Source organism: Sorex araneus, chromosome 1 (genome assembly GCF_027595985.1).
Source record: "Sorex araneus isolate mSorAra2 chromosome 1, mSorAra2.pri, whole genome shotgun sequence".
In the NCBI taxonomy this organism is placed as follows: Eukaryota; Metazoa; Chordata; class Mammalia; order Eulipotyphla; family Soricidae; genus Sorex; species Sorex araneus.
In genome coordinates, this window is record NC_073302.1 from 321062804 (window position 1) to 321134892 (window position 72089).

The following is a 72089-nucleotide window of genomic DNA, read 5'->3' on the forward strand; positions in this document are numbered from 1 at the left end:
TTATGGTCATTGATACAGAAATGAACATATTTCTACCTACAAACTTTTCACAATTTTGAATCATTTACTTAAATAATAAAGTGACTTTTGTGATAGAGATGAATACATTACATTTGCTCTTTATTTATATACACATAAACCTATCTGTCCCTTAAAGGATTTCCCGGGCTCATTACTATGAATGGTGTATGTGTATTTGCTTTAATACAATAATAAATTATTCTCCTAAATTACTAGATATAAAAGATCACCTATATTTTAAATTCTAACACAAAATATCCTTTCATTTATTCATCTTACTTAATTTCTCCTGTGTGGAATAGTTTACATTTTTGCCCTTCACTTTAATGGTATTTTCTAATTATAGAGAAAGATAGTCACAAATATCATGAAAATGCCACTGTCCAGATTTCCTGTTCTTCAGATCATTAGCACTTAATGCTTACTGAGAAACAATGAATTGCTTAAGAACTTTTTTTAAGGAAAGGAATCATATACTTTTTAAAAAAGCATAGTATTTATGGTTATAGTTTACCAAAAATAAAAAAATGGGAGTTTTCCATCTTTCTGTAAAGTGCTTTTGAATAATTTTATCAATCACTGATAATTGGTTTCTCTTCATGAAAGAATTTAAGTAGAACACTGACTAGCTTCTAGCCCAATGTAAAGTAACATTGTTCTACCCAAGAACACTAACTAAAATAATAAGAAATTTGCTTTATAGGTATTGGACATTCTGCTCTCAAAGCAACCAAATTTCATTTGGTTTTGATTATTAAAAATTACTGACTTTTTCCCCCAAAGTCACTGCAAAGCATATATACAAAACAACTGCACTTTTAGAGGAAAGTGCACATATTAGAAAACTGAAGACCCAACCTGGGTTCAATTCCTAGTACCATATATGGTCCCATATAAGTGGTCCCAGGAATGATTCCTGAGCACAGAGATAAGAGTCTTACCCAGAGTAAGGTGGGTATGGCACAAAAAAGGAAAACAATAACTAAAATACTGCAAACATTAAATGTAGGAGTCAGAAGATGCAAAAATTGCAGGAAGATGATGATACAAAAATGGCTAGAAAGGGGTATTATAAAACAATATGCAGAAAACACAGGAAAAGCAGGAACTATATTATCAAAATCAGTGGTGTTTACCAAACATTAAAATCTTAGATAATGATATATTTCACCCCAAATGAGCCCTACAATTATGCCTATATGACACCTGCCAAATTGGCTTGAAAGGAAGTTTGACTGATGTGATTTACAACAAACCATACATTTAGTTTAAGCAAATAACAAGGACCAGAAATATCAGCTCGAAGACATATTTGCTGTACAAAGAGCAATTTAGACTAATTAATATTTGCTTATGCTCAGATTTGCTTATGATCCTGTAACTTTGAACAAAGATACACTCAATGAGAATAACTATCTGTGTCAAATTTTGGTAGTAAGCTATCGTCCCTTTTTCGAGACATCTTTGAGACTTTCTAAGGGGCAATAGACAAATGCCTGTGAGATGAATAATGTAAAGATAAAACACAAGCTTCCTCATCTTGGTGAATTTTGGTTCCCAAGTCCCTTTACATTTTCTTCTCTATTTAAGATGTTAAAGGAATACGGTCGACTGGATCAGCACCTCCATGACTGTGAGGAACGCCGAGAGAGAGAGAGAGAGAGAGAGAGAGAGAGAGAAAGCCACAAAAAGACACCTGTCTTTGGAAACTCTCGAGTTCATTCTCCAATATGGTTTGGCGCGAGCCTCAGGCAATCACAACCTAATGTCTGAGCTCACAAAGCTGTGCTGAGAAGCGATAAAGGAAGACCTCAATGAGAGAAGAGCAGCAGTGTTGGCTGATGTGGCAGAAGCCGGGAGAAGTATTTGCAATGCCCTCCTGTCCTTTGCCAACTACATGACCAAGATGATTACCCACCGACGTCCTGATACATCTAGCACATCTTCCAGAAGGGCAATGGGAAAAGGTTATCCAGGACTTCTACTCAGATCTCTTCAATAGCCATGTCCACCTGCCCATATACCAAATTCCACAGGATGGATACATTCCCAGCATTCTCCCTTCCAAAATCTGACACACCATTTCATCGGTAAAGAATTGTACAGCACCCAGTCCAGACAAGGTCAAATTCAAAGACATGAAGAATCTGCCATCAATACTTGTCAATGCATTGGGTTGGTTCTTCACATGCTACCTGTCTGAATGCAAGGTTCTGTCCCAATGGAAATCCAGCAGGACTGTCCTGTTGTACAAGCGGGGAGACATCTACGACATAGGCAACTATTGCTCAATCTGCCTGTTGTCTGTCGTCTACAAGTTGTTCACTCAAGTCATCCTGAATAGGATTGGCAGAACATTACATGAAGGACAAGCCAGGTTCCAAAAAGGAATCAGCACGATTGACTATATCTACACAGTGACCAACTTCTTCAACACTCATTGAGGTTTTGCAATAGTTCAAGATTCCACTCTGTCTAACATCCATTGATTTAAAGAAGGTGTTTGATTCTGTTGAGACTGAAGAGGTCATCAAAGTCCTAGCCAAACAGAGCATTCAAACTCAGTACTTCAGGATCCTCTGTGAGCTGTATTACGAATTCACCACCAGGATCTCACCATTCTACAAAGAAGTGATCATCGAAGTAAAAAGAGGCGTTCAACAGGGTGATACCATTTCACCGAAACTCTTCAGTGCCACCTTCGAGAATGTCATGCGACAACTGGAATGGGAAGGAATAGGAGTCTTCACTATTCTACTAAAGAACGCCTCTTTTTACTTCGATAAATGGTCGGCAACTACACCACCTCTGCTTTGCTAATGACATTATTCTAATAACACCAAACATTAGCCAAGCAGCACGAATGCTGGCTGACTTGACCATAAGTGTGGAAAGGTCACACTGCAGCTGAATCTCACAAAGACAATGTTCATGAGAAACATACTAGTTCCTGACGTTCCATTAGCTCTCAATGGAACAAACAAATTTAAATGTAGCAGTTATGTGTACCTGGATCAAGAACCCAACATGATGAATGACTTGGCACCAGAAATGCTCAAAAGGAAGAGAGCAATGTGGAATGCCTTCAAGATGTCGAAGAAGTTGTTTAGAGGATAAAGAACCTCCAGCTCCGGACACATCTTTTCGACTCCACCATTCTTTTTGCACTAACATATGCCTCAGAGACCTGGGTCCTACAAAAACAGGATGAGAACGCTATTCGGGTGTCCCAAAGAGGAATCTAAAGAGCTATGCTTGGAATAGCACGTTTCACTCAAGTGAGAGAAGGAATCTGAAGTTCCAACTTCTGTCAATGATCAAGAATCAGAGATGCTGTCTTGTTTGCCAACATGTTGAAAATCAGATGGGCCGGACACATAATGCAATTTGAAGACAACTGCTGGGCTAGAGCTCTCACTGACTGGATTCCACGGGACGTCAAAAGAACACCTGGCCACCCACCTATGAGATGGTCCGACTTCTTTATCTACACCCCGAATGAACAGTTTGAGGCTCTTCATATTTCTGGAGTGAGCAGACGCCATTGGGCTACATTAGTACGTGACAGGGATGAATGGAGACGTTACTGGTGCCCACTCAAGCAAATCGATGAGCAAGGGGATGACAAGTGATACAAGTGATTTAAGATATTTATTCTGTTCTTCTACCTAATCTCTGAACCTCACCTCAAACACTGACCTGGCACTATCAATCCTCTATAAAATATGTTTTATAGATACGAAAACTTCCACATAATCATTTGGCAAAATCTGTCCTCTTGAACCCCTATTTACGATTTTAGGAATGGAACTGGCAGGGCTACTATGGAAAACATGATGATGTTCCTAAAAATTTCAATAAAATGCAGAAATTTCACTTCTGGTTATAATCAAAGGAAATGAAATCAAAGTAGTATTTACATCCTCCAGGCTCACTGTAACATTATTTGTAACAGACAAGTAAAATAAACCAGTGGCTTTTCTTTCTATTTTGAAGGATTAGGGTTGTTTTTGAAGCCACCCCAACTATTCTCAGAGGCTGTGTCTAGCTCTGTGCTCAGTGATCACTCCAAGTACTTGTAGGACCATCTGGTGCTGGAGATCAAACCCAGGACTCCTGCATGCAAACATGTGTTTAGCTGTTGAACTTTTTCTCCAGCCCTACTCATTGGCTTCAAACACATGAAGGTCCACAGAATGCTGATCCACAGGAGTAAAAAGGTTGAAAACAACTAAGACAAATGACCTAAACACCTATAACACTTGACTGGAAAGTGGAAAGGTGGTATGTATTTGTATATAATACATACATACATGGACTGGAGCGATAGCACAGCAGGTAGGGCGTTTGCCTTGCACACAGCCAACCTGGGTTCAATTTCTCCGTCCCTTTCGGAAAGCCCAACAAGCTACCGAGAATATCCCACCTGCACAGCAGAGCCTGGAAAACTACTCGTGGTGTATTTGATATGCCAAAAATAGTAACAATAAGTCTCACAATGGAGAGGTTACTGGTGCCCGCTCGAGCAAATTGATGAGCAACGGGATGACAGTGGCAGTGATATTTAGTTTCACTAGTGACACACATATGAAAACAGGAGGAAATGTAATGGGAAAAGTGTGTGCAAAATAAAAGCACTAATTCAGATATATGTTTAAATATATTTTATAAAATTCTAATTATCTTATTGTTCTTTATATCTAAAAGTATATTCCCCTTTACAAATACCAAGCTCTGTGTTAGTTAAGTCAAGTCTACTAAAACAAGGGTAAAACAAATTGCTTGGGCATTTTGTAATATAATAATACATAAACATAAATAATACACATGGTTATTTGTATGGGTATATGAAATATGAAATGTAATTTTATATTCTTCTCATATAAAGAACATAAACACAAAATTCTATTTATGAACATACATGAAGGCATAAGGAAATGAACCCACACCCTATTTCAAGTGAAGAGAATTAACTACTTGTTTTTTAATAATTTATCATTTATTAATGGCAGTGCTACTATTTAACTACAAATAATTAGTACCTTTAGTATTAATTTTATTATTATTAATTTTTATATAATTATAATAAATTAAAATTAGTAAGTAATTTTAAGTTCAACTAAAAAGTACAAGTGAATATAGATGCATATAAACATTGCATAGTAGACAAGCTGAAAGGAACTTCTGAGCAAGAACAAGGCTGAAAGGCATAAAATGCACACCATCAAGTTTGAGTTAGTGATTCAATTAGTATTCAATTACTGTATTAGTGATTTTTAACAAAGGAATAAAAAAGCATCAGTTCAATGGAAAAAGAAATATTAAAACAGACCAACTTAGAGGATGACAGAGGTAATATCACAAAATGGTAAGAAAAGGAACAAAAAACCAACTCATTAAACAGATTTGAAACATGATTATCATCTTGTGAGGTTACCGTCAATTTACATGTTACTAATTGAACAATACAATAGTCAGAAACAAATACAGGGAATGAAGCTATAAAATTCAGATGTATTCTAAACAGCAAAGGAGCAACAGTACAATAAGTAGAGCACTTGCCTTACCTATGGCTCACTGGGATTCAAGTTCTGGCACTCCTATGGTCTCCCAAGCACCGCCAGGAGTTATCCCTGAGCACAAAGCCTGGAGTAAATCCTGAGCACCGCTGGGAGTGGCCCCTAAACCAAAACCAACAATAAAGAAGGAAAGCAATTTTAAAAACTGACAAACTTATATGTTTAAAATATAAACCTCCATATAAGAACTTGACCATAACAGAAACAGAATATAAAAGATAATGGAGGGGTTAGATTTGATATCTGTGAAAACAATTTTAAAAACTGACAAACTTATCTGTTTAAAATATAAACCTCCATATAAGAACAGACCATAATAGAAACAGAATATAAAAGATAATGGAGGGGTTAGATTTGATATCTGTGAAATATGGGGTCTGGGGACAGGGCTCAGAGGTCAGCACAAGCCTTCTGTGTGCAAGGTCCTGAGTTTGATCCCAGGGATTGCATGTTCCCTGAAAATCCTGAGATAATCCCAGAGCATAGTTGTGTATTGGCTTCCACAGCTAATAGAAAAAAAAAAACCTTTTAAAATTAAAATTAGAATTAAAAAATATATACAAATGCCATTTGACACATTAATTAAGAAAACAGGTTCTGCGTTTTTCAGATTACCTGACTTTGCAACCTGTGTTCCCTCTGGTTGTGAGCCTGGGGAAGGTCTTTTATCTGCCCATGACTCTGGACCCTCTCTCATTTGTGAAAGGGAAACAACCCTGGCAACTTCACTGTAAGGAAAGGATTCAACCAGCTGATCCATACAAAGTGCTTAGAACAATGTCAATAATCAATGATTGATGTCAATATTATATGTAACCGAAAAGTACAGAACTGTTGACTAGGTAACAAAATTCAAAGTCAAGTTTTAAGTGCAAATAATATACCAGTGAATAAACCAGAGATGGACAAGTCAAAATCGAAGAAATGTGAATCACCAATAAATCAAGTGAAAAACCCTCAAATACAGTAATAATCAAAAAAGGCAAATTAAAATGGCAGTAAAGTAACAATTTTATCCATCACCTTAAAAATAATTTGGGAAAGGGAGATAGTACAAGGATCAAGGAACAATATTTGCATGCAGTTGACCCAGTCTAATCCCCAATACCATATGGTCCCCAAACATCCTTGAAGGCAGCCCTGGAAGGTGGCCTGGGCAATTTCTGTCACCATAGGGCCCAAACAGCACCAAATCCTCATTTTCAGATCTTTCCAGTAAACCACTAACTTGGGTGCCTAAAAATTTCCAGGGGATCCCATGCCCTGAGCACTACAGGACTGTTCCTCCCCTCAGCTAACATAAGAAGTGAGTGTTGTACTAGCGACACTCCAGAGAAACAACCACTCATGCTCACTGTGGGTGAATGTTACACTCATTGATGCATTCTTTACTTAGGCGGGGAAGGGGGATCATCAGGTCAAGTATTTGGAGATGTAAAATTTATATACTTGGACACAATAATTTCATTACATGGAGTCTAACATAGATTAATTCTTTAATCTTCTAAAAAATAAAGAAGTTTTCATCGGAGAGGTAGAGGAAATTTGAAACAGTCATCACAATAGATAAACTATGTTTTTTGGTTCAAATGCAACAATTTAACAGTGCCCCACATATTTATACTCATTGTCCAAGGGTATCTATACTTGTATTTACCAAGTCATGGTGGAGGTGCCATGAAATCTGTCCCAGTCTAAGTTTGTTTTTAAGATTCCCCACCATCCTATGTTTGGAAAACCTGTTCACTCTTACTGCATGGAAACTTTCCACTGATGTTCTCCCTCAAGGCTGCAAGACACTCCAAAACTAAGATGATGTCTGATTACCGCAAATTTTCAGCATCCGGCATGATGCCCCATCTAACAGTGTCCAGACCACAGGAGGTAGTTTACAAGTATTTGTTTAATGCTATTGCAGCTAGAAACAACAATTTTACGTCAAGCTGATTTAAAATTTCACTTCTGCCTTTTTTTCCTTCTGTTCTTCTCCCTTCAACTGTTGAGGAAAAGCCAGACACTTGACTCTGTGAAAGCTTGAATTTCCTTTTCTGGAACAAACTTCTTGTCTTTTGGCTTGGAGCCTTCAGTTCTCAGAGGTAAAGCCAAAGGAACATGCACTCCCCCTGCAAAGTCCCTTCCAGCCCAAGAAGTCTTGATCCACCATTGTCTGGAGCCAAAGAAAGAACACCAGCTAGATGGTTTTAGATCTGACTCTAACACAAATTCATTGCATGGCCCTAAGTTTCTTGTCTTCTCCAAGTATCATCTCTTCCATTACGTAAAGGGTTGAGGATGGTGTGGGGGGGTGTAGGGAGCCAGAGCACATGGAGCAAAGATGGCGCCGACGTCCCGCTGCCCTAGGTAATAAATAACCTCCAGAGCGCGGGCCCCGGCATCGCCCCCCATGGGGTGATTGGAGGACAGCCAACTGGCGAGCAACACGTCAGAAGTGAGGGGTCTTCTCTATAAAAAGGACATCGCTCTGAGGGTCGGGGCCTTCCTCCCCCCATTGGTGTAAGTGTGGAGATCTCCAATAAACTTGCTGCAGAAGGACCCTCAACTGGTGTCGTCTCTCTTTGCTGGCGAAGGGAAACCGCGACAACGCGATTTACAACTGGTGCCGAAACCCGGGACGCCGGGTAAGTTTCATTCGCACCCTGGGGAAGGCCCCTTCGTTCCGAAGGGAGGGTTCAGAACTGCAGGAAAGAGGTGGCTCGGAGAGGCAGACTACGGCCTGAAATTTTAGAAAGGGTCCAGGATAGTCTGTCAGAAACCGAGCGGTCGGGTACCCGAAACTAAGAAAAAAAGGATTGCCTGATAGAGCAAGGGCGAGGGAAGGGGGAGGGGAGAGTTCTCACCCCGCGCACTCGCAACAAAGGAAAGTGGACCGCCCGGAGGGGGCGAGAATGAGACGGGAGAGGAGGAGGCCGCACCTCCCCCCACATTTTGCGCACTCGCAACCAAGGAAAGCGGACCGCCCGGAGGGGGCGAGAATGAGGCGGGAGAGGCGGAGGCCACACCTCCCCCCACAGTTTACACAACTTGCTCTAGACTGGGTGGGCCAAGGAAAATCTATCCCTGGGGGGATATAGCTGCAGCCAGCCTGAAACCCAAAGAGAGCTCTTCCGAAGACTCCCTTTCGAGCTCTGAAGAAGAGCAAATTCTAGACCAGGAAGCGGCACGCTACAAAGCGGCACACCGCTACGAAGCGGCACGCTATCGCCCCCCTGACCTCTGTAATCGAAACCGAAGCAGCAGAACGCACTTACCGCGCCCCGTACCCTCGGCTCCCCCTCCCCCGCCGTATGCACGGGGAACGGAAGGAGCCCATGCATCCCGAACATCTTTATTTTCTGCTGACCTGTATAAGCAGATGAGACTAGCCTTTCCTGTCTTTGAGGGAGACGGGAATGGAAGAGTTCATGCTCAGGTAGAATTCAATCAGATTAAAGAGTTGGCAGAAGCGGTCAGAAAATATGGGGCAAATGCCAATTATACCATTTCCCTACTTGAAAGACTGGCCCGGGATAGGATGACCCCCCCCCCTTTTGCCTCTAGATTGCTAGCTTCTTATTAGAAAGAGCCGGATGTACATTGTAGCAACCCCATTGTCAGGGGGACAAGACCAAAGGTAATGTGGACTCCCGTAGGGCAGGTTTAAGAATTTCTGTGTGAATGTACTGCGTTGGGTGCGCACCGGAATGAAAGAGGACCGGTCCGAATGAGTGCAGGAGTGTGATTTGTGCGAGTGCTTTTAGTGTGTGTGTATATTTGTCTCATTATATTTCTGCTTATTATTATCAGCAGAGAAGTCAGGAAAATGCAAGATCATGTGGTTGAGTGTTTAATAATATCAGGAATGAAAAAGAGTGTCGCTAAGGTGGTCTATCCACCTCAGAAGTAGTCTTGATCTTAAAATTGTAACATCTGACAACTTAGGTTTCAACAACTTTGTCATGATTGTTTTGCCGGCTTATATCAACAAAAGCGCTTTCTTGACCCAATTTTATAACCAGGAAACTGGCTGGTCAGGCAGAGAAACGGGGAGTAATGTTCCCAATCGGCCGACAGGGCTTAACTTTGCCCTGGGGACTTCTCCTTCCTTTCTCAGTCTGTCAGTTCTCTCCCTGCCATTTTTTGAAGGGTCAGATCGATCGATCAAATGCATACATGTGCACATGTAGTGGTGTTTTTTGTTAGTAAGTTCATTGTCTGTCTGTCTGTCTGTCTGTCTGTCTCTATGTGGAACACTTGAACTTGAGTGTTGGAGTCAGAGTGAAAATCAGCAGTAAAAATTAGACCAGGGAAAGCAGGATCACTACAAGAGATCAAAGTGGTATGTAGTCAAGCAATTTAAAGGGTTGAGGTGTTTTTTGGAACCTGTTAGACCAAGTTAAACAGAGATTAACCTCTGTTAAACAGAGATTTCTTATCAGAATGTTGAGCCTATGTTGAGCCTATGGAAAATGCAAAATTCTCAATCTAGATTTCTTATTGTAAGAACATTAATGGCTATTAATAGTTGTAATTCTTCTGAAGTTCAGAGTCTCTACTATCTAGGAAGAGCTGCAGAAGTAGCGCCTAAAACTAAAGTGAAATAAAGCGTTCAGAGGATGCAAGGCTTTATTTTACAAGATTCAGCCAATCTTAATGAGGAATTTAGCCAGTTTACAAACAGAGGTACAGAAGCCATCAAAATAGTTTTCTTATGTTTCCATAAACATTGACAGTCCAAGTGTCTTTTCTATGTTATTATCAAAGGTTAGTCAAAAAAAAAAAAAGGAACTCTTTTTGTGTCTGAAAGCATGTTTGTATTGTGGAATTGTTAGAGAGCTCATGATTTGAAATAACTAAGATACAAAAACTATTGGATTTAAGCCAAAGAAGGTTTACTCATGTTTTATAAAAATTGATGGTTTAAAGGTCTTATGCTGTTGTGTCAGTGTACATATGCATCTGCATTGGATTATTAGAATGTGAGCTGAAATAGTTGTGGAAAAGCAGGTTCAAAGAGTAATAGTTTAGTTAAAACATGAGTTTCTAGAGTTATGAATTTGGTTGCAAATCTTATCCTACTGGTATTTTATTTGATCCCTGAGACTTTTGGTAACTAAAATTTCTAGAGATACTTAGCAAAGAATTATAATAGATTAATCTCAGGTGTCAGCCTGATAGTCTGAAGCCATAAGCATTGTGCCTTGGTTAAAGTTTGAGATAAGAATGGAGTATTTCATGGAAAATGTGGGAAATTTTACTGACTATTGTTAAATCAGTCTGTCTAGTACATGAAAATGCATGTTATTATTCTGATAACTTTATTCATTGCAAAGCTTTGTCACCAGATATCATATCTAGCTCTGACCATCGCATAGAAGTTTGTATGCAAGTGTGAGATCCTTAATGTTTTATGGTAATCTATGAGTGTTTTAATCTTTATATTTGTGTTTTCCTAGAAATCAGAATTCTAAGATGTCTCCTGGTTAATTTCTAATGTGGAGTGAACCTTTGCCCAATGAATATGTCGTAAGAACTTTAGTTGTGAGCATCTTTAAAGTTGTTGAATATCTATAGAACTGACCTAATGCTTTTGAAATAACACTGAAAGTAGTTTTGTCATGTTAAATGAAATGATTGGTAATTTGTGCCCAAACTTGGAAGATCATGTTGTACTAAGTTCAGTAAAAATAAGAGTTTAAACTTGTGGGACTATAAAGAATATAGATGTATGTCTTAAGTCAGAAAGATAATGGATGCAGATATCATCAGTTGGAAAAAGGAAAGAAACTGATCACTGTTTTAAGAAACTCTTTAAATCACATGCAGAATTGTTCTAGTATGTTTTTGGTAGGATCTATGGAAAAGATATTGGATGGATTGTCTGGAACTCCTGTTACAGTGCTCTTAGATTATTGAATTCTTCAAAAGTTGTGGAAAATCAAGTGTTTTTTTAAATGGGATTAAATGAATTAGACATGTTTAACTGTACACTGGACTCCCAGTACAGTGCTCTTATTAATGGGAAGTCAAGGTTTTCAACATGGAATTGAATGGGTTAAACATGATGCAAATTGTACACTTTTCCTCTACAGATTTTAGCTTCTTTGACTAGGACCCACAACAAATGGGTGTGTTGCATCTCACTGTGAGTAAAGTGAAATGTTTGCTTTTCTCTTCTTTTGTACCTTCAGTATGTTTTTGATGCTTCATGGCACTATGTTGGTTTGCATAAATCCAGATAAAAGTCTTTCCTCTCTGTAATAGGGTCTACCCCTCATGCAGACAGGAAAATCAGTTATGAGACCCCAAAGCCCTCTTTCAGGGAAAGAGTCAAGGGATTGGTCTAAATGACAGGAGCAGGTATTTAACAGGTACTGTTTCAAGTACCCTACAAACCTCAGGGAGACCCTAGAGGCCAGCTGGCTTAAGGAAAGAATGGAAATCATCACTGCTATGGAAAATGAGAAATCCGGCAATCTGTGTGACTGACACAATCTGGGCCTACTCAGCATCAAGAAAAACCCTGGAAACCAGGATCTCTCCCAGCCCTGAAAAAGGGAGGGGATGGACTCCTTTCTGCCAGGATGCATCTACGGAAAAGGCCACCTCCAGTTCAACCTGAAGGCTCGAGACCATCCAGTTCATCGTGGGACATTTATGGCCAGGCCTGGGTAACTCTGACGTGCCACATAAGATTAATGCTGTTATTGGTAGGCCTCCTGTCTTTAGCCAACCCCCAGGACTTCTCAGTAAATAATGGGGTACCCCAAATGGAGAGTTCTCCAATCTTGCTGTATTTATGCAAAAGAACAAGTCAGATTTGTTAAGCCATCAGGCAAATTTTAAAATGAAGGTGGAGAGAAAACCATGTTTCTGTAACTTGCTTTTTAAAGAATCAGATTCAAATTCTACAGAGTAATCTAGTAAATGTATTATAATCTGGATCTAAAAGGTATCCCTTTTGGGTAATTCAGGTATAATGTGTTTTGCTGACTGTAAAGTAAGCAGCCTAGTCTTTGGGAATGCTTTCCCCCAACCTGTCAATTGGCTACAGTGCCAAGTGTGGACATCTAAACTGGTTCTAAGTATTCACTTTTAGTTCTATGAACACAGTCATTTGGAGAGAACTAGAATTTTAACAGCTCTTAATTCTCGTTCCATCAAGGGATTAATACGCCATCCAGATAATACTCATCTAAAATACGCTGCAAAAGAGGGACAATAGGCATTGGAACAATGTTTTCAAAAGGAAATTGATAGATAAAGGGTTACACTAAGCTTCCAACACTAGTGAAAGCCATCTTTCATGGGAAGGAACTCAGAACTGTGCTTTCTGTTTCATTAATGAATTGTGGGCCTCCTTTCCTAACACTTGTAACTTCAAGGAACTTGCCGAGGAAAGGATTGGCAGATTGACATGCAAATGATCAAACGCTCATATATTCAAGATACGAACATCTACTGCTTCCAAATGACAGCTTCAGTGGATGGGTAACTTTTCCAACCTGAGAAGCGGTGTGGTGCTTCTAGGCCACTAGAAAAATCTGAACATAGGAAGTCATTTTCTATCAACCAATGGGTGAAGCAGTTATTCCTTTCCATTGTTTTTATGACAGAAATAGGTGTAGGATTATGTTGTGTTGGTTTCTGCTGCTTTAATTTCTGTCTCACCGTCCCAGGCAGAATGCTATCTAAAACTGTAGATCACTCTGCTCTTGCTAGATCAGAGGCAATATTCTACTCCAAGGTCTAATCATTTCAAAGTGACATTCCTCAGTCTAATTGATCTGATCTCTTCTTTCAGATAACTTCAGGATCCCAACCAGTTCATTGCCTGGGGCCCACTAAAACTAAGGTAGCATGAGGTTTCACCCCTTGTGCAGGCAGGGCCAGCGCCCCTTTGTCAGCATGAAGCAGCTCCAGAAGATGGACCTTCAGCCATTTTCCCCTTAAAGATTTAAGGTGGTGAAATCTCTAGGGGGGAATATGATGTAGGCAGGTAGATAGGGAAAGGCCCCTGGCAATGAAACTTAGATCATCAAAGTCTCCGGGGAGGAGAATCCTGAGACCCCTCCCCCCTGTGAAACCGCACCTGATAAGACCTTCAACAGACTCTGAGGATAGTAGACCCCTCCCCAGGAGGTTCCCCAAAGAAGGCTATCACCACTCCCAACCTCCCTGGTATACTTGAAAAGAAACCGCATGTGGGTGGGGGCAGGCTGTAAAGAACCTATAAAAAACAGCCCAATAGTCCATTCAAGGCTCTCTCTATCTTTGGAGGAGCCCGCGTTCTTTCTTGAGCGCGTTACTCCTACTGCTTTCTCCTTTTCCACTTATCTCTTCCTCCTTCCCTAAGACCTTCTAAATAAAGTCTGTTACTTCAAAAAAAAAAAATAATAATAATTTAAGCTACTTAGTTCAGGGTCATAAGGAGTGAGAGTTTTTAAAGATTTCCGAGTCCGCAGAATGCTCCAGGGGGAACCCCTGAGAGGGATTATCTCTTTTCTTCTTACAGAGAACATGCGGCTCGGTCGTCAGGTGCCGACCCTGCGGGTTTGCAATGATGATCCTGCTGCTGACTGTGCAACCCACGGAGGCCGGATTGGACCGGCCGGCTGACCCTACACGCCTCCTATAACAGCTGTATGGGACCCCGTGCAACTGTCAGGGAGGACAATCTTCGGTGACCCCAACGAGCTACACGAAAACCGTGGACTGTGGGACTCTGACTATATATCTCGTCACGCGGCCCAGTGCTCGGGGCGGACTAACCCAGTTTTGGCAGTGCGTGCCCAAGCCTACTTTTATAAATAAGGGGGATCCCTGTCCTCAAAACTGTCAAGTGGTAGACCAGATGAATGCCATGTGTTATACCAGCTATTCTGAATGTACCCTAGGAGGAAAGAGGTATTTTAGCCCCATATGTCCTACGAGGGAACGTTTGGGGGTGACTGGTCAGTCGTCCCCTCCAGCAGAGGGAACCCTAAGTATGCTGCTGCCTCATGCACGGCCCCAGTGGGCAAAGATGCCTGCTGGCCCACGCGAGCCCCCTTACACGTTTCCGATGGGGGGCCTACTGATGTGGTCCGGGAGGTGGAAGTGGGGCAGAAAATTCAACAGCTGATTCTTGCCCAGTATCCTCAGATTGAATATCATCCCCTGCTACTCCCGAAACCCCGGGGCATGGATTTGGATCCCAGTACTGAGAACATTTTGGCCGCCACACATGCGGCATTGAATGTTACTAACCCCACCCTGGCCGAAGATTGCTGGCTATGCCTACCATATGGTGACTCCTGGCCTTTGGCAGTGCCCTCTTCTTTAGCTAATGACTCCACCCCCTCTGCTGTGCAGGTTGACAACTGCTTTGCCAGCCTTCCCTTCAAGGTACAGCCTCTTGGCTTTAATTTTAGTTATTGCTATTATAGGGTTGCTAATAATGATTCGTATGACATTGATGTCGGGGTGCTGTCTACCTCTGGGTGTGAACAGTCTATTAATAGCGCTGGCCCGCTGTGTGCTGGGACCAGCCGAGTTTTTGTGTGCGGCAGCAATCAGGCCTACGCCCTTCTCCCGACGAACTGGACTGGCCTTTGTGGGCTAGCTATGCTACTCCCTGATATTGACTTACTTAAAGGTGATGAACCAGTCCCCATCCCATCTATAGATCACATTGTCCCTCGCCATAAGCGAGCAGTGCAGTTCATTCCATTACTACTGGGCCTAGGTGTCTCCGCGGCCGTGGGCACGGGTTCGGCGGGATTGGCCACAGCCCTTTCCTCCTACTCCAAGCTGTCCCAACAACTAGCAGACGATGTTACTAAAGTTTATCAATCCATTAAGGATCTCCAAGACCAAATAGATTCCTTGGCAGAAGTGGTACTCCAAAATAGGAGAGGTCTGGACCTCCTCACTGCGGACAGAGGGGGAATTTGCCTGACACTTCAGGAGAAATGCTGTTTTTATGCCAACAAGTCGGGTATAGTGAGGGACCGGGTTAGAAAACACCAAGAAGAATTAGAAAAAAGGAGACATGAGTTTTATGAGCGCCCGTTTTGGTCGGCGTGGGGGGGGGGGGGTGTTGCCCTATCTCCTCCCCCTTTTGGGGCCCCTTGTTGGAGCATTATTACTGATCTCCTTTGGTCCTTGGGCATTCCAACACCTAACTCAGTTTATTAAAGATCAGGTGAATGCCGTGACCTCACGCAAGGTGGAAGTGTACTATCACCGCCTGGTACAAGCCTATCCAGAAGAAGAGTTTGCATGATTTTTGTACAATAGTACATATTACTGTGCCTTGTTTTTGATTGCGTATAATACCGTGCCTTGTTTTTGATTGCGTATAATACCGTGCCTTGTTTTTGACTGAATCTTGGCAGAGTGTAAGCTGGCGTAGGTGATGATGCCTAGTCTTTTTAGATCGTTTAGTCCCAATGGTTGCTCAGCCTAGGTGGTCTGTTCCCCCGCCGGAGGCATCGCCGCTTTAAATCAAGCTGCTCAGTGCTTTTTTTATGCTGAGTGTAGCCCCTGCACACTCGGGATCTGTGGATCCATTGCACGAGTTTGGGTGCACCGGCAATGGTCTCAGGGAAGGGTGTCAGACTAGATGGTACTGCACTGGGTCTCTCTCCTCCCTGACCCAGGGCGACGAGCCGCTTGCATAGGGCCGCCGTCGAAATTTTGCCCTGCCTGGAAAAGCGGACGGCGGGACAGGAGGAGCCTCATCAGATCCTGAAGAGGGACCCGTTGAGGCCACCTCCGTCCCTGGTATCTATACAGGCAGTGGTGTCCGTCGCCCCCTTTCTCGCAGAGACCGGCTCCTTAGTAAAGAGATAAGGGGGAGATGTAGGGAGCCAGAGCACATGGAGCAAAGATGGCGCCGACGTCCGGCTGCCCTAGGTAATAAATAACCTCCAGAGCGCAGAGCGCGGGCCCCGGCATCGCCCCCCATGGGGTGATTGGAGGACAGCCAACTGGCGAGCAACACGTCAGAAGTGAGGGGTCTTCTCTATAAAAAGGACATCGCTCTGAGGGTCGGGGCCTTCCTCCCCCCATTGGTGTAAGTGTGGAGATCTCCAATAAACTTGCTGCAGAAGGACCCTCAACCGGTGTCGTCTCTCTTTGCTGGCGAAGGGAAACCGCGACAACGCGATTTACAGGGGGGAAGGGGGAGTAGCACAGCATGGGGGAAACAGATAGGAATGAAGTGTAGTTTGACATATCTGACTGGGATCAGATTCCAGCTACACCATGGTCTATTTGTCATGTAAATTCCCAGGGTCTCAATGTCTCCAGTTGGAAAAGGTAAAGAGATTCTCTTGTTCTTTAATCCACTGTGAGAAATGTGGGCAGGCATTCTTTGAGAAATATTGAATATTCTGCCTCTTTAGCCTCCAAAGGAGTGAATTCTGTTAAATTTTAAAGTGGAAGAATACATACAACCCTATCACATAATTTCAAACCCTAAAACATAAAGTAATATGTACACATAATTTTATATGTATGCTATTTATATACATGACTTATGTTGAGAACATATATAAACATATATCACAAATACAACAGTCAGTTCTGGGGGGCCAGAATATAGGTAAGAGGCTAAAAGAAAAAGATTTATCAAGGTTAAATTTGGCTTGCTTGTATTGACTGAATCATTTACAGTGAGAATGCTCTCACTTACTCTGAACTTTTAGATTTAATCAAAATAATCACTGCCATAAAGAAAACACTTAACACCTGCCATCATTCTAGACCTGAATATAATTGTTATTCTTGAAATTATGTACTAATCATTCATTCTCAAAGAGCAACAGGTCACTTTTTTGACAACTAGAATCACTATAGCTCTAATCACATTACATTTTTTTCAAACCAGTTTTCTATAACCAAAGCAAGGTGGAAGATTGTAGTTTCCAGCTCACCAGATGTAGGTTCTAGACTGATTCAATAGAAGAAAAAAAAAAAACTTTGTTCCACCTCATACCCTTTGTTTCAATAGACTTGACCTAACTAACAGAGCTTGGTATTTGCAAAGGGCAATACACTTTCAGATGTAAAGAGCAATAAGATAATTAGCATTTTAAGGGTCCTCTTTTTTCTTTTATTTATTCATTCTTTTATTTATTCTTTTTTTTTTGTTTTTTAATGGATCACAATAATAGAGCATTGTGTAGCTGGCAGAAATGTAATTTGAGAAAGGGGAAAATAATTGTCACAGGTTTCTAATTTTGATTGTTAGAAGTATGATGCAATGAATGCTGTTTCAAACTCTGAAAACCAAACTCTGCAGTACTCACATAATTTTAAAATAAAATGATAAATTTTCTATGACAAATTTATGTCACAAAAACATCAGTAACTTTGGATCTGCCCTTCAGCTTATATAATAGAAATCTCAGGTCTTTTTTATGGTTTGTCCTTTATTAAAAGATGTAAGGTCAACAGTTTAGTATATTATACTTAATGTAATGGTTGTATCCAATTTATCCATTCTCATTTAATGATAATTCTTATTAATGCACGTTATGTGGAATAGATGGAGTTAGGCCAATCGTAAAACTCCCCTGGCTGTAGTTATGAAATATGTTCAACTTCATAATGATGAAAGTAATATGTAGAAATTCTGTGGGTATCTTCAACTTGAAAGTTAACTTCTTTGAGTAAATTAGGATTGTCCTTGGCAAATAGTGAAGAACTCACTAAATGAAATACATGATTAATTTTTACTGACATAAATATATTTATCTATAGTCAATTTGTTCAATATAAAAATGAGACTGGGTTATTAAATGAGCCAATCCTTTCTTCAATTTGCCAAAAGCAAAAATGTAAATATATACGCTTAAGAAAATGTAGCACTATGACACTATTATCCCATTGTTCATCAATTTGCTCAAGCAGGCACCAGTAATGTCTCCATTGTGAGACTTGCTGTTACTGTTTTTGGCATATTGAATGCACCACAGGTAGCTTGTCAGGCTCTGCCATGCAGGCGGGATACTCTCAGTAGCTTACCAGGTTCTTTGAGAGGGACAGAGGAATCAAACTCGGGTCAGCCGCATGCAAGGCAAACGCCCTACAAGCTGTGCTATTGCACCAATCCTTAGGAAAATAACTTGTAAAATTAAACCAATTCAAAATAAATGGTAAAAATAAAATGCATTCATTTTATGTATTCATGATAGAATTCCAGAACATTTTATCAGAGATATATTCATTAATACTTGACAAACAAAAAATATAGTAACAATAGAAATAGAGATTTAGCAAAGATTACATGAGAAATTTTATAAAACAATAGTTTATATTTGAAGCAGGAAAACTGGGCTTGTCAACAAAGCAAATGCTGGAAGTACTGCTGGGTTCATATTGTTCCCAAGATACATGGAGATTTTTAATAAAAATATTTTTAAATGTGGACAGTGAAATTTTTTTATTATATGTGAGATAAAAGAAGTAATTGAATATTTGTCCCATGATATTGAATATTGCTCTCAAATTGAGAATTTATCTTAGGTTAAATTTTTCTTTTCTTCTAAAGTCTTTGTCCATGAACCTAGCTGAGTTCAATATTTTGAGATATGACTAACAAGAGTTAGAGAAAATGTGTAGGAATAAGATGCTTTCCATACACAGTCAACACTCATTAGATGTCCATCCAACATCACACATTGTCTCTCCAGCACTGCCAGAAGAGACCCCTGAGCACAACTAGGTGGTAAGCCCTGAGCACCAGTGGATGTAGGAAGTAGGTAGCCCTACCCATGAAAAAACTGAATATAACAGAGTATAAAATTCATAAATAATTCCAATCAAGAAGGCATGGTTAGTTCTATATAATAGAACCATGTGACAGAAACATGTTTCCAAATGATTGAGAAGCTAAAATGATGATTTAAACAGTAAGATAAATACAGAAAGGATAAATGAAAAACAAAGAGATTTCAAATTTATCAATCAATAGTCGTTGTAAGACATAGTGCTTTACTGTTCAGAACTAGCATATTATGAATCTGCCATATGATTAGTTGGTTACCCTTCCTCTTCCTATACAATTGCAATTGAAATTAAGCCAGCTCAAAACACAGAGGATATAGAAGTACTTATTTGGCTGGTATCTATATGGAAATACATGATTAGACCTAGGTACCATATTTAAAAGATAATTGTTACCTTCCTCGTACCAGTTGCCATATTTAAAAGCATCATAGAGACATTTGCAAACAAAGGGTAATTTCAAATATGAGAAATCTATTGAGAACTGAAGAATTTAAAATATTTTTGGTCTAGAAATTTCATTTCAGGTTATGCATTTTGTACACATTTTGAAGATAAAGTTGAATATTATTCTATAAATATTTGCAGGAATATCTCCTGAACAACACATCTGCTTTCTGTTTATTTCCTTTTCCTCATCTTGTTTAACAAGCAAATATTTGCATTAACCATTACTAGTCATCATTTTTACAATCAGGAAAATATTGAAGTGATAATAAAATTATAAACTTGAAATGAAACAAGCTAATAGCACTCAGTTTTCTCCAGGTGTATTCATCTTTGTCTGTTCGGTGTCAAGTACATTGGCAAGCAAACAGTTGATATTAAATAAACACTAATTAAATGAATGGATAATGAAATAACAAGTAATTATGAATTGAATGATTTGTGGGGCCCCAAGCATTGGTTATGGCCCCATTTATGCTAAATAACTATCAGACTACACTGAAAATATTACTGAAATAAGTTAATGGATCTAGATGAATTTCAGAATGTCTATTAAAGAAAAAAAAGATTTGAAACCAAGAAAGAGTCAATTATTTTTTACAATTCTAAATAGCAATACATTTAAAGCCTTAGAACTCTTTCAAAGCAACTTGGAAAATACAGTTTAATAGGTTCATCTATCAAAGAGAGAAACAGTGATATAAAGATATTAAAGAAGGCTAAGATTTCTGGTAAGTGAAAACTTTGTAAAGTACTTAGGCATGTAAGTATACAGTGTGTGTTAATTTTATGTACAAATTTAGAATGCCTCTTATAGAACAAATAAAACATCTAATTTCAATGGCAATATATTATTCCACCTTTTTGATCAATTACTGAATCATTTCTATATTCTTGGCAATACACATGGCAACTAAAGTACATTTTAAAACAATCTTTGTAAATTTCATTTGGGATCTTAACTAACTTGTTACCTAGTTTTAATATATTTTAAATGGAATTAGGCTGCTTATTTTTCCCTAGAGAAATTAGTTCTGTGATTAAGTAGCTGCTTATGTTTCATACTAGGTTATTTATAATAAACATTGAGATCTATAACTCAAATATTATGCTCTCTTAGGTTGCTTTTCATAATAGAGAGAATTTCTGTTACATGTTTAAAATATCTGGTGGAAGGATCAGAGTATCTACCTTACAGGCATAATCCCCAAGGTAATACACGTGTTCCTAAGACTCTGGAAGTTCTGTCTGTAACCTCAGTACCTTGAGCAATTTCTAGCCACACCACACCACAGTCAGATGTGTATGAGCACCAGAAAAAGGCTTGCCATTCCCAGGAAGCACCACTACTGAAAGGGTGTGTGAGTGCCACAACAGAGAAGCACAGAAAAGTGTATGGGCACGGCAGCCACTCTGGTGAGCACCACAAACAAAACTTGTGTCCAGAACTTGTGTACTTCAACTTAAGAGTGTGACGCTGGAATGCGTGTGCAAGTGCCACAGCTAAGGAGCACAGACCTTGGTGAGCCCTGGGGCTGATGGGAAACAACAGAATGTGTGCAAGTCACCTACATCACAACTATAGTGAAGGGAAGGAGGAGGAGGGGAGCAGCTGAAATATAAAATGGCCTAAAATAAAACATTACATTGTAAGATAAATGAGATCCATATTCTTAGATCCTGTCAAAGAGGATTTATAAGAATTTTAAAAAATAAACTACATATTTTTTTTTATTCTTTTTGTTTGGGCGTAGGGGAACATATGGGGTGCTTGGGATCAAACCCAGGCGTCTATATGAGAGTCAAGCGCCTTACCAGCTGGGCTTTATTTCTGGCCCAGATAGAGTGTTGCAGATATTGGGTTTAACTGGGGTTAGAATGAACCCAGGCTATCTCATTAAGAAGAAAAGAAAAGTTCGTTCAGCACTGCAGTTATTGTTATATAAATCTATAAATTTGTAAAATTTGTGAAATTATACTCTACCAGAGAAGCTAGGAAATGAAATTATACTCACTATACTGTTTAAAATATAATATACTTCCCACGTAAATATATTAATTGATTTTTGACAAGGAGACTGCAGTAATTCAATGGTAAAAGAACATTGTTCTATCAAATTGCACTAAATATTCTTCTATGGCACTAGAATTATTGGAATACTTAGGCAAAGATAAAAACACAAAACCAAGATACCAATACTCTAACTTTTTACAAAAGTTAACTATAAATGGGTCTTTAAACTAATTGTAAAATGAAATGACGATATAAGCAATCAATGTGATGAAAAAGTAAGAATAAGTCACAGATTAGGAAAATATTTGCAAAAGACATACAAGAAAGCATTGTTACCCAAAATGTACCCAAAAAAATCCTTAAAACTTAATATAACAAAATAATCTTGGTAAAATTTCAACAAAAGATGCTAAGAAGCATCTTACCAAAGAAGATTAAACCCCAATGTACTATGCTACAAAATAGTGCAAATTATACTGCATCTATAAAATGCAAATTTCAACAATGAGAGCATGACACACTAGTACAATAGTCAGAAAAAAAAAAAAACAATACAATATCCAGAACATTCACAACACCAAATGTTGGCAAGAACTTGGAGCAATAAGAATTCTCATTCATCTGTGATCAGAATGCAAAATAGCAAACTTACTTTGGGAGATTATTTAACCATTCCTTACAAAAGCAAACATACTCATAATATGATCCAGCAAATGGGCTACTAGATATCTACTCAAAGGAATTGAAAACTTATGTCCATTTAAAAAAAAAAACTGTAAACAACTATTGGAGTTTCATCCATAATTGCCAAATCTTGAAAGCAACCAACAAATATTTTGGTAGGTAAATGGATAAATCAGACAGCACATTTCAAACCATGAGATATTATCCGTTGCTGAAAAAGAAATGAGCTCTTAATCGTGGAAGTACATAACAGAAACTTCCATATCTTGTTATTAAGTGAAGGAAATGAATCTGGTAAAATCATCTACTATGATTCCCACAACATGACCTTATAGAAAAAGCAAAAATATGGAGATAATAAAAAAAATGAGTGGTTAGCAAGTACTGGGTGGGGAGAAGAATGATTAGGTAAAGCATAATAATTTTTTAGGGTAGTGAAACTACTCTGTAGGATATTATCCAGGCAAATATGTGTAAGATTTTCAAACCCAGAAATATTCAACATCATGAGTGAACCTAACATAAACTATGAATTTTGTATGATAATGATGTACTAATGTAGATTCATCAATTGTAACACAGGTACCATTTGATTAGAGAATACTGGTAACCGGAAAAGATTCTGCATGTGTGAAGGGGGGATTATATGTAAAAATTCTATTACCTTGGGGCACTTCTGACTCTACTGTGAATATAAACCATCTCGAAAAATAGTTTAATTAAAAATATCTATGTTACTTGGCAATTATTTTTCATATAGAATAATACTAAAATCACAATCATTGGCAACAATATTAGTAAGTAGATTTTATTAAAATTTAAAACCTGGCTCTCCGCCCAGATGAGACCCAGAGCTGCTGCACACGAATGGCTGCCCTGCTCCTAAAAGACCATGATCCCGGAGGCCTACTAACTACTTTTGGCACCCAGCGGCTTCTTACAGAAATGCCTCTAGACTGTGAACTGAGCTACAACCCCATGCCACCCCAGGAGGGGAGAGGTTTTTTTCTCTTGGCATTTCTGCAGTGGCAGCAGCGGTGGCGGCAGTGGCCATGTGGCGACTGCCATCTTATAGAGCCCACTAACTGGAGGTACGAGCTTGCAGTGGCACAACTTCTGGCAGAACTTTCTCTGAACTTAATTACTAAATTACCAGAAAGCCAAAGCCTCATATACTCTTTATTCTCAGCAATGGAAAACAAATGATCAAATGATGTCTTTTTAGCGGGTGTGATTGTTCGGGGAAATTGTAAATAATAATAGTGAGCTTTCTGTTGAAATATTGAATGCAATCAAAGTATAGAGAGAGTAAAGTGAATATCATTAGCCACACAGGTTGGGGGGGTTGGGATGGGAGGTATACTGGGGTTCCTGGTGGTGGAACATGTGCACTGGTGAAGGATTGGAGTTTGATCATTATATGACTGAGACTTATACCTGAAAGCTTTGTAACTTTTTTCATGGTGATTCAATGAAAAAAAAATTAAAACCTGCCCTGCAGGGAAAAGAAGTCAATGGAAGAAAAGGCAAGACCAAGAAAAAATACTGATATCAGAGCAAATACACATATATAAAATCAGCAAATAATTTTTAAAAGTATGGACAGAGCAAAAGTGTAGTGGATAGGGAGATTGCCTTGTGGATGAGAGCTGAACTGGGTTTGATCCCCTACATCCCGTTTGGTCCCCCATGCCCCACCAGGAGTGATCCTTGAGAACAGTGTTAGGAGTAAGTCCTGAGCACAGCTGTGTGACCCAAAAACAAAACAAAACAAAAATAGTAATACTTTTTTTTTTTAATTAGACAATAAGAAAACAAGCAACCCAACTTAAAAACAGGTGAGATTCGGCATCCAGCACAGCATCCGATAGCAATGCACTGGGACTGCGAACTGGGCTACAACTCTGTACTGCCGGGGGTGGATTTTTTTCATCCCCACCCTGTCTTCCTGCACGGAAAGCGGCGGGCTGGCGGCACCCATGTGGCAGGCGCCATCTTCTAGACTCCAAACCCAGAGGTATTCGGTTTTTACTTTTGGGGCTCCCAGGAACTCATGGGAAGGGGGCGTAACCGGCATGCCCTCGGCCCAGATAAATCTGGAGCCGCTGAGCGCGAATCGGACCCCCTGCACCTAAAGACTTTGATTCCAGAGATCTAACACATTCGGGCATCCAGCACAGCATCCGATAGCAATGCACTGGGACTGCGAACTGGGCTACAACTCTGTACTGCCGGGGGTGGATTATTTTCCTCCCCACCCTGTCTTCCTGCATGGAAAGCGGTGGGCTGGTGGCACCCATGTGGCAGGCGCCATCTTCTAGACTCCAAACCCAGGGGTATTCGGTTTTACTTTTGGGGCTCCCAGGAACTCATGGGAAGGGGGAGTAACCGGTATGCCCTCGGCCCAGATAAATCCGGAGCCGCTGAGCGCGAATCGGACCCTCTGCGCCGCCTAAAGACTTTGAATTCAGAGACTTCTTACAACAATGCACTGGGACTGTGAGCTGGGCTATATAATTTCTGGAAGAATTTTCCCTGGACTTTATACAGAAATCCAAAACCGCGCGGACGCTACTGTGTCCGCGAGACTTAATATTTATAATTGTCAGCAATGTGAAACGGTTCCTTTTGAACAGGTCTGACTTGGGGGGGAAACTCCAAATAATAACAGTAAGTTTTTGTTGAAATATTGAAGGTTTTTAATGTAGCAGCCATCTCTCTGGACTGTGAACTAAGCAAAAGCCCCACCCTGGCCAATGCGGCGTGGCGTACACCATACTATGAGGCGCGGGAAGGGGGATGAGGGGGGAAAAAGAAAAAAAAAAAGGAAAAGGAAAAAGGAAAAAAAAAGAGAGAGAGTTATGTACTTGTAGCAGTGTGGCTACATATCTCTTCATTTCCAGCAATGAAAAACTAATTATCAAATGTAGTAGGTCTGTCTCTCTTGATTGGAAACTCCAACAACTATAGTGAGTTTTGTGTTGAATTATGGAATGTAATCAAGGTAAAGAAAAAATGAAGTGAAATTAATTAGTTATACAGTCGGGAGTAGGGGGTCAGGGCGGGGGTATACTGGGGTTTCTGGTGGTGGAATATGGGCACTGGTGAAGGGATGGGTGTTTGAATATTGTATAACTGACATATAAACCTGAGAAATTTGTAACTTTCCACATGGTGATTTAATAAAAAGTTAAAAAAAAAACAGTTGAAATGTCTAAACAGATGCTCTCCAAATATGGCAAATAAACACAAGAGAACATACTTATTATCAAGTCATCAGGCAACTGTAATTTAAAACAAGACGATAGTATCATACACCATTTAGGATGGCTAAAATCTAAAACTATACTCATATAACAAATATGAGAATGCAGGGCAACAAGAAATCTTATTCATCACTGATGAAAATTAAGAAGTGGTATCAGCACTTTGGAAAACACTTTGGGGAAGCCTTAAGAAGTTAAGCATAGTCTGGTCATGATGTCTGCAGCACTCACACATTGATTCAGAAAACCTCTCAGCACAAAAACCTGATTGTGAATGTTTTTTCACTGCCTGTTCATAGTAACCAAAAACTGCAAGCAAGCAATATGTTCTTCCATAGATGAATGAAATAACCCAGAGTGCAAGATCCTTAAAAGGAATAGTAAATAAAAAGTGATTAAAAAAATGAGTCATCAAGCTACAGAAGAATATGAAGGAAACTTCTATGTGTATCACTGAGTAAGTAAAAAGCCAGTCTGAAGAGCTACATACTGCATGAATCCAGTTATGTGCCATTTGTTAAAGACAAAATTACAGAGACAGTACAAAAGATAGTGGTTGCCAGCAGGCAAGAAGAGAGGTGAATCAGGAAAGCACAGCAGCTTTTAAGAGGTGACACTATTAGGCAGGATGCTGTTACAGTGGATAAATAACATGATGACTTTATCTAAACTCGCAAAATTTTATTGTACAAAATATTACCTTTAATATATGCACATTTTAAAAAATGGGAGAGCAGGAATGCCAGATGTAAATGCAGATTATGGCAAGAAAATATAAATATTTAAAATGACCTCTGAGGAGGAAACATGGGTAGGTACAGACCCGGTACCTGGGAATTAAATGGAATCTGTAAGATGAAAGAGAAAAAGCATTTGGCTCTAGCTGATGAGGACACAGTACAGTGAGCAAACAGAAAGCATCCCCCAATTACAGCTGAAGCTACAACTACCACCTGAATCATGGCAGTGCCTTCCCATGGGGCAGTAACACCCACTGGGGGAAATGTGCTAATGGATTGAGTTTCATCAGTACAAACTCAACTTTTGTGAGGAATAAGCCTGGCAAGCTACCGAGACTATCTCCCCCACACGGCAGAGCCTGGCAAGCTCCCCGTGGCATATTTGACATGCCAAAAACAGTAACAACAAGTCTCACAATGGACACGTTACTGGTGCCCACTCGAGCAAATCGATGAGCAAAGGGATGACAGTGATACAATGACAGTGATGCTTTGCCACTACAACATCTTTTATAAACTTGATCACAGAAAGTACATAATGTGGTGGCAGATAGTTGTCTACAGAAATAATTGTAGATGTGTACAGATGTATATATTCATTATTTATCAGGTGAGAAGTTCTAAATCAATGGCACCTTAATAGCAATGAGAATATTTGGTAACCAGATCTTACTTTCTAGAGTATTCTCCAATTAGTGAAACTGGAACTCTATGGGGAAAACAATGGCTGATACTTATTCTGGTCAGGAAATAGACAGGTTGAGCCTGGAACATCTTTTAATGAGAGAAAACAAAGCAGTACCCCCTCACCAAGGTAAAACCCCACAATGCGGGCACGATGGCAAAGGGCCACAGAAGCTAGCTGCAGTTCCCGGAGGCCAAAGTTGGAACACTTGTGGACCAAAACAAACAAATCAGTGTCAAAATATAAACCAGAGTACAAAATAAATATCTATGAGTCTATATGATATAAATAAATGATGAACTTATTTATATAACAAACATTTATATTAAATGGCTAATATATTAATAAATTGGGGACTACAAACATATTTCCTCTGCAGAAAAATTCTGAATAACATTATGTATTTATTCACAATAACATTTGCATTATATAATCTGAATACTAATTCTGAACAACATATGCAATTACTCTACTCTGAAGCTTGGTACAGCAAAACTTCATCTCCTGAAGCATGAGCTACAACACAGAAATTTCCAAACTGTATGAGAAATGGGATTGGGAGAAAAATTACTTTTCAGTGGAAGGAAATAATTAGTACTATCTCAGTTACATGCTCAAAGTCATGAAAATAACATATAGAGAGTATATTTCCAGAATCTGTGGTAATAAAAATAGTACCGTACTTATGTATATTAATCGCAAGGAAACATGGCCTTAGGATTATGGAGGAAATAGAAAATTCCCTTGAAAGAGATTCTTCAGGAGCCAGAGAGTAGAGAGAGTAAGTCTTGCATGTAGCTGACCCAGGTTTGATACCTGGCGCCCCATCCAGTACCCTGGATACAGAGTCAATAGGATAAGCCTGAGCGCTGCAGGTGTGACCCAAAACCAATAAAAATAGAGTTTTTTTTCAAAATGTCTAACTTCTCACAAAGCCTTAACGTCATTTAAAAAAAAAAAGCAAAGTATGAAGAATTGTCACCGCCAATATGAGGTAAGAAAACAAGACGTAAAAGTGTAGTGTGGTACAGAGCTGGAGCAATAACAAAGTGTTAGGGCACTTCCCTTGTGTGCAGCTGACCTGGGTTCAATCCCCAGCATCACATATGGGCCCCCCTCCTCGTCCCAGCGAAGTGATCCTGAGAAGAGAATCAGGAATAAGCCCTTGAGCACTACCGGGTGTGGTCCCAAAACTAAACCAAACAAACAAAAAGTCACTGTCACACATCCCGTTGCTCATCAACTTGCTCCAGCGAGCACCAGTAACATCTTTGTTGTGAGACTTGTAATATTTTTGGCATATTGAATGTGCCATGGGGAGCTTGCCAGGCTCTGCCGTGTGGGCAGGATACTCTCGGTAGCGTGCCCGGCTCTCTGAGAGGGGCGGAGGAATCAAACCCAGGTCGGTTGTGTACAAGACGAATGCCCTATTCACTGAGTGATCATCGCTCCAGCCCAAACAAAAAGTAGTGTGATAAATAAATTAAAACTCCTCAATACACATATATATGTTTCTCTCTATATATGTATACATATATTAATCTATCACTTACCATCTGTCAATTTATCAATTCTGTACATCTACAGTCTCATCTTAATATTCCTCTTCTCAGGCCTAAGGGCTTGTTTAAGAACAGTTGTTATCCTGCCTGGAATACTCTTTTGAAACCATCCTATTAACTGACTCAGTTCAATGCAATGAGTACACACTTCGAATGCTTGAGACCCAGGTTCAATTACTGGCATTGCAGGGCACAGCAGCACAGCAGCAACCCCGGAGCATCAAGCAAGTGTAGCCCCTGAGTACTGTCAGGTATACCCCACATCGAACCCAAAATGACATATTTCTTTATAGAGGCTTTCTTTACTTTATTTCAAATCTATTTTGCTTTACCACCAGAGCTCCCTATACTATTTCTTCACTGAACAGGCCATTCTTATATTTTCTAGGCACTCTTAATTAGTTTACATCTATTATCTCTATCATAAATTCCAAAAAGGTAAGGATTATCTTTGCTCCCAGTTTTTAGCCTAAGACTAATTTTAAGTACTGAATCATTTTAATGAATGTCTGATATAATTAATACAGACCTCTCAAATGACATTTACTTGTGTTCACTCCTTCTTGATTACAGATAAGATTTTCTCTAATTTATATTATCAATAATTTACTTCCATATAGCCATGGTGGCATTCTAAAATATACTTATAATAGCATGATACATATTTTAGGGATATAGATATATAAATCTCTAGCAGTTTAACCTCCACGAACATACACTATTTCAATTCATAATATACAGTTGCCAAAATTATTGAAACAAAATAAGATATCTCAATTTAGAAAAAAAATATTGGCCAATGTCTTTGAAACAAAAAAGGGGCTGCCAGACCAGGATACCTATTATTGATTTATTATTTAAAAAACAAGTAAAGGGGGTGCAAGATAGTTCAGAAGCAATTAAAGTCCTATTTATATTATCATTTATGTTGATGCCACTTTCCATTGTTTGTAAGGAAGTATAAAAAACCATTTGGATCTTCATTATTGTTTATTTGTTTGTCTTTCTTTGATGGGGTGGGGAGTTGAGGCCATATCTGGCTGCCCTCAGGACTTGCTCACCTTTGTGCTCAGGGATCACTTCTGTTGTGGCAAATCACTTCTGCACTTCAGACGGAGAAGGTACAGCCAGCACGCCTTCTCCAGATGGAGCCCCAGTGACACTGAGCTTTTACTAACACGGCTCTGATATGCAATACTGAGACATCTCCAAACCATGCGGCTTGTAACTATCTCAAGGTGATTCAATAAAATTAAAAAACAACAACAACAAAAAAAAACCAAACACACAAAAAAGAAGATAAAGGCACTTGATTTTTGCACATAGTTAATACAGGTTTGATCCCTGCAAACCCTATGGTTTGCCACACCAGAAGTGATCCCTGAGCACAAAGGTAGGAGCAAGTCCTGAGGGCAGCCAGATATGGCCTCAACTCCTCACCCCATCAAAGAAAGACAAACAAATAAACAATAATGAAGATCCAAATGGTTTTATATACTTACTTACAAACAATGAAAAGTGGCATCAACATAAATGATAATATAAATCGAACTTTAATTGCTTCTCAGTTGGATAGTAATAAGAAAAAAAATTCTGCATTTAAGGTAGCTATTAGCAAGCAGTTCTTAAAGACAGGTATAAGAATAAATAAAACGATAGTATGCGGATTATATCTTTAATTATAAAAAATGTCATAAAATGCTTGGAGTCATATAAAGAAAGAAAATAAAAATCTTATTTAAAAAGTAGTTTAGTTTTGAGCTTTATTCTCGTTAAAATTGAACTAATTTAAATAAATGGACCATGATCTAAATACATCATTTTAGTGATAATCAAGTTATTTCCTTAACTTAGAAATTAAATGAAACTATGTGCCTTGTTATTATGAAAACAATATATAGAATAGAAAGAGTAAAATATTGTTCTATTTAATTTTAAAATGTAAGAAAATAATGTAGCGATCGCATAATCAAAGTTGTAAACACTATTAAACACAAGAAAGATTTTACATATGCCAAATTTTAAATTGCTTGTGTATATAATACTGTCATTTGACAGAACTCAATCGGAATGCAAAAGGAGGTTCTATTTGACTAACATTAAGGCATGAATCAAGATTTAATAGAGCTCAATCTTTAATCTTGCTTAATTTTTCCTTCAAGATTTGACAAGTTTTTTAAATCACAAGCAGAAAGGGAGAAAAAAAAAAGTCAACCTCTTTGAATGTTTTGTTTGGAAAATGACACACTGCTTGAGGTTATCTTGTAAGATCAAAGAATAGGAAATAATGTCACACCAAAAGAATTTATAACAATCAATGTGAATATAGTGAGCATCAAAGAAAGTGATAATTTGCTACCTGTTAAGTGTTGTCCAGTTCCCAGTGTTAACAGACAACACTATTTGCTGTGACAAAATAAGGATATCTGAAAAACGCAGGCAAAGGGTTTTTCTCTTTTTCTGAGAACGCTACTCTCCCATGTTGGATGTATTATAGAATTCAAGCTAATGCTTGTGCATCTTTACTGCTTTACCAATCTCTTTCAACTTTCCAAAAGCTTCAGTGCTTGCCAACACCGAGACTGCATTCCTAGGGTGTTCTGCTGCTACCTGCTACCCTTTGGGCTAAATAACTTCTCTCCTCTTCTGTCATAGAGCAGTTCCTTCCACAAGATTACCATCTTGCTGTCATCAGTATGTTTGCCAGTAAAGCATGCCTCAGGCTTCTGATGTGCTTGTAGCTAAACTTTGCAAAATATTTGAGGATGAAAAGGAAGACTTTGATGCTACACGCAGCATTGAATAATTTAGGCAAAACAATTATTTGAAATGTACCTACTCTTCAATTTAGGAGCAATTCTGATGAGACATGATTTTAATGAGTTAAATGTTCAAATGAACTTGTATTTCCCAGACAATTCTGGTGAAAGGAGCATTAATGGTTCGTTGATTCTTCTTGCCAATTAAGTCATATTTGACTCTGTGTGACATAAATGTCTAAGAATGCCAAGCATCCATCCATTATTTCCAGAATCTTGAAAATTACAAACTTCCTTGTGAAAGGTGGACTCCACAGGAACTCAAATAATCCTGTGGTCTACCTTTGATTTTTTTTAAATTTGTTTTTCTTAAATTGCCACAATTCAATATAAGCTTTCAGATGAGGTGATGGTACAGTGGAAAACAAATATCTATTTAATAACTTCCAACTTTCAAAGTGAATCTTTTGCATGTGTGATATTGGATACACCAAGCAACTCCCATACTAGTGTAGAAAGCAAAATTTAAAAGTGAATGCATTATATCTGGTAGTAAAATAATGTCAACTTTTAATATTATACTTTGCAGCACAGAGAGAGCAAATAACTTACACAAATATTCATATTTTTGCAGTTTATTATTTGGGCAACAGAGACTTTTTTTTTGCTGGGTCACACCCAGCAATGCTCAGGGGTTACTCCTGGCTCTGCACTCAGAAATTACTCCTAGCAGTGCTTGGGGAACCATATGGGATACGACCCGGGTTTGGGGGATCAAACCTGGGTCGGCTGCATGCAAGGCAAATGCCCTACTACTGTAATATAGACCCCAGAGAAAATATTTTGATGATAGAATCAACATGTGGCTAAGGTATGTAGTGTTAGAGAGTTCTCTAAGAAACAGTTCCAGTGATCATTAGTGATGGTGTTGTGCCTGTGCTTTCTACAGCTTGAGTCTAGATCAAGAACAATTGCTCCTATTGCATGACAAGTTTGGAATCCCAGAGCCTGTTGTTTGGTTATTTCCTAAAGCATTGAAAAATTTTTCTGGCCCTGAGACAATGGTGGAAGGAAGCTAACCCTCTGGTGAAGAATGTAGAGTTGGAATGTTGCAAGCAGGAAGCCCCACCATTAATTAACAGTACTATAAACATGGTACTTCAAATAAAAAATAAAATATTTTTAAACTTTCTCTCCAAGTTGGTGTTCAATAAGTATAATGCATCCCTTCCTTATATAACTGTACAATATACAATTTAAGGAGATTGACTAAAGACAATACCACGGCTAATATTAAAGAGAGAAAAGCACTCACAAACATCAAAGAAAGTAGGCTCAAAGGCTTTTTTCAAAATCTTCATTTGGTTGGTGTTCAACTCAAAATTCTCATTTGGTTGTGTGCACTATACTCAGTGATTATTTAACAGATCTTAGTCCTAGCAGAGTCACTGCAATAAAAGACCTGTCTTAAATCACTGTAAAATTATTGTATTTCTTTTGTTGACCATCCTTAAGAATTTAAGATTTTTGTCAAATTAGTGATATTCTGTATCTCTTAATTCGTAAGCTCAGTTCCACTTGAAAAAACAAGCTATTTGGCATTATTTTCAATAGCACAATAGATCACTGTATCACTGTATCACTGTCATCCTGTTGCTTATTGATTTGCTCAAGTGGGCACCAGTAACGCCTCCATTGTGAGACTTGTTACTGTTTTGGGCATATGAATACGCCAAAGGTAGCTTGCCAGGCTCTCCTGTGCAGGCAAGATACTCTCAGTAGCTTGCCGGGCTCTCTGAGAGTGGTGGAGGAATTGAACCCGGGCCGGTTGTGTGCAAGTGCAATGGATGAATGAATCTATAGACACAGACATAGATATAGGAGGATATGCTAAAATATACACATATACATATATTCAGCATTTCTGATGATGGAATATACATAAACTGGGGTTGGCAAATTAGGCCCACAGTCCAAATCTAGTCACATCTATTCATGGTTATATTACATACCACTGCATTGGTGCCAATGTCTATTGATTCATCTGAAATAACTGACAGGAATTTATCTGAAATAAATTTTCATTTTTGTTTCTCAATAATACAATGCATATAATAGGTTGAAGATGATCCTTTAATCCTTTTTGTTTTATGACAAAGTTTCCTGCTGAAATCACCAATAATCTCTTTTAAAGTAACAGTGGGACCAAGGTGATAGTACAGTGGGTGGGGTGTTTCCTTTGCACATGGCCAATACTAGTTTGATCCTGGGACCCCATATGACCCTGAGCCTGTCAGGACTGACCCTGGGCACAGACCCAGGAGTAAGCCCTGAGCATCGTCAAGTGTGACCTCCTCAAAATAAAGTAATCATGAATATCAAGGAATTTGATTATAATTCTGTAACTTATCAATTTTATCTCCAGGGCCGAAGTGATAGTACAGCAGGTAGGGTGTTTGTCTTGCACACGGTCGAGCCAGATTCCATCCCGGGCATCCCATATTGTCCTGAGAGCACTGCCTGGAATAATTCCTGAGTACAGAGACAGGAGTAAACCTTAAGCATCACCGGGTATGGCCCAATAAGGGAAAAAAATCAACTTTATCTCCAAAGACCAATGAAAAGGACTTTGGAGATAAAATTGAGAAACTTAAAACACCAAAAAACCCTAATCTCTCTACTTTTACTTGCAAATCATGTATCAAGTGGAGAATAATGTGTTTTTGTTTTTGTATACAGAGAAACAGAGCAAAGCAGAGCATCAGATTCAATATAACGATGGTACAGGACACTTGACTAAATGAGGCTGAGGTATGATACTTTTTATGAGAAAGAACTAGATAAATTTCATGGTAGAATCTGAAAGTGAACTGTCTAGAAATCTGTTATTAAATTAATGCATATTAACCCTTCCTTGTCAAAGCTGCTTTCCACCACATAGATGAGAAATGATCTAAAATAAACCCTATACAATTTAAGCAAAAAACAAAGGAGAGAGAAAGAAAGGAAGAAACAAAGAATAAAGAAAGAAAGAAAGAAAGAAAGAAAGAAAGAAAGAAAGAAAGAAAGAAAGAAAGAAAGAAAGAAAGAAAGAAAGAAAGAAAGAAAGAAAGAAAGGAAGGAAGGAAGAAGGGAAGGAGGGAGGGAGGAAGGAGGAGGGAGGAAGGAAGGAAGGAAGGAGGAAGGAAGAAGGAAGGAAGAAGGAAATAAGGAAAGAAAGAAAGAAAGAAAGGAAGGAATGAAGAAAAGAAAGAAAGAAAGAAAGAAAGAAAGAAAGAAAGAAAGAAAGAAAAGAAAGAAGAAGAAAGAAAGAAAGAAGAGAAAGAAAGAAAGAAAGAAAGAAAGAAAGAAAGAAAGAAGGGAGGGAGGGAGAGAGGGAGGGAAGGAAGGAAGGAAGGAAGGAGGAAGGAAGAAGGAAATAAGGAAAAGAAAGAAAGAAAGAAAGAAAGAAAGAAAGAAAGAAAGAAAGAAAGAAAGAAAGAAAGAAAGAAAGAAAGAAAGAAAGAAAGGAAGGAAGGAAGGAAGGAAGGAAGGAAGAAAGAAAGAAAGAAAGAAAGAAAGAAAGAAAGAAAGAAAGAAAGAAAGAAAGAAAGAAAGGAAGAAGGAAGGAATAGGAAGGAAGGAAGGAAGAAAAGAGAAAGAAAGAAGGAAAGAAAGAGAAAGAAAGAAAAGAGAAGAAAGAAAGAAAGGTCGAAGGAAGAGGAAGGGAAGGAAGGGAAGGAATGGAGGGAAGGAAGGACAGGAAGGATGGACAGGAGGAAGGATAGAGAAGGACGTGAAGACAGGAAGGAAGGAAGGAAGGAAGAACGGAAGGCAGTCGGAAGAAGGCGGAAGGAAAAGGTCAAGGGAAGAAAGAAAGAAAAGAAAAGAAAAGACAAGAAAGAAGAAAGGAATCGGAAAGAAAATACAGAACGAAAGAAAGAAAGAAAGAAAGAAGAAAAGAAAGACAGAAAAGAAAGCAAGAAAGAAGAAGAAAGACGGACAAGACAGGAAAGACAAGCAACAACAACAAAAATCTAGTGCTTGAATTAAAGCTGCTTCTTTCTAAACAAAGACCAAAAAACAGAACTATTTATATTCTCTTTGGACTAGAGCAATGGCACAGTGGGTAGGGCGTTTGCCTTGTAGTGCCCAACCCAGGTTGAATTCCTCCATCCTTCTAGGAGAGCTCGGCAAGCTACTGAGAGTATCCTGCCTGCTCGGCAGAGCCTGGCAAGCTATCCATGTCGTATTCAATATGCCAAAACAGTAGCAAGTCTCACAATGGAGATGTTACTAGTGCTCGCTCGAGCAAATCGATGAACAACGGGGCAACAGTGCTACTACAGTGCTACTTATCTACTCTTTACTAAAAATTTGGCTGTTCTAATCACCTCTGCCTGTCATTGGAACCCAGGTAAATCTTCCAGGTTTCTTTTCCTCTCTGGCAGGGAGGACTTCCCCTTACTATGCTTTCTTTGAGGTTGCATTCAAACATATGATTGAAACTTTAAAATAAAATATTTTTCTTTTTAGGATTATCGTAAATGTCATTTTAACTATAGCATGTTTGTCCAAATATGGTGTGTTGAATTGTTTCCTCTAACTATATACTTCTAAGCAACCAGATCCGTGGGATGGATGTGACCCAGTGGTAGAGCATGTGTCTTTCATGTGTGAGATCCTCGGTTCTACTCCTAGTGCTGAAAAAGTTAAAAACAGGGGAAGAGAAAACAACAGAAACAGAAAAGAGTAATAAAATATTTAAAAAGCTTCCAGCATAGAACTTAGGACTCTGACAATAGAATATTTATTATTTTAATTAAATGCTAGAATGGCATTTTAGTACAGGATAAGAGTCACACATTTTCTCTAATAAATGTTAAACTATGTATCCAATGAATAAAAAAAAAATTCTCTTCCTTGTATGTATTAGCAGTAAAATTAGCAATGTCTGCAAAATCTTCAAAATTCCTGCTATAAAAGGGTCTAATGGTGTCATTCCACAGCCAATCTTCCTATCGGCACAGTAGATGCTTATCTAACCTGCAGGCTGAGATAAATACCTAAATACCGGCAGGCGAGTGCTGTTCACTAGCTGTTCTCAGTCTATCCCAGGCAGATAGTCTACCAACTATGGGCAGCTTGAGAACATGTCTCAATAAGATCTTGTTTGTCAACATCAAATAAATAAATTTTTAAAAAATAAACAGAAGGGAAAAAAACAATACTTAGAAACAAGAATATAAAATGAGGAAAATACTGTGAATGTACAGGGATGAAGGCACTGAGTCGTGAGTATAGCTAACCCGGTCAGGTCACCAGCACTGCATAGGGTCCCAGAAAGCTCTGCCAGGAGTTGCTTCTGAGCACAAGTAGGGAATAGCCCCTGAGCCTTGTCAATGTGGCTCAAACCATGCTCTTCCTCAACACACACCACACACACACACACACACACACACACACACACACACACACACACACACCAAAAGAGAGAACTATTTCTTCAGAGCTTTTTGCTTTCCTATGAGTTTATTTTATGAACCCTGCATTTGCATTGCAACTTCAGGTCTAGACGACAAAGGTTTCAGTGATTGTCAGAATCTTGGAAATTAGTCATAAATTAATTCTCTGTATGACTGATTGAGGAGTGGGTCACTAGAAACAATGTTCATCTAACTTTGGGTCAAATCTCAGAGGCTCAGAAACATCAATATCCTTCTCAGTAATCTGAAGCAGAAGGACTCCTCCCCTCCCACTGTCCCGAGTCTGAAGACTAAACAGAAAATCAACTGGTTTCCAATTTCTCTAGACACCCCAGGAACCCTTTCTCCTCACGGAAACAAGCAAGTTATCACACTGTGATGGGGACAGTCTCTCTGCTAGAGCCAAGTTGATAAAAGATCAGCAATGATTCAGGAATACTTGCTTTGCCATGAAAAGAGTTTCATGACTGCATTCCAATATGAAATGAAATGATGGGGTAATGGGATAAGTGATATAATTTATATATGTATACAATAATGTTGAAATTATACCACTAACCATATATATACATACTACATCACTGTCACTGTCATCCTGTTGCTCATCGATTTGTTTGAGCATGCACCAGTAACGTCTCTCATCGTGAGACTTATTGTTACTGTTTTTGGCATATTGAATACGCCACGGGTAGCTTGCCAGGCTCTGCTGTGCAGGCGCGATACTCTCCGTAACTTGCTGGGCTCTCCAAGAGGGGCGGAGGAATCGAACAGAGGTCGGCCGCGTGAAAGGTGAATGCCCAATACATACTACATATATATAAGAATGTTGCAATCATATCACCACATTTATATATATATACATACACACACACACACACACTACACACTACATAGATACGTGTGGTAATATCTATCTGCATTTTGGGTCTTAATGTAAACCTGTTCCAGAACACATATTTGTTAATCAAGGGTTACTCAGTTGAGACTATATTTGCAAGTTGATTTTAGGCCAAATTCTATAGAAATTGCAGAGGCACTAAATGAGCTTACTTTTACTCAAGAAACTCATCTCCTTTCTTTCCCATTTGAATAAATTTTAATATTTTAAATGAACATAAAATGAGCATAAAGCATGTTAAATGATTAAATAATGATGATCTCATAGAGTAAGAGGACATTTATTCAAGATAAAAACTCAATAGAAGTTTCATTTTAAATAAGAAAGAAGTTCTAAAATTAAAAACAAAAATCACTAGTATCAGTATTCCAAGAGTTGTAGTTGAATCTTAATGAAAAGTTTCTGTTGTAATAGGTGCTCAACGTTTATTGGTATCTTTTCAGTGGGAATTCTACAAGTCCAATGATTTAATTATATTTAAATACTAATTCCATTTTTCAGAAATTTCAGAGATTACATTTTAAAATTTAGCTAGGTAGTCCTTTGAAAAAGTCAGAAAAATTTCCAATAAAATTGCATTTCTATAGTCTATTAGCTTAAATCATATTATTATGGAAGTCTAATTCAATATTGCAACATTTCTACTTTACTAGTTCACAGTAAAAGAAAAGTTAAAAACTAATACTATGTACATACTTTAGACTCTTTCCATGTAGATAATTTATAATGCTTAGGGTTAAATATTAAAAAATGGACATGTTCTCTTGGCAATTAACATATTACAATGAATGAGTTGATGACCAAGACGGCAATGGTCACATAGGATCGTAAAAGTTTAATTATAGTTGAATGAATTTTGACTCGATAGACAAGAAGCATCTAGTGCAGACAAATGGAAAAGGTACAGGTGGAAAGAGAGACTTCACTTTGAACAAGACCAATGGTTGTAGTACTGAGTTCTATTTCGGAGGAAGACACTCAACCCCCTCCCCCGCTTTGCTAAAAAGAAGCTTAAAGCAAATAACTGAAGGGGAATGAGGGCAAGTGTCAAGAGTTTGTGAGATAGGCAAGAGAGTTCATCAGGAAAACAAGAAAATGGTTCCTTTTAAAAATAAACGTGCGGGGCTGGAGAGATAGTACAAAAGTTAAGGCACTTGCACTACATATGACTGTAGCTGCAACAAATTTCTGAATGCCATAAACTACAAACACTGCCAGGTGTAGCCTGTAAGAACTGCCAGGTATGGCAACCTCCAAAATAAAAATAATTAAAAATCTGAATATAAGTAAATCTTTAAAAATGTGTATTTTTAATGTATAAATTTATCTGAATTCTTCTCTTTACAACTTTAAAAAAGACTATTTTTGAACTGAGATTGCTTGAAGAAAGAAAATGAAGAGAGAAAATGAAATGTTTTAATGGATGGTGGAAAGATTAATTCTTACTTGGTGTGGCAAACAGTTAAATTACATCCCTAAAACAAATACATTCCTATAAACCAATGTTATTTCAAATTAAAATGATCATTTTTTTTGTTTTACATTTTAAGGTTTCTAAATTTTCTTTGAAAAAGATCAGCTCCTCTGTAAACTTTATTCATAATTCTAAGATTTTTGACCTGTTTAATACATAGTTGATTGTTCTGTTGTAAAATTATTTCAACATCATTCAAATTACTAAAACATGAGTACAATAATGATCATATTAAAATTTTACCAACTTAAGAACCAAATGAATACAGGCTGGAGAAACTACACCTTGTTGCTTGGCAGAAACAAGCGAGGATGTTTTTCAAAATCCTCCAGAACCCAGCCACAGACATGCTCAAGTCCACTCTCCACATGCTTGGATGAGCCTCACCCATGAAGGAACCGACAGAGGAACCCAGGTATGCGGGACCCGGGACTGAGAACTCCAAGCCTGCTCAGATCAGGACTGGGCCTCTTCCCCAGATCCCCAGTTTTCCAGTAACTTGACAGTCACACCCACAAACTGCCCCTGGTGCCATGTAATCTCATCAATGGCCAAGATCCAGAGACCATAAAACAAAGCTCCTGGAAGAGAGAGACACAATTTTTCCAGGAGCAACATCTTATACGCTAGCCCACTGATGTACCTAAAGCAGCACACATGTGTTTGGCTTCAACATACTTGTTTGTATTCTCTTATATACAGGCTTAAAGGGCCCCAGGACATCCTGTCTGCATGGCAGAACCTGGCAAGCTACCTGTGATGTATTTGATATGACAAAAACAGTAACAGTAACAATAACGTGCTCTTCATGTTCCTGGTGTAAGCAGATGCCATTGGGCTAGTACTAGCACATGACAGGGACAAATGAAGATGCTACTGGTGCCCGCTCCAGTAATCGATGAACAATGGGATGACAGTGATACAGTGACACAGTGATTAAAATTTTATTTGAGAATATATAAAAATTTGAATGTTGTTTTTGTAGGAAACTCAGCTCAAAATTCTATAAAATTTAGTGATTTGAGGGGCTTGGGGGAGCCCACATCTGTCAGTCGGTGCTCAGTGCTTATTCCTGACTCTGTGCTCAGGGATTATTCTTAGAGGGCTTTGGGAAATATGCATAGTGCTGGGGATTGAACCCCGGATCTGCCGTGTTTAAGGTGAATGCCTTATATACTCCAGCCCCTATTCATTTGACTTTTAAGTTGGTAAAAATGCATTCCATGGAGTTATTTCAAGTTTATTTCATAATTGTTCTACAGATTTTACATTAGTAAAGTAGTAAGAACAGATGTGATATTTATTTCAGCAGGACATAGGTATTATTTTGTGAGCTAAAACAAGTTCAAATTTACCAATATGTACATTAAGAAGTCACTTTGGCAAAGAAAATGCTTCCTACACACCAGAATTTTTTTTTAATTTACATGTTTTTGTTTCTCTACATTGTTAGAATTTAAAAAAGTTAAAATTTATAGCTATGCTTATTACAAAAAATAAAAATTCCTTCACGGAAAATGTTGAAGGTGTTTGCTCATTTTTCTATTGGATATAATCTTAGGAAGAATTTCTAGAGGAAACTAGAAGGAATTACTCTAGCGAAGCATTTTTACATATAATTGGGAAATCTGTTAAAACTGCTGTCAGATTTCTTAATTAATAAGAAAGTTTGATTGGGTCCAAGAGGGAGTTATTTTCCCTGTGAGCTCTCTTAAATAAATTCTTAAGAAAAGAATAGTGTAAAATCAGAAGTTGAAGAGAAACATGGAGAAGTAATTAGGGTGTGTCTTTGATGCTGAGAATATCAAACAGCTAATACATTTTTTTTATAATAAAGAAACAGAACAGGCAGGATAAAAGAAAAAAAATCAGCACAATGTAAATTCTATCTTTCCAGTATTTCAGTTTGAACATTATCAAGCATAACTTGATCAGAGAAATTAATGAAGCAAAATCGCAGCAGAAGACCTTTTTTTCCTGATTCCTAATTTCCATTGGTCTGCACAACCGGGGTGACTACTAGGATTCTCTGAATGCAAATGGATGTTTTTCTTTCTCCTTACTCAGTGTGGGGTGTTTATTTTCAGAGCCCTGATTTCCTCAGGTAATATGTTCAGACCCACTTGATTCATATTTTTTAACTAAAGCTGAACCCATGAAATAAGACATGTCATTTCCTAAAGCTCTTCAACACTTTACCCCGTTATGTTGGTGTATTTTAATTTCCTTCAAGGAGAACATTATGATGGCCATTTCTGCAGGGGGGATCTTGGCAGGTGGGGAGGGTTAAGGAATATAAAATGGGGAACAACAAAGGAAAAGATTATGAAAAATATGTGAGGTCATTTTTTCACAGGCTTTTTCCCCCCCTCTCCACAAAAGAAATACCTGGGCAGGTTACTGGTACAGAATCACAAACAAGGTAATGTGATTTAAAACTAGTTTACAAAATGTGCCATGAAAAATACGGGAGTGATACAACTCTAGGGACCAAGTCACACTTTGCATGCTTTCAGAATCCACAGATCATCTGTTGGCAGGTTTCCGAGCTCCTATGTAAGATGTCAGTGGAGAGTGGCAGTGATATAATCTTTGAGAAAAGTTAGTTATGGTGACAAGATAGATAAATAGATTCTATCAGTGGTTTATTCATCTTTGTAACCATGGTGCTAAAGAAGGATTCAGTATCAGTGGCTGACTTATTTATTCCCCACCAGAAAGGTGCTTTAGCTGCAGATTCCACATTTAGAAGAAACATGATCCTTTGGAAAATTTGCCGCCAATTACTTTTTCTCCAGTTTCAATCCATCAATTGAATGATCTGTCCATACTTGTAATAATGTACTGCAACTTCAGTCAGCAACTTGGCAATTTTGTACTCTTGCGACCCTTTAATTCCCAAAAATAAATGAATTGTAACATTCTTGCCTTGTTAGCCCTTAAATTCCACAATTTCATTTTGCCAAATCCATCTGGCTAATAAACATTTATTAAAGGGAACTGATAAATTTAGAAAGCATCATATATTAGCATTGGATTTTTTTCTTTTTAGTATTTTACTTTGAATTTAAAAAATCCTGGGGCTGGAGTTATAGTACAATGGGTGGTGCATTTGCCTTGCATGCGACTGACATGAGATCAACTCCCAGCAACCCATATTGTCCCCAAGCACTGCCAAGAGTAATTCCTAAAGTGCAGATACAGGAGTAACCCCTAAGCATACATAGGTTGCACAAACACAAAAAAATTAATAACAATTTTGAAGGGGGCAGGCTATTTTATGGTGGCTGAATGAGATCAGCAAATGGCCAAAAGTAGCAACTAGAAAGCTCAGGAAAATTGACAGAAACATTTATTCCAGTGCTTTAGAAATAAGCAAAAGTCTTCAAAAATAATAGACATTGATGCTGATGAAGATGTTGAAATTCTGGCGTGCACAGTAGAAACCTTTTTTATTTTGACTTTAGGACTGAACCCTTTTCTCATGGCCATAGTAAGCTAGTGCATGCTAGCAACATCTCTGCTGTGGTTGGAGTATGTTCCCTAGACTAGGGACACTGGGTGACACCCACATCCAGAAATACTATCACCAGGTTTGGGGAGCAAAGAGGTCTTTTCCTACCTAGACAAGTTTTGGCAGACTGGTGCAGATACAATTATTTTATATTTTGTGAGTTAAATAACATCTTCCTCCTTCTGCATCTTCCTCTTTCCTTCTCATCCTCTTTTTCCTCTACACATGGTCTAACAACCGTACTTCAATATTTCCATTGTTGTTGCTGTTTTGGGGTCCCACCAAGTTCAAGGCTTAATCATGGACATGTGATCAGAGATCACTCCTGATAATTTCAGGGAAACCATATGTGGTTCCAGGGATATAACATGGGTAGCCTGAGAGCAAAGCAAATTTACCCTATGCTTTCTCTCCAGCCTCAGTCTCATATTACTTTTTTTTCCATTTTTTAAAAAAAATCTTATTGAATCACTGTGAGATAGTTACAAGCTTTCATGTTTGGGTTACAATCACACAATGATCAAACACCCATCCCTCCACCAGTGCACATTCCCCACCAGATATCCCGGGTATGCCTCCCCCCGCCCCCCTTTCCACCCTCCCCCTGCCTCCATTGCAGACAACATTCCCTATACTTTCTCTCTACTCTGGGGCATTATAACTTGCAACACAGACACTGAGAGGTCATCATGTTTCGTCCGTTATCTACTTTCGGCACACATCTCCCATCCCGACTGATTCCTCCAGCCATCATTTTCTTAGTGATCCCTTCTCAATTCTCTCTGCCTTCTCTTCTCTGTTCATGAAGCAGGCTTCCTGCTATTACTTTTTAATTGTAAAAATACATTTGCACATAGAAACCCTACCAAAAACAAATAAAGGATTGGATCTGTAACATGAGTTTCATTTTTTATCTGAGGTTGACATAAACAATGAAGAATCTGTGATGTACTAAGAACATTATAGAAGATTCAAGCAAGCTGACGCTCCCTTCTGGCCAGTATGCTGGAAAAGCATAAACATGAGCTGGAAAGACCCTGGAATGAGCATGTGGTGCACAGGGATTTCCCCGTTTGTTCCTGGAGCTGGGTTTACATTTCAGCCCTTTGAGCTATCTTCCCAAGACCTAAAAGACTTTAAAAATTCAAAGCCATAGAGAAGATGGATGCTGAGGGAGCCTACTATGGAGATATTTCAGAATATATGTAAATCAAATGATCATGCTGTACTTTCCTTAAACATGTACAGTGATGTATGCCAATTATTTCTCAGTGAACCTTGGAGAGAAATGGAATCCAACATAGACCTGAATAGAATTTGAACTCTATCTACTGTGCTTGTTTACAAAGGTGCAATCACAGAGTATGAAAGCCTTTCCAAAATAAATGAAAGATGATATACATGCATGAACAAGATTGTGAAACTCAACTTGATGATTTTAATAAAATTAATAGATTTCTAACATTACCAAATCTATTTAAACTAATTCAAGAAAAAATTTGAATAAAGGTACAATTGCAGACATTAAATCAGGAATTAGCGATCTTCCAAAAGAAAAGCTTTGTCCCACGTGCTTCTATCTCTTACTGTATGTTTCAGATTCTAGTGAAGGAAGAAACAATTTCCAATTTACCATACCAGGTTAGTATTGTACTAAAAGCAAAGCCAAACATCACAAGAAAACCACAAACCTCCCTTATTCACACAGATGCAAAATTCTTTGCACAATATTAATAAAGCAAACCCAGCAAAATAGCAGAAGATCATGCACCATGACCAAGTAGTATGTGACCATTTCCCAAAAATTCAGTTAGCGTTACATACAAAACTAATTTAATGTCATAAATTAACCTTATTAAAGTAACAAAGGTAATGAGACTCACATATAATCACCTCAGAAAAGGATTTTGACAAAACATTATTATTCATACTTTTTAAATTTTCAAAAAACTAGTAGTAGATGAGATTCTGAAGCTAAAAAGGGGACTTTGTTAACTATCTCATTCAATTCTTATAAAATCAGTAGCTGGACAAGGGTGCAACACTCACTATTTATATTCAAAAGTTCTATTTAACTTTCTGGCCAGCTCATAGAGACCAAACATAAACCAACCATCAATCAATAATTAATCTATATCTCTATGGGATCTATAACTTGTACATTGAAAATTAAGTGAAATCATGCTTCTGTAATATATTGAGTTTTGGAATAACTTGGATATTAAGATTAATGCATAAAATAAAACTATTCATCTAAACAGTAAAAATTAAATACAAAAATTAAATTGAGGAGTCAGGGGGAAAGCTAAAAAGACTAGAGCAGAAGTCTCATGTTCAATCCCTGCACCACACAGTCCTCCAAGCACTGCCGTAAGTGATTCTTAAGAACCATACCAGTGACACTTTTGAGCACGTCCAAATGCTCAAAACAAACAAACAAACAAATCACAACAAAATTAAATTGAACAAAACAGTTCAATTTTCATGTGTCAAAGTTATTAAAATATTCAACCAAAGTTTAAAATTCATATACTAATAACTAAAAAGCATTGCTGAAAGTATATAAAGATCTAAAAGTAGACATTTTGTGTTCATGGACTGGAAAACTTAACAATGTCAATACGTAAATGTCCTCTAAATCAATTCAGAAATTCAATTTCTTCAAAAATATCAGAAGGAGTTTTTGCAAAAAAAAATTTTAACACTTTTATAAGTAGTGCTAAAATTTACTAGCACCTAAAAGTAGATTGCCCAAAATAACTATTTTAAAAATACCATTTGATTCTATACAAAACAAAAATAAATAAATAAACCTATAGTAATCAAGCCAGAATAATAATGATGCACTCACAGGCATGTAGATCAATGTAAGTGAATAGAAAAATACAGGAATTAATTTATATATTATGGATATCTGACTGCCACAAAAGTTCAAAAACAGTTCAACTGTAATATTAAAGCCTTTTGAACAAATATTAATAGAAAATATTGTACAGACATATGCATAAAAATTATTATCGGGACAAAAAATGATTCCAAGCTGCTGACTTGTAGTAGGTAGACAGATTTCCAGGCTGCTAACTCTGTGCCCTCTCAGAATTGTGGAGGACACAGAGTTAGCTGTGTCCTTGCTGCTGAAAAGCCCAGCATCACCAGCCCACACCCAACATCCTCTAGCAGACAAAGGGCCCACTTCATCTATAGATATAACAACTATATCTCAGCAAGTCAAAATCCACACAGCTCCACAGCAATTTGAGGGCCCTGCTCTGTGCTCCAAATTTCACAGTAGTGACAGCTAGTAGGAGCACAGGATATTTGACAGGAAGTTGCACAGAATCCCACCAACCAGGATCAGTGAAAACACTTAACACATAAGACTCCAATAACACCAATCAGTTCAGGAAACCCTCAGATGATCACTAAAACCCTTATGAGATACAACAACTATCACAAATTGACTTTCGTTACCAACTGTATTTTGAACTATATTACGAGCAAGTTTGCAAATCAAGGTGCTAAAATATTTTAAAGGAAAGAAAAGAAATAAGATTGGTTGAAATAAGGAATATTATCATTACAATATTCAAAAATTAGCTCAAAACATATTACTTATATGTAAATGTTGAAATCACAAACTCTCTAGCAGAAAGTATAGAAGAAAATCTTTGTGACTCTAGATTAGGCAAAGATTTCTGAAGCATAACAAAAAACAAATAAACCCACAGAGTGTGATAATACATATTCAAGTATATAAAAGGTGAGATTTTTGTGTTTTACAACAAAGGAAAAAGAGAAAAGAAAAAAAGCAGGGAGTAGAAAAATAACTACCATACAATTGCTGAAAGTATTTGCAAAACTTATTTTTTGATGAAACATTTGTGTCCACAATACATAAAGTATTCTCATAATTCAGTAAAAAGGAAACATCTTATTTTAAAGTGGGCAAATATTTGAACATATTGTTCCCTAACATAGATATCCATATAACTATTCAGTATATTTAATTAAGGTCAAAATTTTGTAATTAAAAAAAAGTAAAAAAAAATTCACAAATGATGTTGGCAATTAAAAAAAGACACAATCAGTGTGGGGTGGGGGGAATAGAATTCACATTCTAGAGGGAATTTAAAATATGTGCAAAATTGGGAGCTTCTTGAAAAATAAAATTGATATTGCATTATCATTCAGCAATTACACTACAAAGATTTCACCCCAAAAGGATAAATGTATATTTTCATGCAAGAATATATGTAGAAACATTAAAAGTATATTCATAATAGTCAATAAATGGGTAAAGTCCAAGTGTCTATTAACTGAAGGAACAAACAAAATGCAACAAATAAATCAATGAAAAGTAATTTCTTTTTTTCAAAAAAGGTATTATTACATACCAAACATAGTTGAAACTATATGCCCTCTTTTATGAAAACAACTTGATGCAAAAGACTTAAGTACTTTGTGTTGTATAAAATTTCCTAAAAAGGCAAACTTATAGGGGCCAAAGAGATAATACAGTGTGTAGGTTGCTTGTTTTGCATGAGGACAAAGCAAGTCTGATCCTGGCACCCTTTGGTTCACCAAGCCCTGATTGGAGTGATCCCTGAGTGAAGAGCCAGAAGTGCTGAGCACTGCTGGGTTCATCCCTCCCCTCTCACCCAGAAATAAAAAGACACATGTATAAAGAAAGAAAATAAATTAGTAGGTACCTAAGGCTGAGATTAGGAACATACACTCAAATTGATACATGGAAAATTTGGGGGAGGCAGTAAAATATATTCAATAATTGTGCTGAGAGTTGTATAACTATATAAATGCATTAATTGTTGAATTATATACCTGCAACATGTGATAGGCAGAATACTAACCATTCCCACTCTCCAAATCTTTGAATGATACCATACATGACAAAAAAAGTAGACTCTTGCAAATGCAATGAAATGTAGGGCCCTTGAAATGAGAGGACTATTCTGGATTTTCTGAGTAGGTTCTGTCTGATTAAGTGAGTATTTCAAATGTGGAAAGGGGAGGCAGAGCTATGGTTTAAAAAGAAGGAACAGAAGTATGACTTAGCCCTCCAACTATTGGATCTGAGGGAGAAAGGACAGGAGCTGCAGAGTTACAAGACATCTAGAAGTTGGTGAGGGTCCTCATCTTGTAGCAAGAAATTGGGACCTTATGCTTTTCATAATGAATTGAGCTTTTTTTTTAAAAAAAAAGGTATAGAAAAGAATAAAAATGGCTAGAGAGATAGTGTAGTGGTAAAATGGCTGCTTTGTACACAGGAAACCGTTGTGATGCATAGCACTGCATAGGTTCCCAAGTCCCACCCAGGAGAGATCCCAGATTGTAGAGCCAGAAGAAGTCCTGTTTCAAGAATTAACAAACAGGTAGATACAGAATGATACTGTATTGAGAGTCTCCAGAAAGAGATAAAACTTGGAGACATTGTTAGTTTAGGAAAGTCCAGAGCAGACTATTCACCCACAAACCTGAAAGATTATAAATTTATACTATTTTAAGCCCCCAAGATTCATAAAACATTTAGAAAAAAATAAGAACATAATGGAGGGGAAACATAATAAGCAATAAAAATACTTATGTGGGACTCTACTAAAAATACTTAAACTAGGGAAAAAGGTAAATAAATGGTAGCATTTCCTTTCAATGTCATTGGAATATTGTTTAACAAGTACAAACAAGGATTATTTAATTTTCTAGAAGAGTGCACCTGTTTTTATTTGGCTAATTTTATTTAATTAAGAATTAAGGCTCTGTGAAGCCACATGTTACCTCAGTCAACTTTTTTGGTTGAATATGCTAGCTCAAAAGTTTCCATTGCCCTGCAGCCAATTTTGCTATCCTAGTAAAGATGGCAGCTGTATTTTTTTTATATCTAGGAAATAGTTTATATTCCAATTAAGTTTCCTCATTCTTAGTTGAAAAAAATCTTGACATACACTAATTTTATTTTTGAATGATTACTATTTTAGCTTTTTTTTAAGCACTGTAACTGGATAATTACAATACACCACTTTTAGGAATGATGAAAAAATTGGAGGATGACAAATTATACTCATTAGTCTATTATTATGCTATTAATATTAAAATACTATTATATTAGTACATCTATAGAACAGACAAGTTCTATAGAAACAAACCCAAAAATTCTAACTTAGAATGTGGTCACTGGCGGGGACGGAGGGGAAGGCTGATGGAAGGAGAAGAAAAGGTCAGAATTGCTGGTAAAGGGAAACTGGTACACTGGTGGTAATGGTGGTCTCTTCTACTTTGACGGGGCATGAAACTGTACCCTCAAACACAAAATGTGGTGAAAATAATGCCTTAATTTTTTGGCCTCTGATTTATAATGCTGATAATGGCAGGAATTCCTGCATAAAACATTCCAATACCACAGCGTCCACCAGCTTCCTCTTCCCTCCAACACTGCCCTAATGCCCCACGCCATTCAACTCCTGTCACTATTCCTCCTGTTCTCATTTTCTATTGTCTTTGGACATTTGTTATTCCCCTAATGTTTATTTATAGCCCACATATGAGAGATCATTCTGTTTATGTCCTTATCCTAACTACCTTCACTCAGCATAATATTCTCAAGATGTATCCATGTAGCAGGAAATTGCATGACATCCTCTTTTCTTAGAGCTAATCAATATTCCACTGAGTATTGGTACCACAGTTTCTTTATCCAGTCATATGTTCTTTGACACTTGGGCTGTTTCCAGAATTTGGCCATTGTGACTAGTGCTGTAATGAACATAGGAGTGCAAATGTCTTTCTGAAGAGTTTTGGGGCCCTTGAGTTACCAGAAAGTGGAACTGCTGGGTCATTATGGAAGATGAACTCCTGGTTGTTGTTACTTTTTTGTGGGTGGGAGCATACACCTGACAGCTCTCGGGGTTTTTTCCTGGAACTGTGCTCAGTAATTACTCCTGGTGAGCTTGGGAGACCATATGGAATGCTGGTGATGGATCCCAGGTCGACCACATGCAGCGCAAGCTCCATATGGGCTGTGCCATTGCTCTAGCCCCTCAATTCCTAGTTTTGTTTTGAGGAGTCCATATTGTTTTCCAAAAGGGTTGGGCCAGTCAACATTCCTATCAGACATGTATGAGGGACACTTTCCCCAATCTCCATGCCAACGCTGGTTGTTGTTTTTTTTTCTTTGTGATGTGTGCCAATCTGAATTCACATCCATTCTAGCATTATGCAAAAAAATCAAATAAAAATGCGTTAAAGGTCTTGATATCAGACCTGAATTCATAAATTATATTGAGAAAAACATAGTATTAATTCTTTTTTATACTGGATATTATTGATCCTTGACTTAATACACCCATTGCAAATATTTTATCCCATTATGTTGGGCTTTTATTTCAATTATTTTCTTTGCCATGCAGAAAATTTCTTTCGTGGCCTCTTCTCTTTTAAAATATCCCCTAGGTTGAATTCTAAAGTTTCAAGTATTTTTGAAACTATTGTTTTTCAAAAGTCATATTTTATTATATCATTATATTTTTATTATATCATCCCTTAAATCATGGAGAATTTTCTTGCTAAATATAAAATGTCTTAATTCTGTTCTTGGGACCTAAGTTACATTAAATATATTACAATTATTTCTATGATAAAATTTACAACATAGTGTTCTCTCAAACATGGACCTTTTTCTATATCTGTCTCTGACTTCGTCTCTCTTTCTCCCCACCTTCCCCTCACGTTTCTCAAATTAGATTTCTTCTAGTAAAACTGTATTTCACTACAAAAATGTTGTGTTATCTATATACACCTGCAGTCACATGCCATCATAAAAATGATGAAATGATACAATTTGCTCTAACTTGGATGAAGCTAACAGGAGAGTATCATGTTAACTGAAATAAATCAGAGAGAGAAGGAAACATCACAGAGATCTCAGTCATCTGTGGTCAGTAGAAAAACAAAAGGATAGGCTATAGCAAATGCTAACAAACTCCTGGCCCCAAGTTACAGTAATGAGAATAACAAGAAAGTATTGATATGGGTACCTAATTCTTGGTATGATGAGATAGACTGGAAGTAAGGGGGGGACTTTGCTGGGTGCTCTTGGATACTTTGGTAGTGATCCAATGTGTTAATACTATATATTAAAACCATACATGTTACCATTAATGTAAAAAAGTGACCTAAAAAAATAACTGTAAACAAATTACTGAAAGACGAACTGCAGATTTCTATGAGTTGATGATGAACTGTGATCACCAATATATTCCTGTTGGAAATATTAAATGCCTATTCTAAGAATTATTATGGACATAGGTAGTTAAGATTTGACACCAAAAAAAATTTATTTAATAAATAGCACTTATTTGAACAGAGTTCAGACTTTGCATGCAGGGGTCCTGGGTTCCATCCTTTAAACTCCTGAGCCCCACTGAACAACCACTACTCAAAAATAGGAGATGGGGTTATCCTTCTCGGAGAGCCCAATAAGCTACCGAGAGTATCCCACCTGCATGGCAGAGCCTGGCAAGCTACCCATGGAGTATTAATATGCCAAAAACAGTAACAACAAGTCTCACGATGGAGACGTAACTGGTGCCCTCTCAAGCAAGTCGATGAGCAACAAGATGACAGTGCTATGACAGTGCTTATTTAATTTTTAAAAAGTTGTTAACAATAATTTATTACATGCAATATCCCAACACCAATCCCACCACTACCACACCTTCCCAATATTAGCACCAAAGTGCAGCCAATTTAGCTGTTAGAAGCCATTTTTCTATTCTGTATGATTATGTAACTGACAAATGAACTGGGCATGAACTTGAGACCACATCTCGGGAAAAAGAATCAGAATGAACAAAAATCATAGTACTTGCAGAAAGTGTCAGCCAATCAGAAAAAATAAGGAATGTAGTGGTCGGCCAGGCATGGAAAGAATAGAACAAAGGGTCACCCACAGATGGCACTAAGCAATCAGCTTACAGGTCAGCTAGAAAAAAACAGCAATGTTGTCAGCCAAGGATGTGGTTTTGGGCTATTTAAACCTTGCCCTGCACTGGTGGTGGTGGAGGAGGGAGTAAGAACCCAACTTTTTTCTATTTTTCTATGGGATGTGGCCCTGGTCGGTCAGTCTTTAACAACACTCTTTAATAAAAGCTTTGAACTCCTCAGTGGTGTCTTGTGTTCGAATCATAGACCCTAGCACCACCACCATTATTTCCAATTTTCCCAACCACCACCCAAGCCTGCCCCAATAGCAGGCCCTAAATAAATTATTTTGCATTTCTTGTTACGAATAATCTGCTAAAAATGATCCAAAGAAAGTTTCCTTAGAAGAAAGTATACGAAGATTGTTGTATCTTACCCTGGAACCTTGTATAAGAGATTACTAACATGTTATTAGAGGTTGAGCCTTGTGTGCTACTATTTTTTTAATCCTACAATTTGTTGCCTTCTACTTTACATCCCATCCAAAGCACATCCAGGTACATTAGTGGTGTAGAGTATCAGATGCTGCAGCCACGCCCTCCAGGGATTCTAAAATTTTTAATACAGGACTGTTTAAAACGCAAGTATGCAATAGGCGTACATTCCATTTTTTGACCCCTTGGGAGTGATTTCCAAGCACAGAGCCAAGAGAAGGACCCAAATACTGCTGGGTATGAGTCCACTGCCCCAAAAAGTTAGAAACAAAGTTTCGAAGCAATGTTAAATGATTACAAGAAATACATTCATACAACACTTAACATTTGTACACAAAATGCTGTACAAATGGGTTTGTTGTAAATGATCATTAGGATCTTGAGAAATCTCCTTCTATCCTTATTTTTTATTTAATTTTATTTTTTATAAAATTGTTCATAATAATTTATTACATTCAATATTTCAACACCAATCCCACTACCACTACACCTTGCCACCAACAATTTTTTCCCAATTTTCCCAACCACCACCCAAATCTGCCCCTATATCAGGCCCTGAATAATTTATTTTGCATTGTTTGTTATAAATGTAGCACTGTAGCACTGCCATCCTGTTGTTTATCGATTTGCTCGAGCAGGCACCAGGAACGTCTCCATTATGAGACTTGTTGTTACTGTTTTTGGCATATTGAATATGCTACGGGTAGCTGGCCAGGCTCTACCGTGTGGATGGGATACTCTCTCTCAGTAGCTTGCCGGGCTCTCCAAGAGGGAAAGAGGAATAGAACCCAGGTCGGTCGCATGCGAGGAAAATTCCCTACCCGCAGTGCTATCACTCCAGTCCTTTGTTATGAATAATTAGCTAAAAATGATCATAAAAAGATGCGATACAGCTGGAATTAAATTTTTAACTGGTTGATGACTTTGGGATCTGGAGGCATATTTTTAGCTTGTGGATCTCTTCTGAGATTTATTTGTGATTATCCACATTATCTGTGGATAATGGCTAGTTAATGAGCTTATATTGTGCCAGCAGTTCATGGACATGACTGCCAGGCTCTGGGAAGAACGGGGGGGGAGATGGGGCTAGGTTGCCCATCCCAGAGTCTGTGATATTCTGCAGATTTTGGCATAAAACATAATTTTATGGGCATAAGCACTGCCTCATTCTTCTATTAGTTTAAAATGTCTGATTTCTTATTCAATTTTTGCCACCCATTATTGAATGTTCCTAACTCAGTTTCCCATCTTTCTGTTTTCTGTGACAAAAATATTCAACCTAAATCAATATTGTGGAAACACTGATTAAAAAATGACTTTTGATTTTTCACATGTGGTTATATAGTTTTCTGAAAGCAATTTGTTAAAGAGGCTATCTTTACTATACTTTATGCACACAACTCCCTTTTCAAAAACTAGTTGATTTTTCTTTGAGTACTCAATTATTACCCACTTGTCAGAAAGTCTATCCTTATTCAGATCCATGCTGTTTATATTATGATACCTTTACAGTATAGTTTTAAGTTACATAATAAGATATCTCCCAATATATTATTTATTCAATATGGCACTGACTATTCAAGGTATTTTATGATTCCATACAAACTTAGTTATTTAAAGTTCTATGTCCTTGAAATATGTTATCTGAATTTTGATGAGAATTGCACTGAATGTATATAGCAATTTATGTAGGGTACTCATTTTGACAAAATTGACCCTTCAATCTATGAGCACAAAATATTTTTCCATTTTCCTAGGTCACCTTTTATGTATTTCTAAAGCTACTTAGAGTTTTTAAAGTATTGATATCTCACATTTTTTGTCAAGTTACTCATAGGTACTTGATGGTTTTGTGCAATATTTTTAATGGAATAAATTATTTTATCTCTTTCTCTTCTAGTTTATTAGTTGCATATAGGAATAACCTGAACTCTATTCCCAGCCCTCTATGTCATCTCTCAAATTCACCAGAGTAATCTCAACTGCAGAGCCAGTAGTAACCCCTGAGTACACTGAATGTGATCCAAAGTCAACAAAAGAAAAAACAGGGGCTAAAACTAAAAAATGCTAATCTGCATAACTAAGAGAAAACATTTGCATGCAACACATCAGATATAGGTGTACTATCTGAGATATATGAAGAACTCATAATAATAACAACAAAACTAAAACCAAAAACCCTATTTTAAAAACGTGGCTAGGAAATAAACAGATGCTTCCTTGGCCAACAGGCACATGGAAAAGTGTTAACTATCACTTCTAATCAGGAAAATACAAATCAGTATGACAATGAGATATCATCATACATCGGTGAGAATGATACATATAAAAACAATACTGTGTTGGCACGAATGTGGGTAAAAAATAACTCATCCATTTCTGGTGGGAATGATTTCTGGTTCAACCACTATGGAAAACAGTATGAATATTTCTCAGAAGAGTACAAGTAGAGCTGTCATATGACCTAGCAATTCCACTTTTTGGCATTCACCTCCAAGACACAAAAAGCATTCATTTAAAGGGTCATAAGTACACTGTTACTCATTGTAGCGCTTAGAACAATAGTTAGGATATGGAATCAACCTTGGTGTTCAGTGATGAATGAGTGATAATGAAGGTGTGATATATACAATGGAATACTACACAGCTTCAAAATAGAATGAAATTATGTGATTTGTTGCAACTTAGAACTAGAGGATAGCTTATTAAGCAAAGTCAAAAGAAAGACAAATATTGAACGATCTCACTGATCTGTGGTATACAGAATAACTAGTTAAGAGGGAATGCAATGTATCAAAGGTGGGGAATACCTATATTACCCATGTCCCAAGATTACAGAACTAAGAATAAGAAAGAAAAGAAATAGAGGGATAAATTAAGAAGAGGTGCACATGGCTTGGAAACCAGCCTCACATGCTGGGGGGAAAGGCAGCTGAGATAGAGAAGGGAACACCAGATAGAGGACGTTGGAAGGACCCACTCGGGTTGAAAGCTGCGTGCCGAAAGTAGACTATAGACTAAACATGAAGGCCACTCAATACCTCTATTGCAAACTACAGCACCCAAAAGGAGAGAGAACAAAAGGGAATGCCCTGTCAAAGAAGCAGGGTGGTGTGTTGGGGGATGGGGGATGGGTCGTGGGAAGGATATTAGGAACATAAGTGGAGGAGAATAGGCACTGGTGGAGGGATAGGAAAACAATCACGTATGACTGAAATGCAAACACGAAAGTTTGTACGTTTGTAACTGTACCTCACAGTGATTCACTAATAAAAATTTAAAAAAAGAAGAAGAGGTGGACAGGAGGTAACAGATAGGGGGAAGGAAACTCAGACCCATTGGGCATTTGTGTATTCATATGTGTATTGATATATCCCTGTATATGAACCATAGAACCAACAACACTCAAAACATGATATCCAAACCACAACAACTAATCTTAAAAGTGTGCCTGTAATCTTTCTATGTCTGTCTCTCTCTTTCTGACTCATTTCACTTAGCATGACACTTTCCATGCTGATCCACTTATATGCAAACGTCATGACCTCATTTTTTCTAACAGCTGCATAGTATTCCATTGTATAGATGTATCAGAGGTTCTTCAACCAGTCATCTGCACTCATCTGTGGAATATAGAATAATAGACTATAAGACTAACACCCAAGAATAGTAGAAATAAGTACCAGGAGGTTGTCTCCATGGCTTGGAGGCTGGTCTCTCATTCTGGGCAACTCAGAGAAGGGAACACCAAGTAAAATGTGGTCGGAGGTCATGTGGGGGAAGGGTGATGCAGGCCGAATATAGACTAGAGACTGAACACAATGGCCACTCAACACCTTTATTGCAAACCACAACACCTAATCAGAGAGAGAACAAAAGGTAATACCCTGCCATAGTGGCACTGTGGGGTGGGGGGAGATGGGACTGGAGAGGGTGGGAGGGATGTTGGGTTTACTGGTGGTGGAGAATGGGCACTGGTGAAGGGATGGGTTATCGAACTGTGTATGGGGGAAACATGAGCACAAAAATGTATAAATCTGTAACTGTACCCTCACGTTGATTCACTAATTAAAGATAAACTATTATAAAAAAAGTGTGGCTGTAAAGGAGGCAGGCTTCATGGTGGTGGTGGTGGTGAGGGGGGAGGGAAATTTGAGGACATTAGTTAAAATAAAAAGAAATTGGAACACTGTATGTCTCAAAGGAAACTATGGATTATTTTGTAAGTAAGAATGAGTTAACTTTAAAAAAATAATAATTGTGATTGCAGTTGCTCAGAATCTTTGTCAAATATGGCAGAGAAATGCCTGGTCTTAATTATGGGCATGAAAATAAGCCTTTAAGGAGGAATATAGAATCAATATTGAGATGAAAGTGCATGTCTGCTATGTCTGAGGCCCTGGGTTTGATCACCAGCACTAAAAAATAAATAAAAGGGGCATTTAAACAAACTAATGCATAGGAATTTCTTTTTCTCTCATTGACTTTCCCATGATCCTCTTTATACTATTCTCACTATCATTACAGCATGTAACAGGCATCAATATACACATTTTGATACATAAACTGGAGCAAATTTTATTTTATTTTTTTAATTTAATTTTTTTTTTTTTTGCTTTTTGGGTCACATCTGGTGATGCACAGTGCACAGGAGTTATTCATGGCTCTTCACTCAGAAATTACTCCTGATGGTGCTCAGGAGACCATGTGGGATGCTGCAAGTCGAACCCTGGTCGGCTGCGTGCAAAGCAAATGCCCTACCCACTGTGCTATTGCTCCAGCCCCTGGAGCAAATTTTAGAAAGAGAAAACGTTTTCTCCATTTTTCTTTAAAATTGATGATGGGGAAATTTGCCCCAGAGAAGTGGTGCAATTTGTGTATAAGGCCACATACTAACATTGAAATCCAGCTCTGACTGAACCTGTTCTTCCCATTCCCAACTATGTGGCAACTGAGCACATGGGATGCAAGCATATGTCTTCTAGGGATCTGGCTTGTGACCTGAAGTTAATCATCCCAGTTCTTTTGATCTTCGCTTCCTCAACAATAAGAATGTGGTAATGTTATGTCTAAGTAATGTCAAACATCTCTTCCAATTTTAAAGGCAGGTATGATTTATGCTTCCTTACTTATAAAGTATCCACATGTACTCATCACTAGACACTCTGAGGAAAAACACAGGAAATGTGAACTAAAAACTCCAGCTCAACTTTTTGGCCCAAATAGCTTGTTTTCCTCTTTAGAAAGTATGCATTTATAACTTTCATTGTTATCATATGAGAATAATTCTAGAATTGCACCACCAAGCTACAAGATGTGTATCTATCCAAAGTCATGTTGTGTAAATATATAATGATGGGGAAAATACTATGATAAAAGCAGTGTTAACAATCATAAAATGTATACCTATAAAATATCAATGTAGTTTTAAAAAGTATATTCCACTTTCAAAACATTTTTCAATTAATATGTTTATTATACAATAAATGAATAATAAGTCTTACATGTTTAAGTATTGTTAATGAAAGCATGCTAAGTGATAGTTCCAAAATAAAGTTAAAGGGCTAAGAGATAATGATAAAAAGAAATAACTTATTCTGAACAGAAAAACAGATTGTAAAAAGGAAAAAAAAAGATTGCATTTAAAATAAGCTACAACTACCCACTTGGAGCTGAGTTTTAACAAAATATGATTTATGTGCAAAACATTTTTGCTACATAATTTATGAAGCAAAGAATGTAGAATATAGTCAGCATATGGTAACTTGGTTTGGAAGAGAATCTAAGCATAACAATTCAGCCTCCAGTTTAAGGCATATTTGAATAACATATTTGTCTCTCCTCTGGTCCTCAGAGCTCAACCCCCTACACAGACACATCACATCTTATACATTTTCTGCATGGCTTTCATTGCTCATTGTTTTTGACCTTAGAAAAGTAATGACTTTCTAGTATGCACTTTTCTTGCATACAACTCAAGTCATTTGCAATATGTTTCAAGTGAAAAAACTAGCAGACTGATTGGGTTTTATTTATTTTTCAAGTTCAACTTTTCTTGGGGTCTCTTCATGAATTAAAGAAAAGAAATAGAGAAAACAGGTTCTAGCAACTCTATTTAATTATTCCAGACATGCATGGCCTGCTATACAATTTTCTTATTGATCTCAATAATGAAGGCTGGAAAATTACATCCTCTCTTGTCTGTGGAACTATGAATCACAGATTGCTCAGCCATAGTCAAATTAAACAACTTGCCTGTAACCACTCAAGGATTCACACAGAAACTAAAATGATCATCAACCTTCTGTTGAACCTAGTATATCAGTTATGTTAAATAAAGCTAGCATATCTCTAGACAAATGTGTTACTACCTTCAAGTCAATTCAACACAGTATTCTTTTTTTAACTGCTGATATTTCCATTTCATTTGAAATATTTTTTTCTTGAAGAAGATTATGGTCATTACTCTTCTTTCCTGGAAAAATAATTACTAAAAAGAAACAAACAAAATAAAAGTAATCTAAGCAGGAGCCAGAGTGAGCATTCAGAGTGGTTTTTTTGCACAAGACCAAAATTTGTTCAATCTCCAACAACCCCCAGAACCGCCAGGAGTAATTCCATGTGCAAAGCCAGGAGTAACCCCTGAGCATTGCAGGTGTGGCCCCAAAACAACAACAATGAAAGTAATCTAAACAAAGAGAATTGAAAGATGGTTTTCTATCTAAAAACCCCAGCTGATAACACAAATTTTTTAATATAAATATTTGAATATGCAAGAACTTCCTTAGGTTTATTCCATCAAATCCCTGAAATTAATTCAAGCTGAGGTTGCTCTTCAGAAGGAATACCATCTTGTAAATTACACATGTCTATGAAGAAGCTGATAGTTCAAGGAACACAATTGCTGTAAGAGCCCTTTAAAGTATATTGCTCATTCTGAGTCCAATGAAGGTATTATGGACATACATAGGAAACATATTTAAAAGGTTAAAAGCTTCTTAGACGTCATTCCTCTCATTACATGTGGAATTATGATAGAAAATGCAGTGTGAGATTTTAGAGTAAATTTTACTTGAAACTAGATAAATCATCTTGAAACAGTTTCTTAATCTCTTTGAACTTCCATTTGCTTTTCTAAATGGAAGGGTTTGTTTGTTTGTTTGTTTGTTTGTTTGTTTGATGTTTTAGGTGGTTTTAGGAAGTCTAACTTTCTATGTTTTGTGCCTAAATAAAATAATTTGGTAGGGGGCTCCCAGAAGTGCTCAGGGCTTTCTATTGGCTCTTCATTCAGAGGTCACTTCTGGCAGGCTCAGAAATCTCTGCGAGAGATCAAGCCTGGTCAGTTGCATGCAAGCTAAGTGTCCTGAAAGCTGTAATATCTCTTTGGTACTACAAGATCTTAATTTTGTTTGTTTGATTGTTTTTATTTTTTGAGTCACACCTGGCGATGCACAGGGGTCACTCCTGGCTCTGCACTCACGAGTCACCCCTGGCAGTGCTCAGGGGACTATATGGGATACTGCAATCGAACCCGGTTGGCCACGTGGAAGGCAAATGCCCTGCCTGCTGTGCTATAACTCCAGCCCCCAACATCTTAATTTTGGAAAATACAAATAATCCTCTTAAAAATTAATTGAGGTATACCTGATATACCTGAGAGCCCCAGCAGCTGAAGACCTCCAGAACCCTGCCACAGGTATGCTCAACATACCTCTCTACATGTTCAGATGAGCCTCACGCATGAAGGAGCCGGCAGAGGAACCCACGTGTGCAGGACTTGGGACTGAGATCTCCAAGCCTGCTCTGATCAGGACTGAGCCTCCTCCACCCATATCCCCCATTTTCCAGTAGCTTGGCAGCCACACCCACAGACTGCCCCCAGATCCATGTAATCCCATCAACGACCATTCAAGGCTGCATGAAGTCTTATAGCCTAGTTCTCCCTCTCAGAGAACCTGGCAAGGTACCGAGAGCATCCTGCCCACATGGTGGAGCCTGGTAAGCTCTCCATGGCACATTCAATATGCTCAATAGTAACAATGATGGGTCTCATTCCCCTTACCCTGAAAGAACTTCCAATGCAGCACTGCTGGGAAGAATGAGTAAAGAGAGGCTGCTAAAATCTCAAGACTAGGACAAATGGAGACATTACTGGTGCCCGCTCGAGCAAATTGATGATCCATGGAATGACAGTGACAGTGACAGTGACCTCATATATAACATAAAATTAAATAATAGTTTGATAGTACCACATGAGATTCAAGTTTATATTGTAACCAGAGGAATAGTACAGCAGGCAAAGCAGTAGGTTCTGGATTCAATCTCTGGTACCCCATTAATTCCCCTGAGCACTTCAAGAAGTGATCCCTGATTGCAGATCCAGGGGTAAGCCCTGAACACCACCTCTGTGGCTCAGAAACAAATTTAAAAAATCCAAATTTTTCTGTTTACAAAATTATTCACACATACACATTATTTCTGTCGCAATGTCGTAGTGTCATAGTGTCATAGTTGGGCTGGAGCGATAGCACAGTGGGTAAGGCATTTGCCTTGCATGAGACCAAATTGTGTTCAATTCCTCCACCCCTCTCGGAGAGCCCAGCAAGCTACCAAAAGCAGAGCCTGGAAAGCTACCTGTGGCGTATTAGATATGCCAAAACCAGTAACAATAATTTTCACAATGGAGATGTTAACTGGTGCCCACTCGCTCGAGCAAATCTATGAGCAATGGAATGACAGTGACAGGGACAGTGACAGATTTTCAGTTGAAATATTGAAATGCTTAACAACAGTTGTCCTATTGTCTTAATCTAGAAAAACCCAAATGGGATTCTCTTAGTTGAGAAATTCTCCCTCGTTGTTGATTATATTTAGACATTACTTTGGAGCAGGGTCTTTCAAACAGTGCACAGGATGCCCAAAGTTCACTCCAAGAGACACACAGCAAGCTGGGCTTGGAGGGTCTTGCTAGAGCCAAAGGATGCAGAATTGTTAGTACTTGCAGTGCTGGGGACCACCAAGTTCACAAATGGGGGCACACTGGGGCCTCCAGGGCTATACTCACTGTGTTCATGGGCCATATGGTTCCAGTTCTGCTGCATACAAAGTACACAAAGTATACATTCTGATGTATACAAAGTATACATGCTTGACCACCTAGATCTCTCCCTGACTCTTACTTAAACATCTGTATTAAAGCTGAAGAGCATTATTATAAGCTTTTAAAAATATGTTTAAGCTTAAATGCCTCAATAACTAATTTCTACAACATTGTTTTATAAAAATATTACCATCTATTTATCAAATAATTTGAATCCATTTTATTTTTTGATTGTTTTATTTTATTTTATTTTTTGCTTTTTGGGTCACACCCAGCGATGCTCAGGGGTTACTCCTGGTTTTGCACTCAGGAATTACTTCTGGCGGTGCTTGGGGGACAATATGGGATGCCAGGTTTCGAACCTGGGTCAGCCGTGTGCAAGGCAAACGCCCTACCCACTGTGCTATTGCTCTGGCCCCTGATTGTTTTATTTTTGAAGCCCCACTTGGCAGACTTGGCAGTACTCAGGAGCTACTCCCTGTCCAGTGCTTGGAATTAACTCCCTACAGTGTTCAGGGGATCATATGGAAACTGAACTCAGGCCTCCTACATGCAAAGCATATGCTTAGGCTACTGAGATATCTCTCTGGCTCCAAAAATATTTTATGTATTTTCAAAAACAAAAGCTATGACAGATAATAAGGATAATAGTTTGCATAAATAAAAGTGTGCAGGGTTGGAGCAATACCCAGCAGGTAGGGCGTTTGCCTTGCATGCAGCCAACACAGGTTCGATTCCCAGCATCCCATATGTTCCCCTGAGCACTGCCAAGAATAATTCCTGAGTGCATGAGCCAGAAGTAACCCCTGTGCATAGCCAGGTGTGACCCAAAAACAAAACAAATAAAAAGAAAAGAAAAGTGTACATGAATTAGATGGACTCTTTATATATGAGTTTATCAGCTGATTGCATAAAGAAGAATACTGGAACATTAAGAAGAAACATAATTACAAACACTTGAATCACAAGTCTCAGCAAATTATAATTTTTAAAGAAGTGTTTTATTAACTATTCAAAATTAATGCCCTCAGTGAAATTTTATACAAAACATATATAACAACTTCATTATCTTGATAAGACACTATCTTACGCCTTCAGGTGAAAATAAAATAAAATTAATTTTCTAAAGGATGGTTATTCTTTGAAGCCTACTGTTTTAGTTGCATGGTGATATGATTACTGTTCTTACTTAAAAGAAAACAAACTTAAGTGTTTTATCATGGTGAGATGTCATTTCATTGTTATTAAAGATGGCTTGTCTGCAGTTGAAAGCCAGTTTTCATTAATTACTGCAGATGAATATGATACCAACATGGTGTCCTTGTAATATGAGTATTGCCTTAGTCTTGAAAACCAATGGGATAAAATTGTACACTGTCCACTAAAAGATTTTGAAAAAACATTTTTCATGTCAGAATGTGTTTGATTATATGCACTGTATAAAATATTAACTCCCATTTCCTCACCAAGTTCTTATCAGTTCATGTCGCTTTCATCTATCATCATCATCATCATCATCATCATCATCATCCCGTTGATCGTCGAATTTCTCAAGCGGTTCAGTAACGTCTCCATTAGCCCTAGCCCTGAGATCCTAGAAGACTCTCTCCACTCGTCCTTCCCAACGATGCCACATTGGAGGCTCTTTCAGGGTCAGGGGAATGAGACCCAGCTTGTTACTGGTTTTGGCATATGAATACACACAGGGACCTTGCAAGGCTCTCCCATGTGGGCAGTTTGCCAGGTTCTCCCAGAGGGAGAAGTAGGCTATAAGACTACTTAGAGTTTCCGGGAGCTTCCTTTTAAGTCTCTGGATGCTGGCCATTGATGGGATTCCAGAGTGCTGGGGCAGTCCCTGGCTTTGACCGCCTAGCTACTGGAAAATGGAAAATCTGGGTGGAAGAGGTCCAGTCCCGATCTGAGCAGGCTTAAAGGTCTCAGCCCCTGGTCCCACACACCTGGGTTCCTCTGCCAGTACCTTCATGCGTGAGGCTCTTTCAAACGTCTGGAGAGGGGTATAGAGTATGGCTCTGGCTAGGCTCCTGAGGTCTTCGGCTACTTGGGGTGGGGAGGGAAGCTAGAGCCCATCCCCTCCGAGGGTTCCCGGGGAAGATAGCCAGGTGCACAGGCAAGAGACTCTCTGCATCTTTACCCATGCCTTATTAGATATGTAATTTCCTAATATTATGAAATAACAATACATTCAAAGGTATTGGCTTTATACAGTGATGTTTTAGTATAAGAGGTGTTTCTGATGATGTTAAATTTAACTTTTGGTATAAGACTGTAGCATTGTCTTATCATCGTTCATCAATTTTCTTGAGCAGGCACCAGTAAGGTCTTCATTGTGGGATTTGTTACTGTTTTTGGCATATCCAATACGCCACGGGTAGCTTGCCAGGTTGTGCTGTGCAGGCGGGATACTCTCGGTAGCTTGTTGAGCTCTCCGAGAGAGACCGAGAAATCAAGCCCGGGTAGGCTGCATGCCAGGCAAATGCCCTACCTACTGTGCTATTGCTCCAGCCCAGGTTTTTTTTTTTCTTTTTGGGTCACACCCAGCAATGCACAGGGTTCACTCCTGGCTCTGCACTCAGGAATTACCCCTGGTGGTGCTCAGGGGACCATATGGGATGCTGGGAATCGAACCCAGGTTGGCCGCATGCAAGGCAAATGCCCTACCTGCTGTGCTATCGCTCCAGCCCCCCAGCCCAGCTTTTGATATAATGAAAATATCTTCTTAAATCTATAGAAACCTTAGAAATTGAATTTGAGAATTATTCAGGTAAAGAAAAGAGCAAATTAGCCCATAATTAAGGGGTCTTTAATTTTTTTGTTTGTTTGTGGGGGCATATCTAGCTGAGCTTAGGACTTACTCCTGGCTCTGTGCTCATTGATCAATCCTGGCAGGTTCTGGGAACTTTATGAGGTGCTAATGATTGAGCTTGTGTTGACTGTGCGCAAGGCAAGCATCTTACCCACTAAACTATCACTCTGGCCCTGACTTAAGTATTTTCTATCACTAACTAGCTAGGTGCCCTAGGCTAACTTTTTTCACCATTTAAGTAGGTACTTTTTATGTTCCTTGAAAATTATAATGTCAGGGGCTGGAGCAATAGTACAGTGGGTAGGGCATTTGCCTTGCACGCGGCCAATCTGGATTTGATTCCCAGCATCCCATATGGTCCTCTGAGCACTGCCAGGGGTGATTCCTGAGTGCAGAGCCAGGAGTAACCCCTGTGTATTGCCAGGTATGACCCAAAAAGCAAAAAAAAAAAAAAAGCAAAAAAATAAAAGAAAATTATAATGTTAGATTAGTTGGAGAATAGGTGAACTACTGGTGACACAAAGATTTGGGTGCGGGGTTCTTGGGCATTGGGAAGATGATGAAATGCTGGCTGAACACCAGGACCATAAATATCAACACCCAAGTTTAAATTTAAAAATTTTAAAAAATAATAAAACAACTGTTAAAAAATAAATTGTAACATTTTGTAATTTTATATTGAACATGGGTAAGATTTTATATTCAAACACATTATATAAAATGTGTTTTATATAATGAAACTTTCAGATTCTAATAAGTTTAGGTCTGAGACCACCACCTTAATATCTTCCCTATATCCTTAATTCTGCCACATATTTCATTGGTACTTTTCCTTACATTAGTTTTTTATATTATATGAGTTGTTTTTTATAACTTTTATTCCATCTTCTAACTTGGCTTTATTCACTAAAGGGAACTAAAAAAGACAAAGGTTTGTACCACACAAGATAGGGAAAATAAGGTCTTAAAACTACATTTTTAAAACTATAAAATTTATAAAAATTAGTAAAATTGATCTCGTGATCCAAATAACTTCCCCCAAATGACCATAAGTATAAGTAACTTTTCAAATATAGTTTTTACTTTCCTGAAACAATGTTTAAATGTTTTCCTTCCTTTTAGTTTTCTAAGAAACTTAAAATTCTTTAAAAGTGGTTACAAACTCTAGACAAATAAGCCACCCAACTTTCTGAAGATGCTAGAGAATGGGAAAAAAAGTACATGGAAAATAGAGAAAGTCCTAGTGGAGCAAGAAATCAGTGTGCATTAGCTGAGTGTGGCCCAAAGTCACACCCAACCTCCCAAGAAACAAAAACAACAAATACAAAAACTAAATAGCGCAACTAAATCCACTAACATGTGGAATAGAATTTGCAATTTGAATTTTTTCAAGAAGCAAGAATTAATATCCTCATTTTAAGGTAACAAACAGTAGGGTTTCTATAATTCATTAGAATGGTGAGTATGCAATGTTGTATTACTCAGTGGAAAATAGGACTAAAATAGTCAACATCGAGTTAATATTCTTGACAGAAAACACTGCCATAGAGTCTAAGCCTGAAAGGATATGGCATTTTAAAGTCATTTTCATAACTGCCAAAGGATAGAAAAGAATATATTCTTAAATAAAAAATAAGTTGTCAGCAACAAGAAAAGTACTATTGCAAATTAATCTCTTAGTCCTAAAGCATCTCTGAAATAAAAATTTTGCTGGATGAACTCATCAGCAAAACAAATAAGAGGAGATCAGGAACTTAACGATCATTCTATATAAAGTGTCTAACCAGGAGGAAAGAAAGACAAAATGAGTATATAAATAATAAAATACTGAGTTCCATATGGAGAAGAGACAATGAACAAGACTTTTAAAAAATATATATGTAGTTTGAGATAGTCCCGTTTATTTATCTCTGTTTTCACTTGCTTGGCCAGTGGCATGTCAGCTTTGAAGATACCGTTGGCTTCAATGTCGTGGAGTGTTGGATATCATTGGTTTGTCCTTTCTCCCCTGCCACTAGGAGCTCAGGTTTATCAGTCACACCCATCAAAGTGCTCCAAGTCACTCCCATTCCTTTGTTTATCTGTAACCATTTCTATCAGTTTATCTGCTCTTCCCTTAATCAAACTCTGTTAATTGGTAAGGTCAGAACTTTCTAGGACACTGAATATTATAACATTGCCTTTCTCTCCTCTTTATGCCTTTTGAATAATTTACTTTAAAGCTATGTTCTTTTTGTATAGACACAAGAAGACGATATTATGTTTTATAACTTAAGACTTAATTGACCTCGAATATTATTCCCTTCTGGGCATCTGCTTTCTCCACTTAAGCCTCAGTTGCCCTCAGTTCCTAGCACCCCAAAGTAGGGTCCCCGACGTGGGATGGGAAGGATCCAGAACAAGCGGTGAGTTATGTGCTACCCTGGCATCGAGATGGGCCTGGCCAAAGTGCCTAATTCTTAACTATAAGTTAAGAGCTTGATCATAGACAAATGCTGTCATGATCCAATAGTAATTATGAGACTGGGACCCTGCCAGGGATAGGAAAGACTGATCTGGCCTGAGCACTGTAGTCTGAGATTGAGATGGCCCCAGGAGAGCAATTCTATAAGCTTTAATGCATCTCTTATTGTGTCCATACAAAATAATTAATATTATGAATTCTTATATGTTTGCTGGCTGAGGAGAAGAGAAACACATTCATGGGATTCTGCCCTTGGGTGGATCCTCCTGCTGAAAGAGAATTAAGTCCTAGGAGAAGCATCCCCTGAGGGAAAAGAACCTTACCCTATTGCTGACCACACCTATGTGTATGCCCCAACCCCCTCATGCGGTGGAGATTTAACTAGGCTGGAAGAGTGGGTTGGGGGCCAGATCCATCGGGGCCAGATCCACGGCGCCAGATCCACTGGGGCCAGATCCATGGGAGCCAGATCCACGGGGGCCAGATCCACGGGGGCCAGATCCACTGATCGAGAGAGAGACCGAGAGCCGGGAGAGAGGCAGAGAGAGAGAGAATGAAGTAGGATGGGGGAGAAAGAAGCAGGAGGAGAATCAGAGGAGAATGGAGATGGACATGAAATAAACCGATCGAGCAACCAGTTTGGCCTTCTTCCTTCCTTCGCCTGCCTCGCAGCCTGCGCGCCCTTGCCTTTTCTTTTTATTTTTTTATTGTTATACAGTGGAGGGTTTTGCCGACCTTGTCTTCAATGCACCTTAGGGATTCTGGTCTGATGTTGAGGTCTTTAATCCATTTTGATCTGACTTTTGTACATGGTGATAGGTGGAGGTCTAAGCCCATTTTCTTGCATGTAGCTGTCCAGTTTTGCCAGCACAATTTGTTATACATGCTTTCCTTGCTCTACTTTACATTTCTTGCTCCCTTATCAAAGATTAGATGATCATATATTTGGGGGTGTGTCAGAGTATTCAACCCTGTTCCATTGGTCTGCAGCTCTGCCTTTGTTCCAATACCATGCTGTTTTAATTACTACCGCTTTGTAGTAGAGTTGGAAGTTGGGGAGGTTGATTCCTCCCATTTTCTTTTTCCTAAGAATTGCTTTAGCTATTCCTGGGGGCTTATTACTCCATATGAATTTCAGGAGCTCTTGCTCCATTTCTTTGAAGAATGTCAAGAGTATCCCTATAGGGATCGCAACTAAGAAGCTTCTGCACCTCAAAAGAAACAGTGACCAAAATACAAAGACGAACTACAGAATGGGAAATGATATTTACGCAGTACCCATCTGATAAAGGGTTGATAACAAGGATATACAATGCACGGGTTGAACTCCCTGAGAAGAAAACTGCCAACCCGATCAAAAAATGGGGTGATGAAATGAACAGAAACTTTCCCAAAGAAGAAATCCGAATGGCTGAGAGGCACAAGAAAATATATTCAACATCATTCATCATCAGGGAGATGCAGATCAAAACAACAATGAGATATCATCTCACACCACAGATACTGGCCCACATCCCAAAAAACAAAAGCAACTGGTGTTGGCGTGGATGTGGGGAGAAAGGGACTCTCCTTCACTGCTGGTGGGAATGCCGACTGGTTCAGCCCATTTGGAAAACAATATGGATGATTCTCAAAAAGTTAGAAATTGAGCTTCCATTTGACCCAGCAAAACCACTCCTGGGAATATATCCCAGAGAGGCAGAAAGGTATAATAGAGATGACATCTGCATTTCTATGTTCATTGCCACACTGTTTACAATAGCCACAATATGGAAAAAACCAGAGTGCCCAAAAACAGATGACTGGTTAAAGAAACTCTTGTATATCTACACAATGGAATACTATGTAGCTGTCAGAAAACATGAAGTCATGAAATTTGCATATAAGTGGATCAACATGGAAAGTATCATGTTGAGTGAAATGAGTCAGAAAGAAAGATTGCACTCATATGTGGAATATAAAGTAGCTGAAAAGTACAAGTTTACAATGATGCAATTTCTGGCAGATATTTCTCTGGACTTAGTTACTAAAATACTAAAATACAGAAATCCAAAATCGTGCGGCCACTCAACCTCATATCTCTTCATTCTCAGCAATGGAAAACAAATTATCAAATGCTTCCTTTTCAGCAGGTCGACTTTAGGGGGGAGAAACTACAAATAATAATAATGAGTTTTTTGTTGAACTATTGAATGTAATCAAAGTAAAGTGAAAGTAAAGTGGAATTTACCAGTTACACATGCGGGGTGGGGGGCTGGGGAGGTGGGGGGGAGGGAGGGAGGTATACTGTGATTCTTGGTGGTGGAATATGTGCACTGGTGAAGGGATGGGTGTTTGAGCATTGTATAACTGAGACTTAAACCTGAAAGCTTTGTAACTTTCCGAATAGTGATTCAATAAAAGAATAAATTAATTTAAAAAAGAGAAATAAATCAGAAAAATATATATACATGTATATAAGATTCTGAGATTTGATAATATTTTTAAATGTGCAAATCCGGAAACTTGGTAAATTAAAGAAAAAAAGCACAAGCATAGGATTTGCTGTACGCACACCCCCCCACACACACACATACACACACACCTTAACACTTCATGAACACTACTAAATACCAAAGGTAAAGAAAATATCTTGATAACATACACAGAAAAAAAAATGACATATATCATATATATGAGAAAGAGTTTGATTAAAGGCTTTTTATCAGAAAAAAAACAATGGTCATAAAATAATAAAATATAAGTAGCTTGGCAGTCATACCCACAGACTGTCCCCAGCGCCATGTAAACTCATCAACGGCCAAGACCTAGAGACTATAAACTAAAGGTCCCAGAAGAAAGTGCTGCAAAATCTCCTGACCCTGTGAAAGACTGTCCTCACTGGGGCACCTCAAAGTGGGGTGGGTTGAGTCGCCCTCCACATCCCAAGCAAGCCCTGCAGCTGAAAACCTCAAGAACCCAACAGCTGCCATGAGCAAGAGCACTCTCCACATGCTCAAACGAGCCTCATCCAAGATGGGATGAGCCTCACCCAAGACGGGATGAACCTCACCAGGTCCCCAGTTTTCAAGTAGCTTGGCAGTCACGCCCATAAACTGCCCTAGTCACCATGTAATCTTCTCAACGGCCAAGACCCAGAGACTATAAACTAAAGCTCCCAGAAGAGAATGACACAGAATTTCCTGGGCATTATATTCTATCCATAACAAGCAATACAAAACAAATCGTCTAGCACTGCCTTTTTGGCAGGTTTGAGTGGTGGTGAGACTGGTTTCTAAATATCAAATGTAACCAAAATAGTGAATGTGGGTGAAATTGCCACACAGGTAGGGGAAGGGTTGGAATGAAGAAAATACTGGGTATTTTGGTGCTGAAAAATGTGCACTGGTGAAGTGATGGGTGTTTGATGATTGTATGACCGAAGCCCAAACATGAAAGCTTTGTAACTGTATCTCACGGTGAATCAAAAAAAAGGGCTGGCGGCGAAATAATAATTGCTAAAAATAATATAATAAAATTAACATTCTGAATGAAAAAAGAAAAGTAATGTGGAGTTCATGCCCAATTCAGTCAGCTTAATCAATGGCTGAATAAATAGAAGTACTCCTACACTATAAAATAATAATAATAAAAATAAAATATACAACAGTAAAATAAAATAAAAATAGCTTTCAATCAAAAAATCTGCTTTCAAGAAAAATATCCATAAAGAGTTTAGATAAAACTAAAACATTTTTTAGAGAAATAAAAACTAAGTAAATTTGACCTGCGAAAAGTGTTTGGTTCTTCTAGTTGAAGTGAAATAAAACTAGAAATAAACAAAATAATTCGTGGTATGCAGTAAGATGTATTATAAATCACAAATATGCAAGTGAATATGAGATATTTTAATTCACACACCACTATTAATGCATTTTTATAAATATGCATTCATTTAAATAAGTGATATTATTAATAATACAATGTTCAAATAAATATTTGTATTGAAACACGTAAAACAACATTTTAAGAATTACAGCATTTTTGAATATAGTACCATGGGAACTAGTGCATCAAAGCTGGGGGTAATAAAGTGATTGTGCACTTAGAAGGTTTGCACATTTATGTACAATATGAACCTTTTATAAATCTTTTGTAAACCTTGATAATTTATAGTTATAACCTCTATAATCTCTAGTGCAACCACAAAAAAAGATAGGACTGTTTTAAAACTCAAGTATTCAAGAGGCCCACGTTCCATTCTCTAACCCCATAGGAGTGATCCCTAAGCATAGAGCTAAGACAAGGCCTGAATGCTTCAGGGCATGAGTCCACTGCCCCCAAAAGTTAAAAACAAAGTTTAGAAGCAATGCTAAATGATTACAAGAAATGTATTCATACAACATTTAAAGGAACATAAAATATTGTACAAATGGGTTTGTGTAAATGGTCATTAGTATCATTAGTATCTTGAGAAATGCTCTTTCTAGCCTTATTTTTTTATTTAATTTTATTTTTATTAAGTTGTTCACAATGATTTATTACATTCAATATTCCAACACGAATTCCACCATTACACCTTGCCACCACCATTATTTTCAATTATCCCAACCACCATCCAAGCCTGCCTCAATAGCAGGCCCTAAATAATTTATTTTTTACGGCTTGTTATGAATAAATAATTCGCTAAAAATTATCAAATAAGATTTCCTTAGAAGAAAGTGTATGGAGATTGTTGTATCTCACCCTGGAGCCATTAAACTTTTGTATAAGAGGATACTAACATGTTGTTACAGCTTAAGCCTTGTGTGCTAATATTCTCTTAATTGAGATTGGTTGCCTTCTACTTTACATCCCACCCAATGTGGTTGCTACTCCTGATGTATCAGTGGTGTAGAATTTGAGATGTTGCTCCAGGAATTCTAAAATTTTGAATGGGGAGATAGAGCTGGAGCTAAAGTTTTAAGTGGATGGTGACTTTGGGCTTCAGAAGCATCTCTGCATAGTCTTGCTCTCTATTGAGATTTATTTATGGGTTTCTGGATTATGGCTGGTTAATGAATTTATATGATGTCAGAGGCAGCTTGTGGTCATGACTGCCAGACTTCCAGAAGAATAGGAGGTGGGGGGAGGTCACCCATACCCGAAGCAAAGAGAGCCTGGAGATTTTGGTTACAAAACCCACTGAGTTTTTCAACAGATTCATTCCTGGATAAGGCCTGCCTGTCCCAAGCCTGTGGAAACTGGTTGTGAGCATGGCTGTGATTGGGTTCTACGGCAGCTGGGACTGTCCTTGGGTGGGTGGTGGCTCACCCTACCCCCAACCTTCCAGGGTGTCCTGGATGAGATATAGTCTGGCGCAGGTTCCCAGGCATCTCTGCAACTTGTTGCTCTCTTTCAAGATTTATTTGTG